General features: G+C 43.1%; 3 protein-coding genes and 1 long non-coding RNA gene across 6 annotated transcripts in view; all 4 read left to right on the top strand.

Annotated features, from left to right (window-relative positions):
- Positions 1 to 6374, top strand: part of LOC111956185 (NLR family CARD domain-containing protein 3-like) — a 14582-nt gene extending 8208 nt beyond the window's left edge. Inside the window, 4 exon segments of the mRNA XM_023976635.3 lie at positions 237 to 410; positions 3819 to 3992; positions 4211 to 4257; positions 5277 to 6374. Of these exon segments, the coding sequence (XP_023832403.3) occupies positions 237 to 410; positions 3819 to 3992; positions 4211 to 4257; positions 5277 to 5815 (934 nt within the window). The 3' untranslated portion in view covers positions 5816 to 6374.
- Positions 6375 to 15720: 9346 nt separating this feature from the next.
- Positions 15721 to 27994, top strand: LOC111955607 (protein phosphatase 1 regulatory subunit 36). 3 transcript variants are annotated; one of them, XM_023975825.3, is made up of 13 exons: positions 15721 to 15804; positions 16434 to 16521; positions 16673 to 16717; positions 17874 to 17938; positions 18125 to 18211; positions 18403 to 18533; positions 22536 to 22605; positions 23779 to 23877; positions 24031 to 24171; positions 24425 to 24467; positions 24943 to 25169; positions 25860 to 26054; positions 27649 to 27994. In XM_023975825.3, exons 2-13 carry the CDS (start codon positions 16450 to 16452, stop codon positions 27911 to 27913), a joined length of 1440 nt encoding a protein of 479 aa, XP_023831593.1. In that variant the 5' UTR covers positions 15721 to 15804; positions 16434 to 16449; the 3' UTR covers positions 27914 to 27994. The 3 variants fall into 3 exon arrangements, with proteins under 3 accessions (XP_023831593.1, XP_070292475.1, XP_070292476.1); XM_070436374.1 differs by lacking the exon at positions 15721 to 15804 and having other exon boundaries at positions 16375 to 16521; XM_070436375.1 differs by lacking the exons at positions 15721 to 15804; positions 16434 to 16521; positions 16673 to 16717 and adding an exon at positions 17506 to 17626 and having other exon boundaries at positions 27649 to 27993.
- A 2692-nt stretch (positions 27995 to 30686) lies between these two features.
- LOC139023350 (uncharacterized) lies at positions 30687 to 36639 on the top strand. Its single transcript, XR_011474485.1, has 3 exons — positions 30687 to 31035; positions 31188 to 31534; positions 34266 to 36639. It is a non-coding gene; the product is annotated as an uncharacterized lncRNA (long non-coding RNA).
- Positions 36640 to 36873: 234 nt separating this feature from the next.
- On the top strand, positions 36874 to 70751 carry LOC111955529 (syndecan-2-A). Its single transcript, XM_023975740.2, has 5 exons — positions 36874 to 37348; positions 66126 to 66240; positions 66720 to 66889; positions 67835 to 67955; positions 70032 to 70751. The coding sequence occupies exons 1-5, from the start codon at positions 37289 to 37291 to the stop codon at positions 70193 to 70195; spliced, it is 630 nt and encodes a 209-aa protein (XP_023831508.1). The 5' UTR covers positions 36874 to 37288; the 3' UTR covers positions 70196 to 70751.
- The last annotated feature ends 1338 nt before the right edge of the window (positions 70752 to 72089 follow it).

Here is a 72089-nt window from a genome sequence, read left to right as displayed (position 1 = left end):
AATGGCATTTAAGTGTTAATCATTAAATATTCCATTTAGAACAAAATATGCACTATTGAACAACATATGGAATAATAGATTGATGTTCGCATCAGTATAACAAGAAGACCATACAATTCTAGGAGACGGAGGATGAATCTATATGTCGAGAGAATAAACCAAATACCATTCTTCTTCTGCACTACTCATGTTAAATGAACACTGTCTATGTGAAATCATGATGATCTCTCCGTCAGGCTGTCAGACTGCGGAGTCACAGAGGAAGGTTGTGCTTCTCTGGCCTCAGCTCTGAAGTCAAACCCCTCACACCTGAGAGAGCTGGATCTGAGTAACAATGACCTGAATGATTCAGGAGTGAAGATGCTCTCTGCTGGACTGCAGGATCCACAATGTAAACTGGAGACTCTGAGGTCAGTATTCCTATTTTTAGTCAACATGTGATAACTGTTCACTGGATCCACATGTGTTTACCAGGCTTACATTTTTTATTTGTCTCTATGCGCCAGCTTTTTGGATTTAAGATATTAGGCAACAGTACAGAATAACACTTTTTATTTTAGGGGAATTTCAGGCATATCTATCTTACCATTTAGACATAAAATTACATTTTTATGTACTGTATCTCCCCCCCATTTGAAGATGTCATAAGTATTTGGACAAATTCACTTTCGGTATATTAAAGTAGTCAAAAGTGTAGTATTTCATCCCATATTCCTTGCACTCGGTGATTGCATCAAGCTTGTGACTCTACAAACTTGTTGGATGCATTTGCAGTTTGTTTTGGTTGTGTTTTGGAATATGTTATGCCGAATAGAAACCGAATAGTGAATAATGTCTTTTGACACTTTTATTGTGATTAAGAATGTAAGATGTTCTGAACACTTCTACATTCATGTGGATGCTACCATAATTATGGATAAACATTCATGAATAATGATTAATGATGTATGACAAAGTTACAGAGGCACAAATGTCTGAAGGTTAGCATGTTTTGTTTTAGCCTCTAACTTCTCACTCATTATTATTCATGATTCATTCATGATTTTTCGAAATCATGGCATTATTTGAATTAATTTAGTAGTGTTAAGAAACAAATTTATTCCATTCATCATTCAGTTTGGTAAAACATAACACAACCAAAACAAACTGCAAATGCATCCAATGAGTTTGTATAGTCACAAGCTAAACTTTTGACTACTTTAATACATACAAGTTCATTTGTCCAATACTTACAGTGGTTTGTGAAAAGTATTCACCCCCCTTGGCATTTTTCCTATTTTGTTGCCTTACAACCTGGAATTAAAATGGATTTTTGGGGGGTTTGTATTATTTGATTTACACAACATGCCTACCACTTTGAAGATTATATATTTTTTAAATTGTGAAACAAACAAGAAATAAGACAGAAAAACAGAACTTGAACCGTGGCATACCCCCCCCCCCCCCCCCCAAAAGGATCAATACTTTGTAGAGCCACCTTTTGCAGCAAACTTACCAGCTGCAAGTCTTCATTGCGGTATATCTCTATAAGCTTGGCACATCTAGACACTGGGATTTTTGCCCATTCTTCAAGGCAAAACTGCTCCAGCTCCTTCAAGTTGGATGGGTTCCGCTGGTAACAGCAATCTTTAATTCATTACCACAGATTCTCAATTGGATTGAGGTCTGGGCTTTGACTAGGCCATTCAAGACATTTAAAGTTTCCCCTTAAATCGCGTTGAGTGTTGCTTTAGCAGTATGCATGCTGGGTTATTTCCTTGCTGGAAGGTGAACCTCCGTCCCAGTCTCCAAATCTCTGGAAGACTGAAACAGGTTTCCCTGAAGACTTTCCTGTATTAGCGCCATCCATCATTCCTCTCAATTCTGACTAGTTCTCCCAGTCCCTGCAATGAAAAACATCCCCACAGCATATGCCTGCCACCATGCTTCACTGTGAGGATGGTGTTCTCGGGGTATGAGAGGTGTTGGGTTTGCGCCAGACATAGTGTTTTCTTTGATGGCCAAAACTCAATTTTTAGTTTCATCTGACCAGAGTACCTTCTTCCATATGCTTGGGGAGTCTCCCACATGCCCTTTTGGCAAACACCAAACCTGTTTGCTTATTTTTTCTTTTAAGCAATGGCTTTTTTCTGGCCAACTCTTCCATAAGCCCAGCCTCTGTGGGAGTGTATGGCTTTAAAGTGGTCCTATGGACAATACTCCAATCTCCGCTGTGGAGCTTGCAGCTCCTTCAGGGTTATCTTTGGGTCTCTTTGTTGCCTCTCTGATTAATGCCCGCCTTGCCTCGTCCATGAGTTTTTGGTTGGGCGGCCTCTCTTGGCAGGTTTGTTGTGGTGCCATAATTCTTTCAAAAATGTTCTAATGGATTTAATTGTGCTCCGTGGGATGTTCAAAGTTTCGGATATTTTTTATAACTCAACCCTGATCTGTACTTCTCAAAAACGTTGTCCCTGACCTGTTCTGAGAGCTCCTTGGTCTTCATGGTGCCACTTGCTTGGTGATGCCCCTTGCTTAGTGGTGTTGCAGACTCTGGGGCCTTTCAGAACAGGTGTATATATACTGAGATCATGTGACACTTAAATAAAGTCCACCTGTGTGCAATTGAACTGAATATGTGACTTCTTGAAGGTAATTGGTTGCACCAGATCTTATTTAGGGGCTTCATAGCAAAGGGGTTGAATACATATGCACGTACCCAAATGCAGAACAAATTCTAGAAAACGTACAGTATTATATAGAGCCCTTATTGCATGGAACTTCCTTCCATCTCATGCTGCTCAAATAAACAGCAAACCTGGTTTCAAAAAACAGATAAAGCAACACCTCGCGGCACAACGCCTCTCCCCTATTTGACCTAGATAGTTTGTGTGTATGCATTGATATGTTGGCTACGTGTGCCTTTAAAAAAAATTGATGTAGTTCTGTTCTTGTCTAATCATGTTCTGTATTATGTCATTCTGTATTATGTTTCATGTTTTGTGTGAACTCCAGGAAGAGTAGCAGCTGCTGCTGCTGCTTTTTGCATTACATGAAATCCAAATAAAAATCTATTTAAATTACAGGTTGTAATGCCACAAAATAGGAAAAACGCCAAGGGGGATGAATACTTTTGCAAGGCTCTGTACAGTATGACTTCTTCAAATGGGCAGACTAGATACATAGAGTGCTTTCATTGCTAAATGGTAAAACAGATATGTATGGTAACACCGTCAAATAAAAGGTGACATTCTGTACTGTCGCCTCGTATTAAACTTTTTATCTCAAATTCAAAATTCTGGAGTACAGAGCCACATTTAAAATGTTAGCTTCACTGTCCAAATCCATATGGTGTGGACTGTTTACTCCAGGGCTGCCCAACCCTCTTCCTGGAGATCTACCGTCCTGTGGGTTTTCAGTCCAACCCTAATTTAACACACCTGATTCTACGTATTAGCTGCGCAACAAGACCTTAGCTGAATCAGATATGCTAAATTAGGGTTGGACTGAAAACCTACAGGACAGTAGATCTCCAGGAAGAGGGTTTGGCAGCCCTGGTTTACTCAATACAATCTAAATCTGATACCTCACCTTCTTTCTTTTGACTGATACTGCTTTTTAAACTAGTCTGGTCAGTCTACTCAAATATTTGTAATATAMATTTTTCTCTCTACAAGTAATACTTCAATAATTGTACATTTTTAATAATGATACATCCATATATTAATAGATATGGAAGGTTTAGGGACAGTGATATATCTGAAAAGGTTGAAAACAATATAATGCCACTTCACCACCAAAAAATACCAAAGTGATTTTGAAACGATTTAAACTATTTGCAGGCTGTCAGGCTGTCTGGTCACGGAGAAAGGCTGTGCTTCTCTGGTCTCAGCTCTGAGGTTAAACCCCTCACACCTGAGAGAGCTGGACATGAGCTACAATCACCCAGGAGACTCAGGAGTCAGACTGCTCTCTGCTCGACTGGAGGATCCACACTGCAGACTGGAGAAACTCAAGTAGGTAGAGGATTTATGTCAATCCATGTTCATATCAGACATGTTTGAGTTATCAGGCTAGTTATCATAATTTACTGTAAGCCAAAGATTCTTACCACCACTTCGAAGCAGTTATATGTTGACCGTGTGTGTGTCAGTGTGTGTGTGTGTGTGTGTGTGTGTATTTGCGTGCACGTGTATCACTCAATGACTGTCTGTTCTTCTGCTCACTCCTACAGTGTGGAGCATGGTGGAGAACACACAATGAAACCTGGGCTTAGAAAATGTGAGTGTTGACTGTTGTGAAGAATATGCCTATAAATGAGTCTTTGTTTTTTATCGCTTTGGTGCAATTTTCACAAGTATGTGGTACATTTTCACAACTCTCAAACTCTACAAAACTCAAAACAGGTCATCAAGAAGGAAGGTGTTTCAAAACTCCAAGCACAGTTCAATTGACAACAYAGAATCATATTCACTTTTACACCAAACTTAATCAGTGTTTCACCTAGAAATACATGTTTCACATTGCAATACATGTTCATATAAAGTAATTGCCTTTCACAATTAAATGTGCACATTACTTTTAATATGATTCTCTTCTCTTTTGTTAAAATACATTTTACTATTACTTAACCCGACTGCTCTTAATTGATGATCACTTAAACGTTTGGTAAACCTATAGATTTTACATGGGCAGTGCAAGTGTATTGCCTAATGTGAAAACAGTGTAATGTAATGATATGTACACTACTGAAGYATACTACATTCAAAGGGCAATTTTTAAACATGTATCTTACATTTTGTTCTATTGGATTAACTGGTTGTTAAAATAACTCAATTGAGAGGATATCATTATGTTATGTTTTGGTGATTAAACCAATGTACTCATTATATTTCACAGTACATTTATATTTTGGATCAATTGTTGTGTGGTGAAAGATGTCTACAACAAAATTAATGGACATTGAAAGGTTTTGAATGTAAGACCGGCTTTGTTTCAAGTGTTACTAGTTTAGTCATTGAGAGTGAGAAAAATGTGTTTGTGTAACATTAGAAATGTGTGTGTGTATGTGTTCATGTGTGCAACCATGTTTGAGTGTGTGTAATTACTGGGAATAAGTGTGTTTTACATTACCATACAGTATAACATGTGATCATTCAACACGTCTCAAGTTACCTTGACTGTGCCTTTTTAATACCTAGAAACATCGACTTTAAATGTATGAATAAGTGAAAAGTGAGTGAACATTCTAATGTGAATGATGATCATTTGTAATATTGTGTCTTGTTCCCATCCTTCAGATGCGTTTGAGCTCACACTGGACCCAAACACAGTACACAGAAACCTCTCTTGGTCTGAGGTGAATAGAAAGTTGACATGTGGGAAAGGGAGTCAGCCGTATCCTGATCACCCAGAGAGATTTCAGGACCATCCACAGGTGCTGTGTAGAGAGGGTCTGTCTGGGCGCTGTTACTGGGAGGTAGAGTGGAGTGGGAAATGGGCTATAATAGGAGTTGCATATAAAGGAATCAGCAGGAGAGGACAACATAATGACTGTGTGCTTGGAGCCAATGACAAGTCCTGGTGTCTRTTCTGCTCTGATAAAGGTTACACTGCCAAGCACAATAATGAGAGAACTGTCACCTCCTCCGGCTCCCACAGAGTAGGAGTATATCTGGACTGGGTGGCCGGCACGCTGTCCTTCTACATGTATGGTATCTCCTCTGATACACTGATCCACCTGCACACATTCCACACCACATTCACTGAGCCCCTGTATCCTGGGTTTGGGGTCAGTTGGTCCAAATCCTCAGTTTCTCTGTGTCAGATAGCCTCCTGAAGTCACACTCCTATTGAAACACAACTGGGTGACATGATGGGTTATGCTTCACTCAAATCTAAAAAATAAATAAAGCCCTTTTGTGAGAAAAAAAACGAATTCTGATTGGCTGGGTCTTGCTCCCCAGTGGGTGGGGCTATGCCCTCCCTCCAGGCCCACTGTTAGCTGTGCCCCTGCCCAGTCATGTGAAATCCATAGGGCTTATGAATTTATTTCGGATGATTTCCTTTTCATCTGTATCTCAGTAAAATCATTGAAATTGTTGCATGTTGTGTTTATTTTTTTTTTGTATATATAGTATATATTTTTGGGAATTTGTATGATATGTTACGAATCTAATTCGTACAATATGTTGCGAATTTGTTGTGCTTACGATCCCGGACTGCATCTTTAACAGATGATTATTAGATATGTAAATAGATGACAGAATTTGTTTGTTGACCGTAGCATGTTTGTAAAATTGTTGACGCAACAATCCTGCTTCTGTGTGAACTCAATTACACTGAATGTAATGTAATTGTCACAGACTAATGAGGTTAATAAAACAGATGAAAGAAGAGATGTTTAAAATGTTTAATTTATTTGATAAGAATATGCATTTAAATTAATGGAGATGTGTAACTACAGTACCAGTCAAAAGTTTGGACACACCTACTCATTCAAGGACATTTCTTTATTTTTACTATTTTAGACATTGTGGAATAATAGTGAAGACATCAAAACTATGAAATGACACATATGGAATCATGTAGTAGCCAAAAAGGTGTTAAACAAATCCAAATATATTTTAGATTTGAGATTCTTCAAAGTAGCCACTCTTTGCCTTGATGACAGCTTTGCACAGTCTTGGCATTCTCTCAACCAGCTTCACAAGGAGTGCTTTTCCAACAGTCTTGAAGGAGTTCCCACTCTGCGGTCCAACTCATCCCAAACCATCTCAAATTAGTTGATGTCAGGTGACTGTGGAGGCCAAGTCATCTGATGCAGCACTCCATCACTCTCCTTGGTCAAATAGCTCTTACACAGCCTGGAGGTGTGTTTTGGGTCATTGTCCTGTTGAAAAACAAATGATAGTACCACTAAGCACAAACCAGATGGGATGGCGTAGCGCTGCAGAATGCTGTGGTAGCCATGTTGGTTAAGTGTGCCTTGAATTCTAAATAAATCACAGACAGTGTCACCAACAAAGCACCCCTACACCATCACACCTCCTCCTCCATGCTTCACGGTAGGAACTACACATGCGAAGATCATCCATTCACCTGCTCTGCGTCTCACAAAGACACGGCGGTTGGAACAAAAATCTCAAATTTGGACTCATCAGACCAAAGGACAGATTGCCACCGGTCAAATGTCGCTTGCTCATGTTTCTTGGCTTTAGCAAGTCCTTTCTTCTTATTGGTGTCCTTTGGTAGTGGTTTCTTTGCAGCAATTCAACCATGAAGGGCTGATTCACACAGTCTCCTCTGAACAGTTGATGTTGAGATGTGCCTGTTACTTGAACTCTGTGAAGCATTTAACTTTAATTAACTTTTCCTCTGCAGCAGATGTAACTCTGGGWCTTCCTTTCTTGTGGCGTTCCTCAWGAGAGACAGTTTCATCATAGCCCTTGATGGATTTTGCGATGCACTTGAAGAAACTTTCAAAGTTCTTGAAATGTTCCACTTTGACTGGCCTTCATGTCTAAGTAATGATGGACTGTCGTTTCTCTTTGCTTATTTGAGCTGTTCTTGCCATAATATGGATTTGGACTTGGTATTTTACCAAATAGGGCTATCTTCTGTATACCACCCCTACCTTGTCACAACACAACTGATTGGCTCAAACGCATGAAGAATGAGAGAAATTCCACAAATTAACTTTTAACAAGGYACACCTGTTAATTGAAATGCATTCCAGGTGACTTCCTCGTGAAGCTGGTTGAGAGAATGCCAAAAGTGTGCAAAGCTGTCATCAAGGCAAAGGGTGGCTATTTTGAAGAATCTCAAATACAACATATATATTAAATTGTTTAACACTTTATTGGTTACTACATGATTCCATATGTGTTATTTCATAGATTAKGGCCAAATTTATTTATTTCAATTAGTTGATTTTCTTATATGAAATGTAACTCAGTAAAATCTTAGAAACTGTTGCATGTTGCGTTTATATTTTTGTTCTTACATGTAGCGTTTATATTTTTGTTCTTACATGTATGTAAAATGTGTATCACAATATACAGTACCAGTCAAAAGTTTGGACACACCTACTCATTCAAGACATCAAAACTATGAAATAACGCATATGTAACCAAAAAAGTGTTCAACAAATCAAAATATATTTTATATTTGAGATTCTTCAAAGTAGCCACCCTTTGCCTTGATGACAGCTTTGCACAATCTTGGCATTCTCTCACTCCAGTGTAGAATTGGCCTTGCGTTTAAGGTTCTTGTCCTGCTGAAAGGTGAATTAATCTCCCAGTGTCTGGTGAAAAGCAGATTGAACCAGGATTCCCTCTATGATTTTGACTGTTCGTAGCTCCATTCCGTTTACTTTTTATCCTGAAAAACATGTCGCAGCCCCCACTATGTTTGAAAATATGGAGAGTGGTAGTCAGTAATGTGTTGTATTGGATTTGCCCCAAACATAACACTTTGTATTCATGACAAAAAGTGAATTGCTTTGGCACATTTTTTGCAGTATTACATTAGTGCCTTGTTGCAAACAGGATGCATGTTTTGGAATATTTTTTATTCTGTACAGAGTTCCTTCTTTTCACTCTGTCAGTTAGGTTAGTATTGTGGAGGAACTACACTGTTGTTGAGCCATTCTCAGTTTTCTCCTATCACAGCCATTCAACTATGTAACTGTTTTAAAGTCATCATTGGCCTCATGGTGAAATCCATGAGCGGTTTACTTCCTCTTCGGCAACTGAGTTAGGAAGGATTCCTGTATCTTTGTAGTGACTGGGTGTATTGATTCAGTGTAATTAATAACTTCACCATGCTCAAAGGGATATTCAATGTCTGCTTTTTATAATTTTCCCCCATCTACCAATACTGTAGGTGCCCTTCTTTGCGAGGCATTGTCACGATCGTCGTAACTTTGAAGAGAGGACCAAGGCGCAGCGTGAGAGAAATACATCTTCTTTTATTATGAAGACGAACAAACAAACAAAAACAACAAACAGACGACCGTGAAGCTATTCAAACAAAATAGTGCTGACACTGAACACTACACATAGACAATTACCCACAATAGCCTACTGGCTATGGTTGCCTTAAATATGGCTCTCAATCAGAGACAATGAATGACAGCTGTCTCTGATTGAGAACCATTCAGGCAACCATAGACTTACCTAGACACCTACACTCAACACAAACCCATACACTCTACCAAAACCCCCTATACCATACAACCACCCAAGACGAGACAAATACACACAAACATCCCCCCTGTCACACCCTGACCTAACCAAAATATTACAGAAAACAAAGATAACTAAGGCCAGGGCGTGACAGGTACCACCCCCCCCCCAAAGGTGCGGACTCCGGCCGCCGCCAAAACCCTTGACACAGGAAGGGGAGGGTCCGGGTGGGCCTTCCTATGGCGGCGGCTCGGGTGCGGGACGTGGCCCCCACTCCACCATAGTTAATACCCGCTTTGGTGGCTCTGGCAGATCCTGGTTGACTGGCGGCTCTGGCAGATCCCGGCTGGCTGGCGGCTCTGGCAGATCCTGGCTGGCTGGCGGTCTGGCAGATCCTGGCTGGCTGGCGGCTCTGGCAGGTCATGGCTGGCGGGCGGCTCTGGCAGGTCATGGCTGGCGGGCGGCTCTGGCTGGTCATGGCTGGCGGCGGCGGCTCTTGCGCTTGGTTCATGGCTGCTGCGGACGGGCCTCTAGCGGCTCGGGACAGACGCGGCGGCTCTGACGGCTCGGGACAGACGGGCGGCTCTGACGGCTCGGACAGACGGGCAGCTCTGACGGCTCGGGACAGACGGGCAGCTCTGACGGCTCGGGACAGACGGGCAGCTCTGACGGCTCGGGACACGACCGGCAGCTCTGACGGCTCGGGACAGACGGGCGGCTTTGAAGGCTCCGGACAGACGGGCGCTTTGAAGGCTCGGACAGACGGGCGGCTTGAAGGCTCGGGACAGAGGGCGGCTTGACAGGCTCAGTACAGACGGGCAGCGCAGGCGGCGCTTGGCAGACGGACAGCTCAGATGGCGTTGGGCAGACGGCAGTTCAGGCGCCGCTGGGCAGACGGCAGACTCTGGCCGGCTGAGGCGCACACTGTAGGCCTGGTGCGTGGTGCCGGAACTGGAGTACCGGGCTAAGGACACGCACCTTAAGGCTAGTGCGGGGAGCAGCAAAGGACGCACAGGACTCTGGAGACGCACAGGAGGCTGGTGCGTTGGTGCCGGAACTGGTGGTACCGGCTGGAGACACGCACCATAGGGCTAGTGCGTGGAGGAGAACAGGGCTCTGGAGACGCACAGGAGGCTTGGTGCGTGGTGCCGGAACTGGTGGTACCGGGCTGGAGACACGCACCATAGGGCTAGTGCGTGGAGGAGGAACAGGGCTCTGGAGACGCACAGGAAGCCTGTGTGGTGTACGCACTGGTGGTACTGGGCTGGGGCGTGGAGTGGCGCCGGATATACCGGACCGTGAAGGCGTACTGGCTCCCTTGAGCACCAAGCCTGCCCAACCTTACCTGGTTGTACGCTCCCCGTAGCCCGACCAGTGCGGGGAGGTGAATAACCCGCACTGGGCTGTGTTGGCGAACCGGGGACACCATGCGTAAGGCTGGTGCCATGTATGCCGGCCCGAGGAGACGCACTGGAGACCAAACGCGTTGAGCCGGCTTCATGGCACCTGGCTCAAGGCCCAATCTAGCCCTACCAGTGCGGGGAGGTGGAATAACCCGCACCGGGCTATGCACACGTACAGGAGACACCATGCGCTCTACCGCATACACGGGGTCTGCCCGTACTCTCGCACTCCACGGTAAGCATAGGGAGTTGGCGCAGGTCTCCTACCTGACTTTGCCACACTCCGTTGTAGCCCCCCCCCAAAAATGTTTGGGTTTTCTCGCGCGGCTTCCAGCCTTGCTTCCGTGCTGCCTCCTCATATCGCCTCCTCTCGGCTTTAGCTGCCTCCAGCTCTTCACGAGGGAGGCGATAATCTCCGCGTTGTGCCCAAGGTCCCTTACCTTCCAGTATCTCCTCCCAAGTCCAAGAATCCTGTATGCGCTGCTCCTGCTGCTGCTTAACCTTTCACGAGCCTCTACCCCGGATCCGGGAGCACCCCCACACCCCCCACACACTAATTAGCATACCTAGCATAGCTTCAAAAGTAGATAGTAGCATCTAAATATCATTAAATCACAAGTCCAAGACACCAGATAAAGATACAGATCTTGTGAATAAAAGCCACCATTTCAGATTTTTAAAATGGTTTACAGGGAAGACAAAAATATGTAAATCTATTAGCTAAACACCGTTAGCAAAAAACTACACCACTATTCTAAACTCCATCAGTTTCTTACTCCTTCAGTGTATCACCAATTCGGGCTCAACTAAGATATTGATATCCACTAACCAAGAAAAAAACCTCTTCAGATGACAGTCTGATACCATATATTCATGGTTTATAGGATCGTTTTTGTTAGAAAAAAGTGGCAATATTTCAGTAGAAATCACAGTTTACAATTGCCACCCACCATCACAAATCGACTAGAATTACTAGATAGAGCAACGTGTATGCACCAATTTACTCATCATAAAACATTTCATAAAAATAGACCAAAGCATAGCAATGGAAAGACCCAGTTCTTGTGATTTCAGACCATATTTTCACGATTTTCTATTAAAAAACGCGGCGTTTTTTAACAAGCGGAAAACACAACAATAAATCGATAAGTTAGACATACCCACCATGAACCAAATCGGTTACCAGCAGCATCGATTTTCCAGCCAAGAGCCGCTATTTAACGTTAATTCACCGCCAAAATTATATTAATGATTTTCCTACTCTAACCTTTCTCAGAATCTCTTCCGATGACGCACTCCTGTACATCATTTTAACAATAATTATACATATACAGGTTTGTTCGAAAAACGTTGCATATTTAGCCAATACAAAACCGTGGTTACCACAATAAAAATACTTGGAAATTCCAAGCCTCAAATATGTTGACGTTCATCTATCAGAGTGATCTAGTTTAACTTGAAAGCTAATCATATATACTTTGACTAAAAAAACTACAGGCGTGTGACAGCATCAATCGAAGAAGACTATTAGTTTCTTAATGCAACCGGGGCGGATTTACATGTTTAAAATATAATCTCTCTGGACTTTCATACAGGGTTGGCCAAGTTGAAGCTATACCAAACAAATAATGCCGCGCGATGATGCGTTTAAAATATTTCGACAGAAACCACGGTTTATTCATATTAAATTATTGCTAATACTTTGAGCACTGATTCTATCCATCATATTCATTGGGCCAGATGGTATCCTGGTTCTATGTTATAAACGTTCTTAATTGGTCGTAGATGTCCTCTGTCCTTCAGAAATGTCACCCACACAACGACCGACTCCCTAAAACGTGTGATCCAAACTTTCAGAACGCACAACAAATGCAAATTCCTCAAAAATCGCACTAAACGGCATATAAAATTGATATATAAAACGGCTCAAATTAACTACATTATGATGTTTTTAACAACATATAAACGATCTGGAAAACATGACGCCGAGAAATATTGCTGTTAGAAAACGATTTGGAACGAAGCAGGTGATGCCTTCACGCTTGAGGCGCACGTTGAGAAAGAGGGGGTCTCTGTACATTTTTTGTCATTATAATGGCTGTGAAGTTCCCATACTCGACTTCATTGAAAACGTGATGAACGTACAGACACCAGAGGAAGACGTAGGCAGTGTCGGTTTCTTCATAGCATTCACTGTGGCTTATAAACAGACCCCAGATCAGGAGGTATAAAATTTCTGAAATCTGTAACCCTGTCATGAAAGTGCATGTAGAAAATGTTCTGTACCACTCAGAGAACAAAATTCCAACTTCTATAGAAAACATAAAGGTGTTTTATCTATCCAATAATAACATAATATTGTACGTATTGATCGATCAGAAATTTAGCACGAGGCAGTTTAATTTGGAGACACAAATATGCTAACATGCGGAACAGCACCCCCTATAGTATTGCAAGAAGTTAACACGCTGCTTTGGTCCGCGAGTTTGGTGGGTAATTCTTGTCACGGTCTCTCTCTTCCTCCTCTTCAGACGTAGGGATCGGACCAAAACGCAGTGTTGTATGAAGACATAATGAAGATTTATTAAAGCAAAGACGAACACGAAAAAACACTTGGAAAATTACAAAACAACAAAACGACGTAGACAGACCTGAACATGTGCACTTACAATAAAACACGAAGAACACACGAACAGGAACAGACTAACCAAACGAACGAAAACGAAACAGTCCCGTGTGGTGCCACAGACACAGGAACAATCACCCACCAACAAACAGTGTGAACAACCTACCTTAATATGGTTCTCAATCAGAGGAAACATAAAACACCTGTCCCTGATTGAGAACCATATCAGGCTAATAGACAATGAACCTAAACATAGAAACACATAACATAGAATGCCCACCCCAACTCACGCCCTGACCATACTAAACAAATACAAAAACATTAAAAAATCTGGTTAAACACTATTATTGCACTCAGAGTGAGTCCGTGCAACTCATTAAGTGACTTGTTAAGCAAATGTTTACTCCTAAACTTATTTAGGCTTGTCATAACAAAGGGGTTGAATACTTATTGACTCAAGACATTTCAGCTTTTCATTTTTAATTAATTTGTGAAAATGTATAAAAACTTAATATCACTTTGACATTATGGGGTATTGTGTTTAGGTCAGTGACAAAAATAATATCTATTTAATAAATGTTATATTCAGGCTGTAACACAACAAAATGAGGAAACAGTCAACGGGTGTGAATAATTTCTGAAGGCCCTGTATGTGTTTGGGCATTTAGATGTGTTTTTAATTCCAGGAAAGACCTGTGATATAGAGATGCTGCAGTCCATGGAGGTCCTGACAGATGACGAGATGGCTTGGGGCCTGGACTTCTTCAAGGAAAGTGCATTTCATCACTCCAAAGACCAATTATGGAACATTTCATCAACCAATTATGACTCTTATTTAGATTTCACATTTTGCATTTGGTTGGGATGGTTCTATAGGGGAGGATTAGTGTCACGCTGTACCTCGAAGAGGGTGATACATTTTCCTCATGCTGGAATAGATAAATCATTTTTTTAAATTAATAAACTCATATCCTTTACTCATTAGTAAACTTTAAAAGTCACACATTTCCAGACTCAATTAATATAACTGATCCAGGATTTCGTTTTTGATTAGGGGAAAAAGTAATTGTAAAAACCGTTTCTAAATATGTTTACCTGAATGGATCAGTAGTACAATATACTGTAATAAAGATTGAGTATACATTTTATATTGCAGTAGTTCATGAATAATGAACAGGGTTGCTAAGCCTGCTGGTTCAGAAGATTTCCTTCTGGCAAAATCATGTTTCAATACAGGTGCAGAGGCACATTCATTTGAATTTAAATATATTTCTCTACCCTTGTATTCATCATGTATACAGCTACTCCTGTCTTATGTCAATAGTACTATCATCCAGCTTCACACATGCAATATTTGATGAGACACTATGAATGAATAAATAATATTGTATGGCTTAATGGAATCTGGATGACTCATTCTTTGTTTGTAGCTGCCTGTAGTATGGGTTTGTGTAGTGTAGCCTATCAGCAGTAACGTTTCCGTTCAATTCGGTAGAGTGATTGGGTCAGGCATTCCAACCATTTGTTATTCTCTTGATGTCTGATTGGGTGGAAGGTGTTACAGAATGGAAGCTCAGGCTGATAGTGACGACTCTTGGAGAATGGGAGTAAGGAGGGGGAGATCAGTACCCCGTGCACAAGTAAATACCTTATTGTCTACTACTGGATATCTCAAGTAGTTCTTTAAGGGATTACAGACTGTGATTTTAAAATATGTGAAATTACGGAGATGGTGTTCACTTCGTTTTTCAGTGGTACAACATTGCTGTTTGTTCGTAAATTCACTCTGCGGTTCCAGAGAGCGGCCAGAGTGTGCTCTAGGCGTTCGTAAATTAAGAGCATTGTCATATTGTCTGTTTGTAAGTTCAGAGCGTTTCACTCTCTGAGCGTTCAGAGCGCACACTGGACGCTCTGGCGGAGGAGTTGGGGTTGATCCGAGTGTTCTGACCTCACAACTGCAGTCAAGCACCCAAGCTGACTGGTAAAGCTGGCTAGCTTGCTAACTACTTCTAGACACAAATGAGAGAACACCTCACTCTGACCACTTTACTCGCCATAGCAGAACTGGTTAGGCTGATTTCATGCTTTCTAGAGCATTGATGACTGTCACTGTGCTGCTGGCAATAATTTAATTGTGTTTTTTTTGCCGACGTTTAATGACACCGATCATATTCAACTGGCGTTGTGCGTTCATAAATTCATCAGTTATTCTGCGCTCTGGCACACTCAMACGAGAGTGCTCYGAAATCGGAGTAGATAGCAAGAGTGAATTTACGAACGCATCTCTAATAGGATGTTGGAGAGCTATATTGACAAGGTTCTGTGTGGACAGAAGGGAGTCTGTTTTTTCTTCCCTCTGTGGGAAAGCTGTTGATATGAAATGGTAGGTGGGTGAAATTCAACAAGAAAACATAAATAAATAATAATATTTTTGTTCTATTTTTGTATTTGGCAAGCACTTGCACATGACTGAATTCTCTTCTCCTACCTGTTGATACATATGCTTACAGACAGGGGGCACTCAGTTGTTGGATATAGCTTAGATGGAGATCAGAAGTTGACCTACAGTGAAGAAGTGGTCCCAGCTATACCTACTGCCAAGGTTTACAAGGTATGAGGAAAACGATGCTCTTCAGTTGACATTCTGAGGACCAATCTATTTTGATTGTCCCTCTACGTAATCACTTCAGATTGATTATGCCTTCACTGAAAATGTGCCTTTCTTTCACAGAGCTCAGATGGAAAGATATCCTTGTACCAGTGTGACCTATACAAATTCTCCAGCTAAAGATTATTTGAACAGTAACCCATTTCCTAAAAAAAAAAGTATACCTTTATTTAACTAGGCAAGTCAATTAAGACCAAATTCTTATTTTCAATGACAGCCTAGGAACAGTGGGTTAACTGCCTTGTTCAGGGGCAGTATGACAGATTTTTACCCTGTCAGCTCAGGGATTCGATCTTGCAACCTTCCAGTTACTAGTCCAAAACTCTAACCACTAGGCTACCTGTTAAAGAGTAACATTCAAGTTTTCTAAATCTATGAATGTTTGGTTTTTAACAGTGCCATTGAGGGTGAGTTTGGAGGGATTTTGGACAGAGGCTCCTTGGTGGCCATCAACCCACGGGACAGAGAAAAGCATGACCACATGAGCTGGACTTCCCTCTGTGATTCAACAAGAAAGCACAGATTGTTTTGACACATTATAAGTTCTGTCTGTTGTTCACTGTATGCTACAGGTATGCAGCACTGATCATGTCGTTAATGGACAAGGACTGCCGATACCACTTGGACACTTTTTTTAATACAATCCTGTATTGTTCAAAGGTACGATGTTTCCTGAAATAACAGAGGAAATTCTATTGGTCTTCCATTCATTCTAGATTCATGCAAGTGTAACATATTGATTCAAACAAACAGTACAGTATGCATGTATGTCATTAACCTCCCATTATCATTCTTTAACACCTCCCTATAGGTTCTCCATTTTATGTGCCCGATGAGGAAGTTAACAGACTTTTCAGTGAGTTTTATGAATACAATTACATTTGTCATTGATAATACCTTTATTACGCTTACTGACTTTTTTTTATATCCGTCATTGAACTGAATTTGATATTTAACATAGAAACCAATTGAATGGAGTATAAGTAGATATTGTACGAGAGAATTGTGGTAAGGTAGTTTTATGGTATTTTCTTTTCATGTATTCCAGGGAGGAGTTGTGGTACTAAGCTTATACAGTCTTCAAATGCTCTCCCAGAGGTTCAGGATAAGGAATGGGGCTTGGATGTCTTCATAGAGAGARTTMATCTCCTCACACCAAAGGCCTCAAACCTGATTTAATGGGCTTCTCTGAGACTACAGGGAGCGATATCTGAGAGACATAGTGCATTGAAAATGATTGTCAGGATATTTGGTGTTCTGTTATTGTATTTGATGTATTGTTATTAGCTTTGTTGACAGTTTGGAAATGACCTAATGTCGAAATATGCCAAGTCAATTCTTTCATATGGAAAATGAACTGAATTTCATTTTAATATAAAATTGCAGACATATTGCCTTTGCTTTTTATTGTTAGTTTGTATCATATTTCTATCATAGATATTTTGTCTTATTGAAAACATTTCTCTACAGTGAAGGCAAGGAACTTTTAGAAACTTTAGATACATTAGATACTCCATAGTAATTGTTATACTGATTCTGAACGGTCTTGAAATGCATAGGCTACCTCATTGCAAACATCCGATTAGCCACACCAGGGTACTGCATTGGATTATGCGCTTCCTTCTTTTCACGTGCTGTCACATAGACCCGATTGGCTGTTGCCTAGATACTAGACCTACATTTTTAGTAAACATAGCGAGGGTATCAGGGACGAAAATAAGCTTAATTTTAGAAAGGAGAAATGCCGAAACCACAAAAGGAAACGGTACGTTTGTTAAATGTGACAAGGGTGGCCCAATGTTGCCGTTGAGTTTTAGCGAATGTCACAATGTAGCAATTGTACGATGTGCTACAAATAGAACAACAAACAGATACAGATGTAGCAGCTGCCTGAGAGAGCTCGAGTGCAACATTTTAACAAGTGTACACCCGTTGCTGCAATAATGACGCTCGATCGTGAACGTGTCAGTGATTCACTTTAAAGTAATGACAATGGCTATTTCATATGACAGATCAGCATACCTCCACCTGGGCGATGGAACTGGAATGATGAAACCCAAGCCCTCGAGTTCACCAGGTAACGTTAATGGGCAGCTATAGCAGTAGCAAATGTTTAAATACTTTCTGGACCTATTTTTGTGCAAACGTTTTCGCACTATTATTTGCGGGTGTATATGGATGTATTTTATTATCTAATTCACTTATCATTGAGTAAGCACCTGTTGATAAGTATTTAACTCCTTTCTCGTCCTTTTATTTTCAGTTTGAATACATCTGTGGAGGTAAAAGAAAAGAGAAAAAAGACTAAACCTGTCAATTTTCAAGATCTTGCCAGCAAGCGCCCGGAGAGGTAGCTAGCTATTCATTTCTAGCCTAAGCCAACAGCACTTTTCCTATCCATGCTGTTCAACTAGCAATGATATTAATAGATAGAGCATTTATTATATTACAAGTGATATGTATCCTTGATTGACACATAATTAAGGGCATTACTGTGTTCTGAACTCTTTCAACAAATACTTTTCTGTCTATTATTTGTAGGCAAACACAGTCATCGGCCAAGAGGGGGGGACAAAGCAGCAGGAAGACTGTGGGTCCTGCTCAACTCAATGCCTACAAGTCCTCAGTAAAACGGGGTCAGAGGGACTATGTGACCATCGAGGATGTGAAACGTAGGTGTTGGTCGGTCATACACAATMCCGATCTATGTTATAGAACACATCCTTTACAGCAGATTAGTTGAATATATGGTTTTTCTCTGTCTGTCTGTTTGTATGTACAGTATGTACAGTGCCTTCAGAAAGTATTCATAGTCCTTGACTTACTCCACATTTTKTTGTGTTACAGCCTGAATTCAAAATGGATTAAATCATTTTTTCCCTCCCACCCATTTACACACAATACTCCACAATGACAAGGTGAAAACATGTTTTTATAAATGTTTGCACATTTATTGAAAATTAAATACAGAAATATCTCATTTATATTCACACCCCTGATTCAATACATTTACATTTACATTTAAGTMATTTAGCAGACGCTCTTATCCAGAGCGACTTACAAATTGGTGCATTCACCTTATGATACCAGTGGAACAAACCACTTTACAATAGTGCATCTAACTCTTTTAAGCGGGAGGGGGGGTTAGGAGGATTACTTTATCCTATCCTAGGTATTCCTTAAAGAGGTGGGGTTTCAGGTGTCTCCGGAAGGTGGTGATTGACTCCGCTGACCTGGCGTCGTGAGGGAGTTTGTTCCACCATTGGGGTGCCAGAGCAGCGAACAGTTTTGACTGGCTGAGCGGGAACTGACTTCCTCAGAGGTAGGGAGGCGAGCAGGCCAGAGGTGGATGAACGCAGTGCCCTTGTTTGGTGTAGGGCCTGATCAGAGCCTGAATGTACGGAGGTGCCGTTCCCCTCACAGCTCCGTAGGCAAGCACCATGGTCTTGTAGCGGATGCGAGCTTCAACTGGAAGCCAGTGGAGAGAGCGGAGGAGCGGGGTGACGTGAGAGAACTTGGGAAGGTTGAACACCAGACGGGCTGCGGCGTTCTGGATGAGTTGTAGGGGTTTAATGGCACAGGCAGGGAGCCCAGCCAACAGCGAGTTGCAGTAATCCAGACGGGAGATGAACAAGTGCCTGGATTAGGACCTGCGCGCTTCTGTGTGAGGCAGGGTCGTACTCTGCGAATGTTGTAGAGCATGAACCTACAGGAACGGGTCACCGCCTTGTGTGAGTTGAGAACGACAGGGTGTTGTCCAGGATCACGCCAAGGTTCTTAGCGCTCTGGGAGGAGGACACAATGGAGTTGTCAACCGTGTGGCGAGATCATGGAACGGGCAGTCCTTCCCCGGGAGGAAGAGCAGCTCCGTCTTGCCGAGGTTCAGCTTGAGGTGGTGATCCGTCATCCACACTGATATGTCTGCCAGACATGCAGAGATGCGATTCGCCACCTGGTTATCAGAGGGGGAAAGGAGAAGATTAATTGTGTGTCGTCTGCATAGCAATGATAGGAGAGGCCATGTGAGGATATGACAGAGCCAAGTGACTTGGTGTATAGCGAGAATAGGAGAGGCCTAGAACAGAGCCCTGGGGGACACTAGTGGTGAGAGCACGTGGTGCGGAGACAGATTCTCGCCACGCCACCTGGTAGGAGCGACCTGTCAGGTAGGACGCAATCCAAGCGTGGCCGCCGCGCCGGAGATGCCCAGCTCGGAGAGGGTGGAGAGGAGGATCTGATGGTTCACAGTATCAAAGGCAGCCGATAGTCTAGAAGGATGAGAGCAGAGGAGAGAGAGTTAGCTTTAGCAGTGCGGAGCGCCTCCGTGACACAGAGAAGAGCAGTCTCAGTTGAATGACTAGTCTTGAAACCTGACTGATTTGGATCAAGAAGGTCATTCTGAGAGAGATAGCAGGAGAGCTGGCCAAGGACGGCACGTTCAAGAGTTTTGGAGAGAAAAGAAGAAGGGATACTGGTCTGTAGTTGTTGACATCGGAGGGATCGAGTGTAGGTTTTTTCAGAAGGGTGCAACTCTCGCTCTCTTGAAGACGGAAGGGACGTAGCCAGCGGTCAAGGATGAGTTGATGAGCGAGGTGAGGTAAGGGAAGGTCTCCGGAAATGGTCTGGAGAGAGGATAGGGTCAAGCGGGCAGGTTGTTGGGCGGCCGGCCGTCACAAGACGCGAGATTTCATCTGGAGAGAGAGGGGAGAAAGAGGTCAAAGCACAGGGTAGGGCAGTGTGAGCAGAACCAGCGGTGTCGTTTGACTTAGCAAACGAGGATCGGATGTCGTCGACCTTCTTTTCAAAATGGTTGACGAAGTCATCCGCAGAGAGGGAGGAGGGGGAGAGGGAGGAGATTCAGGAGGGAGAGAAGGTGGCAAAGAGCTTCCTAGGGTTAGAGGCAGATGCTTGGATTTAGAGTGGTAGAAAGTGGCTTTAGCAGCAGAGACAGAAGAGGAGAATGTAGAGAGGAGGGAGTGAAAGGATGCCAGGTCCGCAGGGAGGCGAGTTTTCCTCCATTTCCGCTCGGCTGCCGCGGACCCTGTTCTGTGAGCTCGCAGTGAGTCGTCGAGCCACGGAGCAGGAGGGGAGGACCGAGCCGGCCTGGAGGATAGGGACATAGAGAGTCAAAGGATGCAGAAAGGGAGGAGAGGAGGGTTGAGGAGGCAGAATCAGGAGATAGGTTGGAGAAGTTTGAGCAGAGGGAAGAGATGATAGGATGGAAGAGGAGAGAGTAGCGGGGAGAGAGAGCGAGGTTGGACGGCGCGATACCATCCGAGGAGGGGCAGTGTGGGAAGTGTTGGATGAGAGCGAGAGGGAAAAGGATACAAGGTAGTGGTCGGAGACTTGGAGGGGAGTTGCAGTGAGATTAGTGGAAGAACAGCATCTAGTAAAGATGAGATCAAGCGTATTGCCTGCCTTGTGAGTAGGGGGGGAAGGTGAGAGGGTGAGGTCAAAAGAGGAGAGGAGTGGAAAGAAGGAGGCAGAGAGGAATGAGTCAGAGGTAGACGTGGGGAGGTTAAAGTCACCCAGAACTGTGAGACCCACACCCAGAACTGTGAGAGGTGAGCCATCCTCAGGAAAGGAACTTATCAGGGCAATATATGTTAGCATCACCTTTGGCAGCGATTACATCTGTGAGTCTTTCTGGGTAAGTCTCTAAGAGCTTTGCACACCTGAATTGTACACTATTTGCACATTATTATTTTTTTAATTCTTCAAGGTCTGTCAAGTTGGTTGTTGATCATTGCTAGACAACCATTTTTTAAGTCGATTTAAGTCGTAACTGTAACTAGGCCACTCAGAAACATTCAATGTCGTCTTGGTAAGCAACTCCAGTGTATATTTGGCCTTGTGTTTTTGGTTATTGTCCTGCTGAAAGGTSAATTCGTCTCCCAGTATCTGCTGGAAAGCAGACTGAACCAGGTTATCCTCTAGGATTTTGCCGTCAGAAAGTATTCACACCTCTTGACTTTTTCCACATTTTTTTGTGTTACAACCTGAATTTAAAATGGATTGAATTGAGAATATTTTTTTGTCAGTGGTTTACACAAATAGTATCAAAGTGGAAATATGTTTTTCAATTTTTTTTGTAAAGAAGGAAGCCTGTACARAATAMAAATATTCCAAAACATGCATCCTTTTTGCAACAAGGCACTAAAGTAATACTGCAAAAAATGTGACAAAGCAATTCACTTTTTGTCCTGAATACAAAGTGGTATGTTTGTGGCAAATCCATTACAACACATTACTGACTACTACTCTCCATACTTTCTAGCATAGTGTTGGCTGCATCATGTTATGGGTATACTTGTAATCGTTAATAAGGACTGGGACGTTTTTTAGGATAAGAATGGTGCTAAGCACCGGCAAAATCCTAGACGAAAACCTGGTTCAGTTTGCTTTCCACCAGACACTGGGAGATGAATTCACCTTTCAGCAAGACAACAACCTAAAACATAAGGCCATATCTACAGCTGTAATCGCGGCCAAAKGKGATTCTACAAAGTATTGACTCAGGGGTGTGAATACTGTGAAATAGGTATTTCTGTATTTCATTTTCAATAAATTTGCAGACATTTCTAAAATTATGTTTTCACTTTGTCATTATGGAATAAGTCAAGGGGTATGAATACTTTCTGAAGGCACTGTATGTATGTCTGTCTGTGTTGCAGAGGTGGCACTCAGTTTGCTGCAGGAGAATGATGCACTCCCCATTCCACTTTGCTTCCTGTCTGTGTTGAAGTAAGGAAGCACCCACTGCACAGTATATCTCCCTTCTCTCTCTTGTCTGTCCGTCTGTCTGCCTCTCTCTCTCAATCCCTCTCACACACACACTAACCTTTCTTTACGGCTATGTTTTCAATCCATGCTACATCCATTTACGTACACTACCGTTCAAAAGTTTGGGGTCACTTAGAAATGTCCTTGTTTTTGAAAGAAAAGCACATTTTTTTGTCCATTAAAATAACATCAAATTGATCAGAAATACAGTGTAGACATTGTTAATGTTGTAAATGACTATTGTAGCTGGAAACGGCAGATTTTTTAATGGAATATCTACATAGGCGTACAGAGTCCCATTATCAGCAACCATCATTCCTGTGTTCCAATGGCACGTTGTGTTAGCTTATCCAAGTTTATAATTTTAAAAGGCTAATTGATCATTAGAAAATCATTTTGARACTGTTGTATTGCGGGTACCATTTAATGAAGCTGGCAGTTGAGGACTTGTGAGGCATCTGTTTCTTAAACTAGACACTAATGTACTTGTTCTCTTGCTCAGTTGTGCACCGGGGCCTCCCAGACAGTTCTGTGAAGGGAGTATTACACAGCATTGTACGAGATCTTCAGTTTCTTGGCAATTTCTCACATGGAATAGCCTTAATTTCTCAGAACAAGAATAGACCGAGGAGTTTCAGAAGAAAATCATTTGTTTCTGGCCATTTTGAGCCTGTAATCGAACCCTCAAATGCCGATGTTCCAGATTCTCAACTAGTCTAAAGAAGGCCAGTTTTCTTTCTTCTTTAATCAGGACAACAGTTTTCAGCTGTGCTAACATAATTGAAAAAGRGTTTTCTAATGATCAATTAGCCTTTTAAAATTATAAACTTGGATTAGCTAACACAACGTGCCATTGGAACACAGAGAGTGATGGTTGCTGATAATGGGCCTCTGAACGCCTATGTAGATATTCCATAAMAAAACWGCCGTTTCCAGCTTCAATAGTAATTTACAACATTAACAATGTCTACACTGTATTTCTGATCAATTTGATGTTATTTTAATGGATAAAAAAATGTGCTTTTCTTTCYAAAACAAGGATATTTCTAAGTGACCCCAAACTTTTGAACGGTAGTGTATATTGCTTAGGCTTTATGATTGCTCTTAGACATTGCCCTGTGTGTGTGTGTTTAGGAGCAGAGAGCTGGATGAGTTCCTGGCTGCCCTCCTGCTCTACCTGTCCTGTTACTTTGAGAGGAARTCTCTGGAGAAGAAGCCCAAGCCTCTCATGGCGTCAGTACCATACTCATTGTGCCGTGTGTGTTTGTGTGTATGTATSTGTGTGTTTACATTAATTACCATTTTATATAGACTTGAGACTCTTAATTTGCATATATTGATGTTTCTCATGACTTTGCCTCTCTATAATGTATTGATTTGTGTCAGTGAGCAGAGTATCACAGAGAAGCAGGTGATGGCGGAGACCCTTGCTAAGGTGGAGCTGGCCCAGAAGCAGCTGGCCTTCTGCTACTCCAGCCTGGTCCTGGGCCTGGGCCTGTCCCAGCAGCACCACATGGCCTGTGGCAGGTCAGTCACCTCGCCTCCATTTTGGCTCTGCAGGGGCAAGGAGGGGAAGTGACAAAAGTCAAGGGAATAGATACACATTTGGTTATTAAACAGATACCTTAGATCCAACGCGAAGCCTATATTCAGAATAATATACATAGATTATACACAACATCTAATACATCCAGAAATTGTGAGTAGCGGCCTAACCTCCATGCACAAAACATTTCACTTGCTGCGTTAAACTATCACTTTAAGTGCTTTGTTTCTACAGGAGCCGTGTGTCATTGACCTACAAAGACAGGCGGTTGTATGAGGTTAGTACCGAACACCACAGGACTGTGATTTGACTTTTGCGACTGTGTATTCCAGAGGAGATGTTCACCCAACAGAGGCTACTGCTTTGACAGGCAGTACTGTTTAACCAGAGGTGGTGGTATAGTGTAACAGGGTTATTTTAGGGTAACTCAGCACCCTGTGTGCCTGCATCTAGTACCAGAATAGCTTTTTTGACGTTTGTAAATGTATTTTGGAAAAAAAAGAATGATGATGTGACACAGACCCAGACGCAACTTTAGCACCTTGAATTAATTACTGGCTTGCTGGCTGGCTGACTGCCTGAATGGCTGGATGAATAAATGAATGATTAAATTAATGAACAGGCCTAAACATTATTATTATTATTATTATTATCTCCAGAGGATGGAGCCATCAGCATTAGATATTAACAAATGGCCGACATCAAATGCAACTGTAGCATCTCATCTCTGTAATCTGTCCTATCTACACCAGTGTCTGTACAGCTTCTTCTGCTACGTGGCGTGGGTAACGTTCAGTAGGAAGGACCTGAGGGGCATACAGGAGGAGGTGGGGCGCCTGCTGCGTTCTGACACCTTCAACCCCGCCCTCAGGACCAGGATAGATGCCACAGAGGACACCCTGGCCCAGGACACCTCCACCAAAGAGGGACAGACTGAGCCCAAAGTGCACACACAGAGCCACAACGCCCCAGAGCAAAGGTGTGTGGGGAGTGGGGGAAGGATGGGGTGGTGCATGCGTTGCTATCTATCGGCTCCCATTTTGAGTCATTTTTAAAAATGTTTTTCCGGACAATAGTTTCTACTAGCTTAAGTGACTGACTGACATGATATGTTGCAGTAAAGAACAAMATGGTTTAGGCTGCAAAGCCATCTCTGCTTGAATGCTGTCTATCTAGCTCCCAGACCATAGGATTGACTGAGACAGATTCATGACTTGTCAGATAAGAGTGACAGGCCRTTTTATGTCAGCTCCCAACATCTGACAGATGACTGACAGTTCTGTAAGCGGTTTCAGGTCTATTGCTCTTATGCTGTCAGGTCTAGGCCAAGTTGGTCTTGAAGTCTGCACTCCATAAGTAGAACCAAATTAATCATCTGTGGGGAGTTTATTTTGTTGATATCTATATATATTTATAATATTTGCTATTAGAATGACATGCTCTGGTATTTCACTTTCATTCATTTTCTCCCGGCTTAAGGAAATTCTAGAGTATGACTTGTGAGATTTTGTCCTTCCACTGTAGGATTGCACCTAATGACTCTTCTCTCTAATGCCCAAATCTAAATCAATTAATATCTAGTGCCTAGGCCCTAGGGAATAGGCGCCAGCTTGGAATTGGTCCTCAGTCTTCTGCTTCTCGTCCTTTGACCTTTAACCTTTGACCCCAGGAAGTCCCAGCGKCGTCCGGCCTTGAGTAAGATCGTGACCCAGCGCTCCCCGGTCATGGTGTCCCTGCTGCCATATCCGCGGGAGGAGGCTCCTCATCTGTTCCGCCGSTACAGACCCAGGAAGCCGAGCCAGGCCAAGCTGTGTAACCCAGAGACTCTGATGGAGGAGCTCAAAGAGCAGCTGGCCTCTGTCAGGTAGCTAACAGTCACAGCACAGGGAGGGAATAGCCCCATCCCAGATCTGTATGTGCTGTCTTGCCAACTCCTATGGTCATTGTCACACCAACTGTTAGTAAGGTCYGGGACCAGGCTAGGGAAGGAATATGTTTGCTATATACATTTTACATTTACATTTTAGTCATTTAGCAGACACTCTTATCCAGAGCGACTTACAGTTAGTGCATTCTTAAGATAGCGAGGTGGGACAACCACATATCACAGGCATAGTAAGTACACTCTGCTGTCCTAGCTTTAGGGGGAAGGTGCCAGGACAGAGAATGACTTGGACTGGGCTGAGCGGGAACTGCCCTCCCGGAGGGGTGGGAGAACCAAGAGACCAGAGGTGGCAGAACGGAGTGCTCAGGTTGGGGTGTAGGGTTTGAGCATAGACTGAAGGTGGTGGTGGGGGGGGGGGCAGTTCCTCTTGCTGCTCCGTAGGCAAGCAGCATGGTCTTGAGGTGGATGCGAGTTTCGACTGGAAGCCAGTGGAGTGTGCGGAGGAGCGGGGTGACATGGGCAAACTTGGGAAGGTTGAAAACCAGGCAGGCTGCAGCTTTCTGGATAAGTTGCAGTGATTTGATGGCACAAGCGGGGAGCCCAGCCAACAGCGTGTTGCAGTAGTCCAGACGGGAGATGACAAGTGTCTGGATTAGGACCTGCACCGATTCCTGTGTGAGGTAGGGTCGTTCTCTACGGATGTTGTAGAGCATGAACCTGCATCACTGCTTTGATGTTTGCAGAGAACAACAGGGTGTTGTCCCGGGTCACGCCAAGGTTCTTTGCACTCTGGGAAGGCGACACTGTGGAGTTGTCAACCGTGATGAAGAGGTCTTTGAGCAGGCAGGCCTTCCCCGGGAGGAAGAGCAACTCCGTCTGGTCGAGGGTGAGCTTGAGGTGGTGGGCCGACATCAAAGCTGAGATATCTGCCAGGCACGCAGAGATGCGTGTCGCCACCTGAGTGTCGAAGGGGGGAAGGAGAAAAGTAGTTTTGTGTCATCTGCATAGCAATGATAGGAGAGAACATGTGAGGATATGACGGAGCCGAGTGACTTGGTGTTTAGAGGGAAGAGAAGAGGGCCAAGAACCGAGGAGGATTAAGGAGGGAGGAGAAGGTGGAAAAGAGTATCATAGGGTTAGAGGCAAAAGCATGACATTTTGAGTGATACAAAGTATATCAGAAGGTTGAATGAAAATAACAAACTATATGTGTAAGAGATTGATAATATACACTACAAACATTCTATTGAACTTTAATTGTCCCTCAAAAATGTATGAATATCTCTTGTACATGAAGTTAACGTTCACAGCACTGTATTTCCACACCCCTGAACTTATGTCTGCTACACTCTTAGAAAAAATGGCTGTCACCRTAGGTGACACCATAACTCTCCATCACCATAACTCTTTTGGGTTCCATGTAGAACCCTGTGTGTAAAGGCTTCTACATGGAACTCAAGAGGGTTCTACCTGGAACCAACAATTCAAAATTCAAAGGGTTCTCCTTTTAGATTCTAGATAGCACCTTTTTTTCTAAGAGTGTATGTTTGAACTTTGAAATCTGTTTTTCTAGCTTTGGGATTCTGGGGAAGCCTCTGAGCCAGTTCAGCTGCACCACCCTCATGCCCCAGGGAGCCAACAACGAAGACGAGGAGGAGGAGGAAGATGATGAGGATGACGATGATGAAGACTCCGGCGTCCATGTTCAAAGCAGTAAGARCACCTTCATGGCTCAGAGACCTGTCGCATCAGCAGTGGACCAACGCGGCAGCCTCAGCCGCGCCAATACAGTCATCTCACGGGCCACCACAGAGGGAGTGTCCTCAGACACAGAGTGAGAGTATGTGCGCGTCCCCCAAAATTTGACCAATAAAAAAAGAACAAAAACATATAAAATGATGTATCATTAGTCTCTCTTTGTTTCATAATTGGCCTTCAATTTGCATGTGGCTGAATGTATCTCACCAGAGAAAGCATCCGATCGAGCGAAACGGCGCCCCTCTGTCTCAGTATATGTAGCCCATCTATCTGATGCTGTCTGGCCAAAAAGAGTATGCCATTGTTGCTGCCCRTAGCATTGAATTTAATAGCAAGGGAAGCTAGCAAGCATTTAGCCTCCCTTGATAATGTTTAAATAAAMAAATAACCAATCAGCATTGAGCTAAACTGAGCGAGCTCAATTGTGAATGGTCCTGGTGCACCAAAAAAAGTGTCAATGGAAGCTAGTTTGGATTTGACTTCACACCAATCACATTGCTTCAAAAGCATTGMCAAAAAAAGGTGCGTTTTTGCATCTCGTTGTGTCGTTGTCTTTTATAAATTAGCTTGGATGGAGATAAGGAAAAATTGGATGGCGATAAGGATTTGGATTTGTGGACTTTGTGTACCAGCCAGTGATTATAACGGTGATTCTGATCCAAYCATAAATGCATWCATTGTGCCCCTGGTCTGAGGGGGTGGAAGTTCAATATGTAGCTAGATGTAGTAGGCTAACGTTAAATAGCTGGCTCATCATTGCCCTTGAAATTAAGTTAGGCTAGCTGGCAAGCCTTTTAGCCATGTAGCCTAGTCTAGGACAACAAAAACTAAAAGTGTGTAGCCTACTGTATGACAGAGGAGGATTGCATTGGCGTTCCTCTACAAGTAAGGTAAATCATTGTTTTTTCTACTTGCGCACACACACACACACCACACACACACAATCAGGACTATGGACAGCCACATGTTATTTAGCTTATGTTGATTGGACTAAATTGTTTTTGGTATCTTTAAGTTGCTACTCTATTAGATGATTGGTGATTTGATGATTTTGAAGTTGAAATGGTGGTGGAATTACATTAGCAGAGGCCTCTCCTGTTTTTTTTTTGCCACTTGTGATAACTCTCTGTGGTTCTAAATCAATAATTGTTTAGTAGTCAGACATTTTGTAAGAAAAACATCAAGTTTTAAAGTTCACTTCCTGCAGTTGTACAAATTTGACCATGGGGCGTAGAAAAAATGTTGCATTTTTAAAGCAAGTTTGCTGCAATTATACACATTTTGCCATGGGCCAAAAAGAAGATTTACCAATTTCATAACAAATTCCATGCAGTTCTTCAAATTTTCCCATGGGGTGTAGAGAAAATGTAGCAGTTTTACATCACATTTTCTGCAATTCTACACATTTTGCCATAGGTTGGAGAGTAATGTTTGCAGTTTTTAATATTTCATATTTTTTGTGAGTGACTAATTAAATCAATGGGGGCCCCCCAGTTGGTAATTCGACCATGATTACTACAAGTTTAGAAAGCTGGACATTAGACTAACAAAAAATGTTAGCTGACATGGGCTAATTGAGTGACTATCAGTGACTGACATAACAAGAGAWAAACTTCTGATGCACCACTACATTTTCAAAATGGCACCCTGTATATTCTACTATTCTAACTCTCAACAGTAAGTTGAGACCTCAATTGAGTTCTTAATTATTTATTTTTATTGATCCATGGGCCGCCAGTTGCCCATCCCTGCTGTAGGTCATCTACCTGTTTGTTACATGCAATATGCTTTGTGGACTTCACMGGACAGATATGGCTCTCTGGTTTTGTGATGAAACAAACGTGTGGTTGAATTTATTCTGCCCAGTTGTGTAAAGTACTTTAGTAAAAATACTTTAAAGTACTATTTAGTAGTTTATTGGTGTATCTGTACTGTACTATATGTTTGACAACTTTTACTTCACTACATTCCTAAAGAAAATTATGTACTTTTTACTCCATGCATTTTCCCTGATACCCAAAAGCACTCGTTACATTTTGAATGCTTAGCAGGACAGAAAATATTGTCAAATTCACACACTTATCAAGAGAGCAACCCTGCTCATCCCTACTGTCTCTGATCTGGCAGACTTAGTTTGCTTAGTTTGTACATTATGTCTGAGTGTTGGAGTGTTGGAGTGTGCCCCTGGCTAGCGATAAAACGAACAAGAAAATTGTTGTACCGAATGGTTTGCCTAATATAAGGAATTAGACATTATTTATACTTTTTTTTTTTGCAATTACATTTACTTTAGATACTTAAGTATATTTAAAACCAAATACTTTTAGAGTTTTACTCAAATAGATTTGACTGGGTGACTTTCACTTTTACTTGAGTCGTTTTCTATTAAGGTATCTGCTTTTACTCAAGTATGACAATTGGGTACTTTTTTCCACCACTGATTCTGCCCACTGTGTGACTATTGTCTTCTTGTCGTCTCGGCCTTATACACTTAGTGTACATAACATTCACCCCTCATTCACAGTCTCAATTCACAGCCTCAATGCATGGACTCTACAAGCTGCCGAAAGCATTCCACAGGGATGCTGGCCCATGTTCACTACAATTGAATGGCACACATACACAATCCATGTCTCTATGATCTCAAGGCTTAAAAATCTTTCTTTAACCTGTCTCCTCCGCTTCATCTACACTGATTGAAGTGGATTTAACAGGTGACATCAACAAGGGATCATAGCTTTCACCTGGATTCACCTGGTCAGTCTGTCATGGAAATAGAAGGTGTTCCTAATGTAAATGTTCACAATGTATATCACGGTGGGGTGTGAACTAAAATGATTTATAGAGCAAAAAACGCAATTATCACAACACATAGGTTGTAATATGGCTTTTTTCCTGAATTGGCTTCCCCAGTGATTTTACCCGCACACCGTGTGTGTGTGTCTGTCTGTCTGACATCTCTGGGCTATCATTTGAAACATCATTTTGATATCCTGTGTTTTCAGTTTCCCCCAGTAGACTGTCTAAAAATGTGTTTGGATGTTCTGAACTATTATTATTTGTCACCAGGTGGAGCTGTTGTCTGAGATATAATGAAATGGGATTTCCTCATACCGACGGTACAATCCATCCATCATCATTGTACACAGTTCAGCTTCAACTCAATGCTTGGGAAAATATATAAGGATCACAAAATACCATTGTATGTATTCAATGCATCACTATCATTCACGACATCTGCAACTACTAAGTAAATCTCATGCTACAGTATGCAAATCCTTTGTCATCTGTCACATTGACATAGACAGTACATCCTCTTTGACGTAAGACCGCTTCCATGACTCTTCCCCCCAGGGTGACTTGCAAGCCTTCCAGCCAATGCTGCCTGCATCCTAACCTCCCATAGCAGAGGGCCATAGCTACTAAGCATGCTGCAGCAGCACCAGCCGCGGTGGCAGAAGGGGCTTTGCCTTCACCCTAATTGGCTGGGTAATCTGGGATGCCAGAGCGAGAGCTAAGCCTGCTCAGGAGACTGGGGGATGGGGCACAGAGGACAGGGATGGAGGGGGACGCTGGAGAGAGGCTGGAGCGTGATTCCTCCATGGCTCCTCCTTTATAAGGGCTGGATCTGACCAGAAAGGCAGGATGGCAGGATTACGCTGCGCTCCAGACTCCGAAGTCAGAAGATCCCCTTATAAGAAGTAAGCATGGGAAAGGATATTGGCACAGTTGGCAGAGTGACAGAGGGTCACACTTTATATTAAGTTACACAGATACTGTGGGAACGGGGACCTTTATTTTTTACATTTCAGTCATTGTTTCAAGCCCTTCTGCAGGTACCACGTATAGCTAAGTAATGACATAGTGGTTATCAAAGATTCCGAGTTTTATTGAGATAGTAGTAAAGAAAAAATGACACACGGTATAGGTAATAAGTATAGAGAGTAGCGATTCAATTTGTAGGCCAAAAAGTTGCATGGCTGTATGCAAAGCTATCAAAAAAAAGAGAAACCTAAGTTGGTAAATTCTTACTAACTCAGAGTTGTTGCTGCTGCTATAGTTAACATTTCATCTTAGAAAATCTTTGTCCTGAGCCAATACATCATCTTAGTTTTGCTATAAAAAAAGCAAAACCACATTCAAGAACAACACCCCCACCTTGAACTATTTTCACTCAATGTTTCTGACTCATAGTTCAATAAATTCCCAMAAAGCCTCGATTCTCCTCTATTCTCCATACATTAGGGCCCCTGCCCTGCTCTTTAGAACATTGCGGTCCTAAAGTCTATGCCCTCTGAAATAGTTTGCAGTTGAAGCATGTCACCTCTTGTAAAGAACTAGCCATGCCTGTAATTACAATCCATATTCAACAATGACAGGCGATGTTAAGGGATTTCTGTTTGAGGCAGACAACCAATAGCAGAGCACCCTGCTTGTGATTATAGGAAAGAGGCTAGGCAAACTGTGTTTCATAAAGTTAAAGGTTATACAGTGCTGGCTGTTAAAGGGTATAGGTCTATTGCACTCCTAATTTAAAGAGTGTTATGTAAAACTCCCCAGAAGTTTGCCAGAGTACTTTCTCAGCTGAGATTGAGACTGAGGTGAGAGAAAATTCTGGAAGCAAGGTGACAAGGCATCTGTTGTCGCAGTCGGTAATCCCAACATGTTTCAAGCTGACCACCATGGTCGCTGTTCCCAAGAGCTCCAAGGTAACCTTCCTAAAAGACTATCGCCCCGTAGCACGCACATCTGTATTTATTAAAGTGCTYTGAAAGGCTGGTCAYGACACACATCAACACCATCATCCCAGACACCCTGGACCCACTCCAATTTGCATCCCGCCCCAACGGATTCACAGATGACGCAATCTCAATTCATCTTCACACTGCCCTCTCCCACCTGGACAAGAGGGGAAATAACTACGTACAGTTGAAGTCGGAAGTTTACATACATCTTAGCCAAATACATTTAAACTCAGTTTTTCATAATTCCTGACATTTAATCCGAGTAAAAATTCCCTTTCTTAGGTCAGGTAGGATCACCACTTTATTTTAAGAATGTGAAATGTCAGAATAAAAGTAGAGAGAATKATTTATTTCAGCTTTTATTTCTTTCATCACATTCTCAGTGGGGCAGRAGTTTACATACACTCAATTAGTATTTGGTAGCATTGCCTTTAAAATGTTTAAGTAACTTTCCACAAGCTTCCCACAATAAGTTGGGTGAATTTTGGCCAATTCCTCCTGACAGAGCTGGTGTAACTGAATCAGGTTTGTAGGCCTCCTTGCTCGCACATGCTTTCTTTTTCAGTTCTGCCCACAAATGTTCTATAGGATTGAGGTCAGGGCTTTGTGATGTCTACTCCAATACCTTGACTTTGTTGTCTTTAAGCCATTTTGCCACAATGTTGGAAGTATGCTTGGGGTCATTGTCCATTTGGAAAACACATTTGCGACCAAGCTTTAACTTCCTGACTGATGTCTTGAGATGTTGCTTCAATATATCCACATMATTTTCTTTCATCATGATGCCATCTATTTTGTGAAGTGCACCAGTCCCTCCTGCAGCAAAGCACYCCMYAACATGATGCTGCCACCCCGTGCTTCACAGTTGGGATGGTGTTCTTTGGCTTGCAAGCATCCCCGTTTTTCCTCCAAACATAACGATGGTCATTATGGCCAAACAGTTCTATTTTTGTTTCATCAGACCAGAGGACATTTCTCCAAAAAGTACGATCTTTGTCCCCATGTGCAGTTGCAAACCGTAGTCTGGCTTTTTATGGCGGCTTTGGAGCAGTGAATTCTTCCTTGCTGAGCGGCCTTTCAGGTTACGTCAATATAGGACAAATTTTACTGTGGATATAGATACTTTTGTGCCTGTTTCCTCCAGCATCTTCACAGGGTCCTTTGCTGTTGTTCTGGGATTGATTCTGTCTCTTATACACATCTAGATGTGTATAAGAGACAGGTTTAAAGGCACAGTCAACTTAGTGTATGTAAACTTCTGACCCACTGGAATTGTGATACAGTGAATTATAAGTGAAATAATCTGTCTGTAAACAATTTTTGGAAAAATAACTTGTGTCATGCACCTGTCTCTTATACACATCTAGATGTGTATAAGAGACAGGCTTAGTGTATGTAAACTTCTGACCCACTGGAATTGTGATACAGTGAATTATAAGTGAAATAATCTGTCTGTAAACAATTTTTGGAAAAATAACTTGTGTCATGCACAAAGTAGATGTCCTAACCGACTTGCCAAAACTATAGTTTGTTAACAAGAAATTTGTGGTTGAGTGGTTGAAAACTAGTTTTAATGACTCCAACCTAAGTGTATGTAAACTTCTGACTTTATCTGTATGTGAGAAGGCTGTTCATAGACTACAGCTCAGCGTTCCGGTGTATGTGACAATATTTATTTTTCTCCAAGCTCATCACCAAGCTCGGGACCCTGGGACTGAACACCTCCCTCTGCAATTGGATCCTGGACTTCCTGACGGGCCGGCCCCAGGTGGTGAGGGTAAGCAACAACACCTCCACCACACTGACCCCTCTACATGGGGGCCCCTCGGGATGTGTGCTTAGTCACCTCCCTGTTTACCCACGACTGTGTGGCCACGCACGACTCCAACACCATCATCAAGTTTGCTGAGAACATGACGGTGGTAGGCCTGACCACCAATGGCGATTAGACAGCCTACAGGGAGGAGGTCAGAAATGTCCACATCAGTAAGGACTTAACATGGTCCACAGACAGACACACATACGTGAACAGGGCATGACAGTGCCGCTTCAACTCAGGAGGCTGCAAAGAGATCTTGACTGGCTGCATCACCACTAGGTATGGCAAATGCATCATTCTCGACCGCAAAGCACTACAGAGGGTGGTTCGGACAGCCCAGTAAATCACCAAGGCCGAGCTCCCTGCCATCCAGGACTTCTATATYAGGCGGCGAGGAAGGCCTGAAAAATTGCCAAAGATTTCAGCCACCCAAGCCATAGACTGTTCACTCTGCTACGGTCCGGGCAAATGGTACCGGAGCATCGGCTCTCGGACCAACAGACTCCGAGATAGCGTCTACCCCCAAGCCATAAGACTGCTAAATAGCCAATGAATTAGTTACACAGACTATCTGCATTGATCCTGTCTTGCACTGACTCTATGSACACTAACAAGACTTTATACAGTGCTTTCTGAAAGTATTCACGCCGTTTGACTTTTTCCACCTTTTGTTGTGTTACAAAGTGGGATTAAAATGGAATTAAATGTCATTTTTTTGTTAAAGATCTAATACAAAGTACTTGAATGTCAAAGTGGAAGACCAATATGAGAAATAAAACACCTATCTTGATTCGATAAGTATTCAACCCGTTGACTGAATACATGTTAGAATCACCTTTGGCAGCGATTACAACTGTGAGTGTTTCTGGGTAAGTCTCTAAGAGCTTTGCACACCTGGATTGTACAATATTTGCCTATTATTCTTTTGACAATTCCTCAAGCTCTGATAAATTGGTTGTTGATCATTACTAGACAATCACTGGGTGTATTGATACACCATCCAAAGTGTAATTAATAACTTCACCATGCTCAAAGGGATATTCAATGTCTGCTTTTTTATTTGTACCCATCTACCAATAGGTGCCCTACTTTGCGAGGCATTGGAAAACCTTTGTGTCTTTGTGGTTGAATCTGTGTTTGAAATTCACTGCTCGACTGAGGGACCTTACAGATAATTGTATGTGTGGGGAACAGAGATGAAGAAGTTATAAAAAAAAATAATGTTAAACACTATTGCACACATAGTGAGTCCATTATAAATTCAGACTGTAACACAACAAAATGTGGAAAAAGTCAAGGGGTGTGAATTATTCCAGAAGGCACTGTATCTATCTCAAATACCTCTTACCCCTGCACATTGATCTGGTACTTGTACTCCCTGTATAAACCTTAATTGTTGTGTATTTTATTCCTTTTGTGTTGCTGTTTTTATACATTTTTTAAAACTGCATTGTGGCAAAGGGATCGTAAGCAACCATTTCACGGTAGTCTACACCCATTGTATTTGGCGCTGGTGAGAAATAAAATGTCATTCGATTTGAGCGAGGATGGCAAATATACAAGCATATAACCTGATACAAAGACTGAATGCATGGTTACTTGGCAACAACGCAACAACGTTTGCCATTCACAGTATGAGAATGTCACACAATTTAAACATAGTGCTCATTCAAGATTCAAACTGTCATTTACTGACATTCTATGCGTGATATGATTCTATGATTYATAAAGTAGGCCTACTAACACTGGACCCCATATAATATCACTCTACCGTTTAGGAGTGAATTATACCAGTAGGGGGAGACTTTGCATTGAAATGAACCATAGAGATGGACTGACTGGAAAATTCCTTGAAATGATTCTCTGCTGCAGGGTTTCCCAAACTCGGTCCATGSCCTAGCACTACACAGCTGATTCAAATAACAAACTCATCATCAAGCTTTGATAATTTGAATCAGCTGTGTAGTGCTAGGGCAAAAAAACAAAATGTGTGCACCCAGGTGGGGCCCCAGGTACGAGTTTTAGAAGACCTGCTCTATTGGACTATAGAGGCCCTCAGGAAAAACAGTTGGTAGCACAATTACAATTTCAAGCTGTCAGTCATTTCAGTAAAGTAATTCTTTGTTACAGGGAAATAATATCTGATGATATGTCTGCAGTGATTTAATGGTTGTTTATGCCTCTCCATTGGACAGAAGATGCAGATATTTGTAACCCACAAATTAAGATGACAAATGTTATCGTTGACTAATGGTAACTGGACTTTTCTGGAACATTTATGTAGGCTATTAAAAGGTATACCATGTCAATAAAGTTTATTACTTAAAATAATTGTAGATGCAAGCAACAGGACACTTGATTTGATGGCAATTCATTTGATGGCAGTCCGTTGATACTGTATGATGTGCAGATAGGCAAAGCTCTTGGCTTGAACAATGCTCCCATATGGTCGGAGTTACTGTCAATCATTGCACGAGCTCTCTCTCATATGACCTGTATTTTCTTCCCGACTCTCTCTGCATACAGCAATGCGGTTGAGTTTGTGTTACGTGTGACATGGCCGAATCCTAGCGCGTTATAGCGGAACATCTAACTTGCGTTTCTACTGTACTCAAGTGAATACAGGGTATTATTAAGTCCGGATTCAACTGTGAAACATCCAAGTCAAGTGTCCTACGCAGCAATTTGACTCGAACTACATTTTTTTTGGTACGAAAAAGTGCGTGGAGGAATAACAAAACGCAACACGTATCCGGTGGGATTCCATTCTAGAGTCGAGAAACGCGAGGGTGCAAGGGGAGAGGGGGATAGTCACAAACAGAAGAGGAAAGGGAGAGAAGGAGAAAGATTTTGTATGTTTTGCCGTATCTACACATTTTATTGAAGGAATAATGAGGAACATTTGGATAATTTTGACCCTCGGCATAACAGCCTTTCTCTCGGGGGAAAGGGTAAGTTTTAAAAGCGAACAATGTCGATTTGCTTGAGGGGGTAGCTGGGAAAGCGAACAACTTCGAGTCTTTGACCACTCTTTCTTGATTGTTGCATTGTAAGGTTAGAGTACTCGGCGCAATTGTAAATGTAGCATATTCTTGTCTGAATTTGACACGTTGTAGTCTATCATATTATAACTTAAGAGCAATGTCAATTCAGTTTCGGCCAGAGGTATTTTTGGAACTGTAGTCAATATTATTTGTAATTGTTTTTCTTGGTCTGGGAACCGTACTTGCACGTCAAGTTTGTCGATGTTGACAATGTTTCAACGTTCAGAGTTTGCTTTGAACAGATACACATTCTTTTTAGAGTTTTAGTTTAATGTCAGTATTTTAACATCTCCAAAACTATAATTTCGATGTACGTGGCAGGTTGATGGTCAAAAATAGAGGAACCCTTTCTGGATGGAAATGTCAACGAGCATAGTTTTACAAATCACTGCTTATACGCTATCTGTTATCAGTTGGTCTTTGGGGGTAATAAAACCCAGTCTGGTTCCATTTATGAGGCTTTGTCGTTAACCTATGAATTGGCCATTAATAAAAGCTTATTGTGAAATGCAAATAAACACTATTGCTGCATGTAGCCTATCTAAACTGCCTAGCCTATTCATAGCCATGGGAAGTAGGAGTGCGGATGGTTCTGCAGCACCCCCTGAAAATAATATATATACAGTACCAGTCAAAAGTTTGGATACACCTACTCATTGCAGGGTTTTTCTTTATTTTACTATTTTCTACATTGTAGAATAATAGTGAAGACATCAATACTATGAAATAACACGTATGGAATCATGTAGTAACCATATGGAATCATGTAGTAACCAAAAATGTGTTAAACAAATCAAAATACATTTCATATTTGAGATTCTTCAAATTCACCCTTTGCCTTGACAACAGCTTTGCACACTCTTGGCATTCTCTCAACCAGCTTCACCTGGAATGTTTTTCCAACAGTCTTGAAGGAGTTCCCACATATGCTGAGCACTTGTTGGCTGCTTTTCCTTCACTCTACGGTCCAACTCATCCCAAACCATTTCAATTGGGTTGAGATTGGGTGATTGTGGAGGCCAAGTCATCTGATGCGGCACTCCATCACTCTCCTTATTGGTCAAATAGCCCTTACAAAGCCTGGAGGTGTGTTGGGTCATTGTCCTGTTGAAAAACAAATGATAATCCCACTAAGCCCAATCTAGATGTGATGGTGTATCGCTGCAGAATGCTGTGGTAGCCATGCTTGTGTGCCTTGAATTCTAAATAAATCACTGCCAGTGTCACCAGCAAAGCACCCCACCCCCCATTTTACACTTTTTTGGTTACTACATGATTCCATATGTTATTTCAAAGTTTGGAGTTCTTCACTATTTTTCTGCAATTTAGAAAACAGTGAAAGTAAAGAAAAACCTTTAAAAGAGTAGGTGTGTCCAAACTTTTGACTGGTACTTTATATATACAGTGGGGAGAACAAGTATTTGATACACTGCCGATTTTGCAGGTTTTCCTACTTACAAAGCATGTAAGAGTCATGTCATTTTTATCATAGGTACACTTCAACTGTGAGAGACGGAATCTAAAACAAAATCCAGAAAATCACATTGTATGATTTTTAAGTAATTTATTTGCATTTTATTGCATGACATAAGTATTTGATCACCTACCACCAGTAAGAATTCCGGCTCTCACAGACCTGTTAGTTTTTCTTTAAGAAGCCCTCCTGTTCTCCACTCATTACCTGTATTAACTGCACCTGTTTGACTCGTTATGTATAAAAGACACTGTCCACACACTCAATCAAACAGACTCCAACTTCTCCACAAATGGCCAAGACAAGAGAGCTGTGTAAGGACATCAGGGATAAATTGTAGACCTGTACAAGGTTGGGATGGGCTACAGGACAATAGGCAACAGCTTGGTGAGAAGGCAACAACTGTTGGCACAATTATTAGAAAATGGAAGAAGTTCAAGATGACGGTCAATCACCCTCGGTCTGGGGCTCCATGCAAGATCTCACCTCGTGGGGATCAATGATCATGAGGAATGTGAGGGTCAGCCAGAACTACAAGGCAGGACCTGGTCAATGACTGAAGAGAGCTGGGACCACAGTCTCAAAGAAAACCATTAGTAAACACTACGCCGTCATGGATAAAATCCTGCAGCGCACGCAAGGTCCCCCTGCTCAAGCCAGCGCATGTCCAGGCCCGTCTGATTTTTGCCAATGACCATCTGGATGATCCAGAGGGGAATGGGAGAAGGTCATGTGGTCTGATGAGAAAAAATAGAGCTTTTTGCTCTAAACTCCACTCGCCGTGTTTGGAGGAATAGAAGGATGAGTACAACCCCAAGAACACCATCCCAACCGTGAAGCAGGGAGGTGGAAACATCATTCTTTGGGGATGCTTTTCTGCAAAGGGGACAGGACGACTGCACCGTATTGAGGGAGGATGGACGGGGCCATGTATCGGAGATCTTGACAACAACCTCTTCCCTCATAAGAGCATTGAAGATGGGTCGTGGCTGGGTCTTCCAGCATGACAGACCCGAAACACACAGCCAGGGCAACTAAGGAGTGGTCCGTAAGAGCATCTCAAGGTCCTGGAGTGGCCTAGCCAGTCTCCAGACCTGAACCCAATAGAAATCTTTGGAGGGAGCCGAAAGTCCGTATTGCCAGCGACGCCCCGAAACCTGAAGGATCTGAGAAGGTTGTATGGAGGAGTGGGCCAAAATCCCTGCTGCAGTGTGTGCAAACCTGGTCAAGAATCCAGGAACAGTATGATCTCTGTAATTACAACTAAGGTTTCTGTACCAAATATTAAGTTCTGCTTTTCTGATGTATCAAATACTTTGTTCATGCAATAAATGCAAATTAATTACTTAAAATCATACATAGTGTTTCTGGATTTTTTTTGTTAGATTCCTTCTCTCACAGTTGAAGTGTCCTATTGATAAAAATTACAGACCTCTACATGCTTTGTAGTAGGAAAACCTGCAAAATCGTAGTGTATCAAATACTTGTTCTCCCCACTGTTATATTTTATTTATTTTCTTTTTTGGGGGGGGGGTAATTTTTCATGAAGAGTAATGTAAAAGTAGAGCAATCTTTTCTGTCACTTTTAGAAAGCAGAGGGCGAGAGAGTGACATTTGCTTTGCCTGTCAGCTGTTTAGGCATTGCACCGATTGCTTTGGATTTGGTTTCGGCATTTGAACATGGCCTTGTAAGCCTTGTTGTAATCTGATAGCCAGGGGTTGATGTAATTGGGAATTGGGAGGTGGGGAGGGAGCCCTCCTTTTTGGTGACCATTCGAAACCAAAATCTGTTTCATTTCTATTACAATACAGGCAGTGGTAGCTGTAGGCCTAATTGTTATTTGTATTTATTCTCCCAGTAGGCTAGTGCAATGTTGGTTTAATGTAGGCCTATTGGTATGGAAAGTAACAACTGAACAATTTGCTTTTTAGAGCATTTCCCCAGAATATATCTCATGTGTTTGGCATCAAAGACAATAACAATTGTAGGCTATAACACATTTGCATTGTCATACATTGACAGAATGATAATTGAGATAACCTTAATGATTACCTAGTTGGGCTAACTTTTTAACTTCTTGCTGTAGGCCAACATCATCATCCTCTGCCTGCATCCCTACCTGTAGCCTACCTGCATCCCTACCTGTAGCCTACCTGCATCCCTACCTGTAGCCTACCTGCATCCCTATCTGTAGCCTACCTGTTTCTGTTATAATGCATTTCTACCTCTCACTATATCAGTCTTGCTTGTCCATCTTCCTGAATTAAAACATTTCATATTCTAATAGATCAATCTTGCTGGCAAATCATAAAATATGACAAAGTTATTTAGATATAGTGTGGATGTGGGGCTGTTTTTTGTTGTATATAATGAGCACCCAGATGCTGTGTAGGCAACACAGAAATATCAGACAGAGACAAGCTGGCCGGGTGAAACATTTCCAATGGCCGCCTCCACTTTGGCTTCTAGGTTGCTACAAAATGTTTCAATATTCTCAGTGCAGCCTCATTCATTGATGCAATGCTTCAATATTCCCAGAATGTTTCCCTTACCTGGTGAATAATGCAGACGGGCATATACAAAAATGAGCTGGGTGCACACATAAGGAACCATTTTGGTGGGTAGCGCACGAAACAATGACACTGTCATAGTACACTGTATGCACCGTACCACAAAGGTGACTTCATATAGCCTATAGCAGGGGGTCTGCATCCTTTTTCATAGGAGTGGCAAGTTACAATTGATCCTACAATTTCTAAAGATCTACGTGCCAGTTATGATTTTCATATAAGCATTGTAGGCTACTCAACTGTGCCCAGAAAATGTCTAATTGCCCACAAACTGAATAGCCTAACTCTAGCTGCCTACTAGACAGAGACACTGTTCATACAGCAACACTCCACGGAGCTCCACTACGCCTGCCTGTACCGAGGCGCTGTCTGTGCCTCCTTAATGTGCAGATTCCTTTGGTCGACTTTCTTTGTCTGTATGCGTCCTTGTCAATTGAAAGCCGAAGTAATTCCTTCGATGTATGCCTTTTATTTCAATGCATGTGGATTTCAATGCATTCCCAGTCAGCTGTTTTATGCTCTGGTTACCTTCACATTGATGTGGGTATTTGAAGTGGGCCTTGATAGTGTGTGTTATGCATCTATGTCATGTTGCACGCGGTATGTATGCACTGTTCCATACGTAGGCTAAATTAGTAAATGTAGCCTATGGATGATGAGGTTGAGTCGTACATTGTAGACGACATTCCACAGACCTTTAAACCTAATATAAACCTAATATTGTGGTGATAATGACCGGGGGACATTTTGTTTGTTTTTGCTGTTCTCCAAATAGGATTTTAGTGTTTTAAAATTGTGTAGAAGTACAGTAAATGAGCTTCAACTGGTGGGTGTATTTTGACACACCCCACTTTGCCATACAATAGGCTAAGCTGAACTGCCCACCCCCCACCCCCAAAACTACTGACCCGTGGCTATGGACCTGTTCATAAACTAAACCAGGAAAGTAACCTAGCTATAGTCCTATCCCTATGCTACGTTATGTTGCGCTGCTCAGCTCAGTTTACTACTTGGTTATCAGAGTCAGACATAACTCCAGGCGACCCAACAAGATACTGTGATGTTTACATTCACTTCAGTGAGGGCTAAATAAGTTGTTTGACGCATTTCCATTACAGGATTTACCCCCAGTGTTCCCTAAAAGGCTCAGACGTTTCTGTTTCCATCTACACGGGCCTCACCCGAGTCACTGTGCCATGGCTCTGGTGGACCTGCTCTCACTCGGGGCCCAAGCCAGGCCACTGGTACTTTTCAGCTAATTGTGAACTTTAACACTTCAGAAGGCAACTGTTTTGATTATGCAGAGGTTGATTCTGCTTTTCACAGGTCCACACTGTCACGATTAGCTATGAAAAGAATTTCCCTAGTATAAAGGTGTATACACGAGTGTAACACTGGTGTTAGTCGAAAAGCAGCATTATTGTCCAACCTATTAGAAATATGTATAGTATGCTTTAAATGATAAAGTCCAAACTTACTATTATGTGATTATGTTGTTTCTATATCATCATGTTTAGTCATTCAATTGGGGCACACTGTTTGTCCCATACATTGGCTAAAATGCCGGCATGGATACCAGTGAGCATTTGTGTCTTTCATGTAGTTGGTGCTGTAACTGAACTCTTATTCACCGTGCCCGCTGTTTTCTCTGTGGCTTACAGACTTGTCACTTGACTCCGCTCCTCTATGAATGGTTGTCCAATTAGCTGATTCAGACATCAGTGTTTTAACGAGTCATAGTTTTGTGTGAGGTCACTCCCAGACTGCACGTTTTTTTAATAGATGAGCCTTAACCTGAAGCCCTTATGTCTGCTTGACTCAAGGTGTCACTCTATTGGATATGATTGGGGAGAAGTCTCACTCCATTGGATATGATTGGGGAGAAGTCTCACTCCATTGGATATGATTGGGGAGAAGCTCTGCACTCTATTGGATATGATTGGGGAGAAGTCTCACTTATTGGATATGATTGGGGAGAAGTTCACTCATATTGGATATGATTGGAAAGTCTCACTATTGATATGATTGGGAGAAGTCTCACTCTATTGGATATGATTGGGAGAGTCTCACTCTATTGGGATATGATTGGGGAGAAGTCTCACTCTATTGGATATGATGTGTGGGAGAAGTCTCACTCATTGGATATGATTGGGGAGAAGTCTCACTCTAATTGGATATGATTTGGGAGAAGTCTCACTCCATTGGATATGATTGGGGAAAAGTTCCACTCTATTGGATATGATTGGGGAGAGTCTCACTCCATTGGGGATATGCTTGGGGAGAAGTCTCACTCTATTGGATATGATTGGGGAGAAGTCTCACTCTATTGGATATGATTGGGGAGAAGTCTCACTCCATTGGATATGATTAGGGAGAAGTCTCACTCGATTGGATATGATTGGGGAGAAGCTCAAAGCTCACAAAAAACACACGTGGCCATGTTACTGTGCATTTTTGTTGTTTCAAAGAATGTTGTGATCAGGCAATTGTGAAGAGAGCCTCCCAAATGGTAATTTTCTTTGACCCTTTGGGTTGCATGTAACCTACCCAGTTATGATCCATGGTTGTGTGGGCATGACAACTACAGGCCCAACTGCTCACACTGTAATGAACACGATGGGGAGACAGAGAGGTGGTTTCAAGCGCAAGGCGCAGCAGGTGTTTGTCGCAAAGGACCACAGGAGGAGACATGTAGCTGGATCCAGGGGCAGGCTGAAGGTCATACACAGGGGTCCAGTACAGGCAGGGAACAGGCTAGTAACGTCGTCCGGGAGATCGGGCAATAGGTAGATAACAGGAAATCCGATAGGCTAAAGTACAGGCAGGGAATAGACAAAAGGCGTCGTTAGTTTTTGCCTGCCTCACTATCATAAACGGGAGGAGTAAATTACGGGGAAAAAACAGAGCTCCGAAAGACGTGTGTCACAAAACAAACAATAACTCACAGTGATGGGGTGCAAAGAACTGAACTAAATAGTGTGTGATAATGACATACAGGTGTGTGAACAGCTGATTAGAATTCAGGTGATTGGGATCTGAAAAGTGAGCTGCGTACAGGGGATCTAGGTGTTTGAGTGTGAGCTGGAAAGTGAGCTGCGTTCAGGGGATCTAGGTGTTTGAGGGTGTGAGTTGGAAGCAGACGTTACACACACATTAATTTCTGACTATCATAACCCTCCTCCTCCCTCCCCTATCAATCTATCGCTTCTCTCTATCTGTATTTCCCTTGCAGTGAGGGGCGTAGATATCCGCCTCAATGAAACTCGTCACGTGGCATTGATTCTCAATGTTGGCATGGCAATCAAGTGGTTTGGCTGATAACCACCAGAAAAATCTATGTGTTAATTTGAAGGTTGACGTTTATTGTCATGAATCTTGCCCTGGAGGTAGAATTTAGCGATTTCCGCTAGATGGGCCAGCTGGAAAGTTGGCTATAAGTGACCGACCGGCTTGCTACACAGTCTTATGTAGTAAAATTTGAAATTATATTTTGGATAAAACTAGAGACTCAGAGCTAGAAAATGGTATATCATACCCTACAGTTGAGGAACATTAGGTAAGTAATTTTGCTTTGAAAGTTGATTAACTTGTAACCCCACTTTTGAGAAAATGGCCCTTGAATGTTTTGGTACACCTACTGGAGAGCTCTTTGTCTACACCCATTCAGCATCCTTCACACCCTCTTAAGCCTTAGCCCCACCCATCTCTTTAAGGATTCACATGTGAGGCCATGTGCTAAACAGAACGAGTACAGTAGTGTACTAAACAACCAAAGATGTCAAGACTAAAGGCTGGTTTATAGTACGTCTATTGACATGTCTCTAGACAGTTGTCAGTGTGAACATTCAATATTTTWATATTTCGTTTTTTTTAATGACTTTTTACCCCATTTTTCCCCCAATTTCGTGATATCCAATTGGTAGTTACAGTCTTGTCCCGTCGCTGTAACCAAAGCACGACTCTGCCAAGCTGCACTGCTACTTGATACACTGTTCGCTTAACCCGGGAAGCCAGCCGCACCAATGTGTCGGAGGAAACACCGTCCAACTGGTGACCGTTATGAGTGTGACGAAATTAAAGCAATTTTAGAACATGGACACTGTCTCGTTGGCTTAACGTTATAACCTAATTTAACTTTGCTGCAGTTCATGTTGTTCTTCACATTACCGTCTCTGGTAAACACATATTATATCCAATAAAATCTATGTTTATTTGTCACATGCACAGGATACAGAAGGTGTAAAAGGTACAGTGAAATGGTTACTTGCATAGTGGCTATCTAGCTAAACAATWAACCACAATTCCAACTCATAATGCATGAATCTGCAGGTAGCTAAATCTAACCAACTATGTTCAAGCTATAACTAGCAATGCAAATGGCTCTGATATACGAATAATATTACTACAAAGATTATACACATAACGTTAGCTAACGAGCCAGCCAGCTAATATTAGCTAGCTAGGTAACAGTACTCTTTAACTTGTAATGAAAACGACTTTCTGACAAATTGTAGTTAGCTAGACTCTCTTACCTGTATACATGGATGAACGCTTTTCCCTCTCTGTCACGGATGCCATAGTTGCCCTTAATTTGAAGATGTAATCTGAAGACAGGTGTTTTATACAACATCCTTCTGTGTGTTCTCTTATGACTCCCTCCACATATTTGCAATCAAATGCCAMAATTTTCTCCATCTCCTTAGCTGTCATACTCTGCTTCCACCGGACATTCCGCTGATTTCAAAACTGGGTCCTCCAGAAAGTGGAGCGCATTAGTAACACTTTTGCAGTTCTTCGTGATATCTTTCAGAAAAGCTGCGTTAGAAAGGATTACCTACACATACTGAGCAGCTCATGTTATAGACAGAAGCCTGTTACATGGCAGACCAATCCGAACTCATCTCTCGGCATGTCCAGCCCATCAATTATCTCARCCGATCATGGTTAGTGGGAAGGTTCCTGTATTTTTCCGTAGCTAAACCAACTAGGCTCATAATTTGACAATTCGTATTTACAAATGGCATACACGTTTGTTATTAAAGCACATGAAAGTTCACATGTTCCAGAAGGCATTTCCTCCAAAAAACGTATTTATCTAAACTATTTACGTTCAATTTGCTCTCCTGTGAAGTAGTGACACACGACATACACCTAGTTTCTTGAAACGAGTCACATATCGTAAAAATTCATGAAACCAAAATGAGCTTTTTGGTCTAAATTTAAGGTTAGTGTTAGGCATTAGGGTTAGCAGTGTGGTTAAGGTTTAGGGTTAGGTTGCAAATAAGGTTTTATGACTTTGACTGTGCCAGCTAGTGGCCACTCTGCWGAGCTGCCWYCAGGGCAAGATTCCCTTCCCACCACCTTTTTCAGTGTATTGCGCACTACTTTTTAGTTACACTGAAATGTATGATCCAACAATCGATTGCGTGCTATTATCTCATGTTGATGTTTTGAAAGCTATTTAGACTCAACGCTTCAGCGATACAGATTACGTAGAGCCCTTACTGTTATCCAATGCACTAGATGCACGTCAGTGTCTGAAGCAGGACCTCAAAGGAATAACKCCGAAATGGCCTTTGCCATGGAATCTTGGGACACTCAAGGACAATGAGTGGGGAACCACTGAAATCCCATTCTATACACTTAGAGGGACTTTGTATCTAACAAAATAGGGGATTGTTTACAAACTGTATATCATGAAGCATTACACATCTATAAGCACACCATAAATGCATGAATACTTACATTAAGGTGTAATAATGCTATGTAGCTGTAAAKAAATGTTTATGATGTGCTTATGAATGTGTATTGTATGCTTTATTATCCCGTGCCCTTAAATAACACGAAATCAAGGGGGTCAGGGGAGATGTACTACACAGCACATCAGAGCTTCATTCGTTGGCCGTTTGTTTTTTGTTCACTGATTTAAGTAATGTTGTGCCCAAGTAGCACAAGCTGCTAGCTGACCGCTGGATCACCTGACGGCTCATCACCTGAGGCTCTTTGGCTTCGGTATAAAGAAGACAGTAACAACATCAATACACAAACTGCATTCGCTAGCAGGCCCAGAACCACAGATGCCAGGCCTTTTTTATTTCCTAGTTATACAATTTTCAAACAACTTTATCGATATTCCTGTAGATTCTTGTGACTTTTTTTTGAAAATTTTGACCGGATTATTTGTACACCCTGCCTTTGTGCAATTTTAGAACCAGGCTCTTTTAAGGTGAGTAGAGGAGAGCTTTATCCATCCTTCTTTTATAAAAAGTAAGCTATTTAAGAAGAGCATCATCTCTAATTTAAGGCATGATAAATAAATAAAATGTGTGTTTGCAGTGGACAAAATATTCACTTTCCTTAGCCTCCCATCGCATCCTATCTGGAACATTCTAGTCTTTATCTGGGAGCAAGCATTTTAGGTACATACAGCCACATAGAAACCAAAGCTAAGTTTGTGGACTGTGTTTTTATAAACCTACCACACATCAAATCAACATTTATTGGTCCCGTACACAGTTTAGCTGATGTTATAGCGGGTGCAGCTAAATGCTTATGTTACTAGCTCCTAACAATGCAGTAAAATGTCAACAAGCACACAAATAATAATATTTATTTTATTTTTTTACAAGAAATTTTGAAATGTCGGAATGAATTTTATTCACCTTAATAGGACTAACAGTAATACTAATGCAATCTTTACATATATACACCATATCAATTTACACAATATATACTAAGAATGATATGTACATCAGTAGATACAGTATTTTCGAAGAATCCAGGAAATAAATCAATATGTGGTGTGTATAAGCAGTGTAACTAAAATGCAATGTACTGTAGTAATAATAGAATGAACTACAAAACCCCATGGCAAAGTGGATAGAATTGCAGGAATATAGCTTCCAGACCAGAGCCTGGAATATAAATAAATATGTATGTGAATGGTGTGTATGGACTGTATGTGAATAGGAAAGGTGTGTACAGCAGTGGTTATATGAGATGAGCCATGACTAGAATACACTATATACATGTGAAGTGGGTAAAAAAGTATGTCAACATTATTAAAGTGACCAGTGGGAATAGTCATGTCTTGCTGTGTGCCGAATCTACTTCAAGCCCCTTCCGGGGGTGTATTCATTTGCTCCCTATCTGACAAAAATGATGTAATCTCTAATGGATTCCACAGGCCGAGGCTCCTTGGGCCTCTGAAGGAAGGCGTCCATCCCTTGTGCTCTTGTTTCGTCATCAGCCACGCAGCCCTGATTTTTAGACGCAACCCCGAAGCTAAGATTCTGCTTGTCGTTACCGCTGTGTCTTGAGTTGCCCTGAGAACAGTTGCATGACTATTCCCTTTAAGACAGCTGAAAAGAATGAAGGCAAACGTWAAAAAAAWWTTTTTTTAAGAACAGAGCGATGCAGCAACGCACTCTGCTTTGTGGACACTCGAGAAGCGAGTGTTTGTGTCGGCGTCGCGAACATCTGCAGGACGTATGTGTGTTTGTTTTGAAAGGAACAGCTTCTCCCCCTTCACGCCTCTCGACTGGTTGTAAGGGATTCTTTCATGAGGCTGAGGTTGTGTGTGTTTCCAAAAGACAGTCCAGCCTTCTAGGAATGGGAAAAACACATTGGGGAGAGGCAGCACATGGACAGTGGTTTAACTTTGGCCCCTTCCACCATGCATGTGGCAGGTGCAGCAAGGAGCCGCAATTTGACAAACTAGTGACCCCTCATCTTTCTTAACGTGGATGTCAAGTTTTTGTTGAAAACACTAACTCATAGCAGCTTTTTTCTATAAAGCAGTCTCTCTCCGCGCTCTCTTGATTAGCAGAGCGAATGGAAAGTTCCTTCAGTGGATTGCGGTGGAGGTTCTGTGGTTGTGACGAAGAGAAGAGGGGAAAACCCTGTGTTTTCTTTGCTTATTTCATTTACTACCCTGCATGCAGCCTGGTTACACTTTTTCAAGGAAGAGAAGAGTGTGAATTTGGTTTCCCTTTTGGCGAACAAATCTCCCTCTGTCTGGTGCTTTACTGTGGGGGAACGTGTGAGCTGGAGCAGGATGGCACTGGATTGGGCTAGTTAGGACAGTAATGAGAGTTAAGTGTTTGGCTTGAACACATCATCACAGATCTGCCTGATAATATCCCCAAGAAATCTGGGTTGCCAAGAGTAATAACGGCTGTATTGTGTCAAAAAGCAATTTGTTGCTTTCCCTCATTGAAATGAAAAATGTATGATCCAACAATCGATTGCGTACTATTATCTCATGTTGTTTTGAAAGCTATTTAGACTCAGGGCTTTATTCAATCCATATCGCGGATGTTCAGCATTGCAGCGTGATAGAAATTGAGCTCAGGTCCATCCTGTTTCCATTGATCATCCTTGAGATGTTTCTACAACTTAACTGGATTCCACCTGTGGTAAATTCAATTGATTGGACATTTGGAAAGGCACACACCTGTCTATATAAGGTCCTACAGTTGACAGTGCATGTCAGACAAAATCCAAGCCATGAGATCGAAGGAATTGTCTGTAGAGCTCCGAGACAGGATTGTGTCAAGGCACTAATCTGGGGAAGGGTACCTAAGCATTTCTGCAGCCTTGAAGGTCCTCAAGAACACAGTGGCCTCCATCAATCTTAAATGGAAGAAGTTTGGAACCACCAAGACTCTTCCTAGAGCTGGCCGTCTGGCCAGACTGAGCAATCGGGGGAGAAGGGCCTTGGTCAGGGAGGTGACCAAGAACCCRATGGTCACTCTGACAGAGTTCCTCTGTGGAGATGGGAGATCCTTCCAGGACAACCATCTCTGCAGGACTCCACCAATCAGGCCTTTATGGTAGAGTGGCCAGACGGAAGCCACCCCTCAGTAAAAGGCACATGACAGCACACTTGGAGTTTGCCAAAAGGCACCTAAAGGACTCAGACCATGAGAATCAAGATTCTCTGGTCTGATGAAACCAAGATTGAAATCTTTAGGCTGAATGCCAAGCGTCACGTCTGGAAGAAACCTGGCACCATCCCTATGGTGAAGCATTTGTGGTGGCAGCATCATGCTGTGGGAATGTTTTTCAGTGGCAGGGACTGGGAGACTAGTCAGGATCGAGGCAAAGATAAACGGAGCAAAGTACAGAGAGATCCTTGATGAAAACCTGCTCCAGAGCGCTCAGTACCTCAGACTGGGGTGACGACCCTAAGGACGTAGCCAAGACAACGCAATAGTGGCCTCGGGACCAGTCTCTGAATGTCCTTGAGTGGCTCGGCCAGAGCCCGGACTTGAACCCGATCGAACATCTCTGGAGAGACATGAAAAAAGCTGTGCAGCAACGCTCCCCATCCAACCTGGCAGAGCTTGAGAGGATCTGCAGAGAAGAACTCCCCAAATACAGATGTGCCAAGCTTGTAGCGTCATACCCAAGAAGACTCAAGGCTGTAATCGCTGCCAAAGGTGCTTCAACAATGTACTGAGTAAAGGGTCTGAATATTTATGGAAATGTGATATCTCAGTTTATTTTTCATAAATGTGCAAACATTTCTAAAACATTTTTTAGCTTCGTCATTATGGGGATTAAGTTTTTTTTTTTTTTTTCATCCATTTTTGAATAAGGCTATAAAGTAACAAAATATGGGAAAAGTCAAGGGGTCCGAATACTTTCCAAATGCACTCTATGTGATTGTTTAAAATTGTGTTTTTACTGTTGCCACATTTAAAGGAAGGACATCTCCTTGGTTTTTCAGGTTCAGTCAAGAGGAATACATCTGGGTGGACATTCTTTAATCTGGGCCTCCTTTCACACTCAAATCAAATTTTAGGTGCCGTGGAATTACTCTCAAGTGACTTCAGTCAAAACTGAAACGTTGGAACAACACTCTCCAACTCCTTGCTCAGACTTGGGCACACGCACGCCACACCAAAAGTGACAGAAATCTTGTTGGCTCCCAGTTTCATAGTTTGCGGTCGAGCTTGTTGGTCTGACGTTGTATATCTGCTGCCTGCTAAATCTCTCCTTGTCCCTTTTGGCTCTGTTCTGCTCTATAGACAAGGATCTGAGTGGGAATGTGCTCCATCTGTGGGGTGTTATCCAAAGAATGGGGGATGTATGAAGGCATGACGTCAGGTTCACTTTTTCCATCTCACTCCCAAGATTGCTCTGGAAAAGGACACGGTGCATTTAACACATCTGTGCTCACTCATATTTACGAGCCCGTTTTATCAGTTCTAAAGAGCTCCTAATTGAAACCTGTACTGTGCTCCGCCAAGCAGAAGAATGTACTTTAATGTCTGGTGTTTCCATTATTTTCCATGGCTTGATTCTATGCAACACTGAATCAGCTGCCGGGTGTAAATCGTGCACTCTAATCAGGGTGTGTTAGGGACCACAAATTATAACTTATAACCTCGTAATGTTTTCATGAGAAATCTCCCAGATTCCAAAGGCGTTTGAGGAACGTCCGTAATGAAATGGATAGAAAGTTGTTAGGGGCTTTCAAAATAACACCTCTCATTCGAATGCTGTGGTCATGTGCAAACCTTTCTCTTTTATTCAATGGTACTGCATTTAAAGTCCCTGATGGCGCACTCATGAATATTCAGCAGAGTAGTGGTTGTCATAGGAACAGTTTTATAAAAACAGGAAGTACTTTAGTTCTCTGTCTAGTTACACCGCACCGTAGGGAAATGCTTTTCAAACCAATAATTGCTCTCTAAGGCACAGCATTTTTTTTTACTATTTTGCTCTCCTTCTAGCATGTAGGAAAATTACCTCCAATTCAGATTCGGTTCAGTTGTACAAAGACATTTTCACCTTTGGTGTTTTGTAATATAGCTACATTATTATCCTTAATCATAGCCGTTTTTAGAATAGAGCTTCCTGCGTCTTCTAATTTGTATCCAGAAGACAACCATGATGTCATGATTGAAAGACTCTTTCAAAAATATTCTGTAGTTTGGTTCTCCAGGGCAGCGGTGGCAGGCACACTGTCCAAAGCCCTAAACCCTGGCCACATCATCAAACAAAGACAGACAATGCGTCATCCAAGCAAAAGGCAAACCAACAGTAATCAATGGCATGGGATAAACATAGTACAGGTCAGATGTAAAGCCCGGCTAGACGAGACAGAAAGAGATTCGGTGGGTCTTTAATTACCGCAGGTCAAAATGGACCTCAACCAAGTCTTTGACGTGCTCAGACGCATTAATGCACCGGGTCCTGCGAGCCCGTTAATCTTTACTAATGCATTCTGTTAACACCCATCTATGTGCTAAACACCAACTGTAAACCTGGCGCAGCCAGATAGCCATGTCCAGTGTCCCGTAGCGCTCCCATTACAGAGAGAAAGAACGAGGGCACTCTTATTCAACAGGGGAGGAGGCTTTAGGGAACCGTGTCAGATGGAATCCATTTTGATTTGAAATGCAAATGCCACTGACACGCTCATTTCTCGCTGTCCTTTTGAGGCGACTGCACAGTACTAATGGGAGGAGCATTTCAAGGAAAGCCTCCAAACAAACAAGAGTCGAATGGGTGGCGTTCCACAGTCGGGTGAATTTTGGCCCCCCATGACGTCATGCGAAAGTGCATTTCCAAATCTGTCACCTTTTGATAGTGTGTATATCATATCTCTGATATAATCGGCTCCCCGTTTTTTTCCCCCATCCCTGATTTCAGAGAGACTGGGCCAAGGTCATTGCTATTTGAATCTGGGCATTTTCATGCTATGCGTAAACTTGTTAGCCTGGCGTAATGGAGGAGGGAGGCTTGATGATCATTTGTTTAATCAAGTGATTCAGTGGCTGGCTGGAATGAGGGCCGACTGCCCTGACTCCAGACCCAGGATGTCCTGCAGAGACAGTGAAGCCTCATGGCTGTCTCCAATAATTCCTCCTCAGTGCCAAGGCTTGGTAAAATACCAGACCTGACCTACCATACCCGCCAGTGCCTGGACTTAGATATTAGGGACAAAGTTTTCAGAACCTCTTCAAAATGTTCCACGGGTTCATGGCATCTTCTGAAGCGTTGTGTTCCCCTTTTTGCGTGGCTTCACATCACTATGTTTGACTTATCGACCACATAAGGCATCTTGACAGGTTTTGTTGGGGTCTAGGCTACAAATGCTTAGAAGACATCTGTACTTGTGTGGGGTATAGTAGCATCTCCCCTTTTAGTGAGGTGTCTACCACCACAATCTCTGCTCTCCAGCTTTAAGGCGCTATACGTCTCTTCTGTTCCTGCTTAGAGGTCCGGCCTTCAAAGTGTTCCCGGGCACCAGCTACTGAGACCTATTCAAAGGCTCTAAAGTTGTGCCTTGAAGTTTCCGGTAACCAATGAAAACACTGGCTAGGTGCTTGGTGTGTCTCTGGKACCAAATAGAATGCTTCTTCGACTTGATCCTAAGCATCTTCTGCCCATCCATATGGAGACAGTAAGACAGATGGCGGAGCACAGGGTGGCCTTGTGTCGTTTCAGGAACTCAGGGAAGGCTAGATGGCAGATTTCATAACTGCACATTCTTCAGGAATTACAGCAGAGGGATAGAATTGGGCTGCGTAGCGAGAGTAAGATTTGGCAGGTACGTTAAAGCTGTTTTTAGCTGCACCGTTTTGTCAGCGATCACAATCGCTGGTTCCTGACGGAGGACAAAACGGTACATTTAGGAGGTTCTGGCCGTGTGTGTGTGCCTCTTGGTCGAAAGTGTGTTTTCTGTGTTGATAAAGTTGGCTTCTCCAAGGGTCCAGAGGGGGTAAGATGCTCCTTCTGCCACACAATCATTAATGATGGAGAAAGCAGCCAAGACGTGGTACTGGTAAAGGACCTATTTCTGTATCCACAGAATGGAATATGAATTGCCTCCTCTTTCTCAAATATGAGCTCAGGGCTAGAGCRCTGCTTTGAACAGTCAGACAAAAGCTCCATAGAAACCAAGCAAACCCGCTTTTTGTAAAATCCCTGATATTTATATTCAGAGGGTAGCTTATATGCCTATGGGTTTTGTGACTTCATAACTTTATTGMGCGGAATACAAAAAAACAGAGACCTGGAAAATCCTGGTCTGTTACAGCTGTTTTACAAAAGTTGTCTACATAATGTGCTGGAGATGATATTGTCCAGAACCGCGTGAGTTGTTTACCCTTGCTTTGTGAGCTAACTGTGGCTACATTGTTTTTCTGTTAATTAGCTAGGAATGCAATCCCAGCAGCTGGCATACATAAAACATGGAGGGGAGAATTATTTTCCTTTTGTTGTGGAGCGGTTTGTTTCAACAAACATGGAAACCAAATCGGATGGAGCAGCGGTAGTCTGTCAAGCGTTACACACACACACTCAAATGGCTTCCTCTCTGTAGAGTAGTGTTTGATCCCTTCCTGTGTACGAGGCCTGAATCGCTCCCTGAACGCCGGCTATAGCAGCTAATCTTCAGCATATGCCACTTCCTAAACTGATAATCCACCCAKTAATTGTGTGACTGTGTGAAAGGTTAGTATGTACTGTAGGTGTGTCCCCCCGCACCTTCTCGTTACCAAAACAGGAAGAGGCTACATATTTAAAGCTGTGGCATCATTCAGAGCAGCTTTGTTCTATGAGAATCTGATGTTACGGTCAATGTTTCAATATGTCTTCGTGATGCACCGTTGAATAGTCTGTGACTGTGCAAACCTATAAGGTAGCTCGCCCAGCTCCCAGGGCCTTGTCTCATTAATTGGCTATTAGATGACTCTTGGCTTCCCACTCTTCGTATGTTGCCACTTGGCTTGAGCATGCCTTTAGGGCTGTTATTGTTTCCATCTTACCTGCGTAGTGCGGTCAGTGTATGTAGCTTGCGGTGAGGGCTAAGTGCCCCAGTGTGAAACTTTAGACCTGTCTTTGAATCGGTGTATGAACGTAGTGACAGGGCATGGCTACCCCCCCCCCCAAAAAAAAAACGGCTAACCCCCCTGGTCCTGGATCACAGTCCCTGCAGGTTGTGCTGAGACCCGAGTTGGTGCTCCAGTCATATTTTTTATTTTGTGCTAGCGTTGGTTTTGTGTTCTGCTGGATTAGCTTGGGATAATGGGATCAGGGATCACCGCCTGCTTCTCTCTTCCTCCCCCTGCCGGTACTGACTGTGTTCGCTCCCTTCATCAACCTCTCAACATTCATTTTCCTCTTCATAGTCAGCGTCATAGTCAGCATCAGTCATGCCCTCAGGTACACTAACAGATAACAGGTCCCCACTGCTCTCAGAGGAACTAGTCATCACCGCTATGGAAACTCTATCTCCACTACTCTCTCTCCTCGTCGTTCTTTCTTTCATCTTGGCCAATCTCTCTCTTTTTTTCCCCTCCCTATCTCTCACGGCCCACCCTCTTCCTACTGTCGTCGTCGTCGTCCCCCCCCCCCCCCCCCACCACCAGAGTGTAGTGCTCTCCTGACTCCCGTGAACACAAATCCTCTTAAGGGAAGGGTTGGATGGGAATTAAATTGCTGCACTGTTAAGATTGAAGCAGATCAGCCACTGAAGCGGTGAAATCACCCCCATACACATGGCCCATACCTACCCAGATAAGGGCCCATTTGCAGCAGTGGGGCAGTGAGAGATGGACTGAGCTTTGGAGGAATTTGGCAGGTCATAATTTTTTCTGCACGAATAGATAAGTGGGTGGGGAAAAGGTCATATGTATAAATGAGCTTGAGTGTGGGTGAAAGAGCATGAACTTTTTAGCATCCCACCGGTCCGTTCTTAAGTTTTCTTGCTGTAAATGAAAGGAATAAGATTGGAAATGACAGCTAACTCTAAATACTATGACCAAAACACATTTGGAAAATAATCTTGTCACGACGACTCAACTTGCCTGTCCATGCCTGTAAAATTGGATAAGTTATCAAATAAAAATAAAACAAATCCTCAAAAGTCACATTGCGCCTTGGCTACGAAGAGACAACGAAAGCCACCCTCCAACGAGCCACTTTTCTGCTTTATGTTGTGAGAAAGACAACATGACATTGTGATCAGGTCACCTTTGACCCCCCCCCCACCACTCCTAGGAGCTCTTTCATGTCACAGCCCTTCCTGGCTGCATGGGGTTAATGAGCTGGCTCTGAAATCCTCATGAGTTTCCTGTTAAGAAAAGGGTTAAAAGCCTGGATGGAAGCCGGACAAAGGCACACACAGCAACTTTTTTCACCACTCTGGCCGAGGCTTAGAATCTGGATTAAATTAAACTTTGAACCAGAAGCTAATTTATCCATCACGCCCCCCTCCCTGGATGCCATAGCTCTTTTAGGGGCCCGGGGAACCAAACACAAAGGCTTTGAGCGATGCCGATTGAAGCCATGCCTTTATCCTGACACACTGAAGGGGATAGCAGACTGTTTGAAGTGTGAATGAGAAGTGCCTTGTGACACAATGGCAACAGTGGCATGGATCAGAGGTATTGCTAGTTAGCATAGTGGTTTAGTATAGCTGGCTTAGGCTGAAGCACATGGGTCGAGGTGACTGGTGACTTCTTTGGTCGCCTTTGTGTCTGAAATTCTTTCCAAGCATGCCATTGTTGAAAAGGCTTAGAACGGGGATACAGCCCCACAATACAATTAGATTAGATTCATCTATAGTTTTAAATGTTGTATACCTTTTGGAGTATAAATGTAAAAATCTGTATTATGCTACTGTGTGGGCAGCATGGGGGGGGGGGGGAGAGGCATCAAAATACATATTGTACAAGGAATTCCTCACGCACATGCCCATGCTTTGTTTACAATGTGCAGTCAGCAGTGCAGAACATGGGTCCGGGTGATACCATATGGTCCTCTTGAGTGCTTATATAGGCTGTAGCAGAGAGATGACCCCCCCCCCAATTTACTCATCCAGGGGGTAGCTAGCTAGCAGCACCTGTGTTTGTAGAGGAATGGTGGATATGGCAGACAGGCTGTGACCTGAAAGGGTACATTCATCTCCTGCTGTTGAGCCCTGCAGAGCACCTAAAACACCCCGACTAATAGAGGGGTCAGGGGGGGGGGTCGGGGGGGCTGGGACATGCGAGGGAGCATGTTTCCCTGTGTCTGTGTGCATGTGCGGACACATGCCGCTTCATTTGTTTGTGCCTCTCTGCATGCTTGGAGGTTTGTGTGCCAAGGCAGTGTACTGTCAAGGTCTGCCGGGCAGCTTCCCCCGTGAACCGGGTGTTTGTTGCTGTTTTACGTAACTTGTTTTCATTGCGAATACCTTGAATCGAGTCCTTGGAATATGAAACTGAATACCGTAAGGAGGATTTGGTTCACTTGTCAAAGTCAAATTATACATTGCTCTTCTTATTCAAACAATGCAGTAATCGGGGACGCATCTTTGGTGAAAAGTATCCATCCCCATCCGTTCCCTCCCTCTGGCTCGTATTAAGACATAAGGAAAAAGCAAAGGCCTGTTTTCTCTCTCCAAGAAGAGGACTTGGCAGATCCTCTCAGCATTCCTCCTCCGATAGCTTTTCATCAGGCAGGAATGTCTTTCAGTCACTGACAGCTCCCGGCGGAACRGTACGAATCTGGACCACGCGCTTGTAAGCCAGCCCTGTGTTCAGGAAGAACCCAATCGTACCCGAGTGTTGCATATCAAACCAAAGAGATGAGCGCTTTGAACAGAACCCAAGGCCTGTTTCCTGCCATATCCACCCTGCATACTCTCCCTAATGTGCACAGGCCCCATCGAGAATAGTCAAGCATACCTGTCAACCTGGGAGAAAAAGTATTCATTTCCTTTTTCTAGAAAAAATCTTGCTTTAATGTGCCTCTAGCCAAAAGTGCTTCAGTAGAGGTTACCGTGTGAGCCAGTTTTGGTCCGGCTATTAATTAAAGGTGAAACTGATGACGCCGTTGGAATTGTGTGTGTGCGTGCGTGTGTGTGTGTGTGTGTTGGCTGCAGTAATTGCTCTTACCTGAGGCTTTCAAATGCCCCCTCATCTGCTTTCTCTTTTGTGCTCGCTCCTTTTTTTAACGCTCTCTCACTTTGCCCCTCCCCTCATCAACCTCTCTTTAGGTGATATGAGCCATGATGAATAAGGCCAATGATTAACTGGCTGGAGGGGTAATTCAGCGCCTATAACCTGAATAGATGACATTTTGTTAATCGCTCTTCCACTATCATCCTCATAGTAATTTTGCTGGAGACGTTTAAGGACCAACAGTCATTGCCTTAATTGCCTTAAAGGGCTTTGCATGAATATGTGGCCTTGGAAAGGATGTTGCTGAAAATGTGTTATTTTCCGACAAACTGGAACGCGAAAGGAAGATCTGTTCCAAACCTTTCGTGAAAAGTTTCTTTGTGATGAAGTGCGCGTTGCCGAGTTAGTCGGGGGGGGGGGTGTGTGTGAAATGAACGCAAAGCGGGTACAAAGGCAGGGCGAAAGAACAGAGCGTCTCCAACGACATTCAGACAAGTCAGAACCGGTCAAAATGGTGAATTTGGGAACACGGCGTGGTACTTTTCCACTTGAGACGATGTCAATTAGCGGGTCAGTGGTTTGCTGAGGGTTGAAACTTCTCTAAGCCCCTTTCCCCTCTCTCCCCACTCGTGTTAAAATAAGCAACATCCTCCTCTCACAGACCTGCCCTCTGAAGAGACCTAACGTTCATGTTTACACGAGCACCATTTTGACTGGCCCAGTGTTATTTGTGTGGATAGTGGACTTGATAAATGGTAGTCAAGTAAGAACGTTGCTCCTGGATGTGGGAATTCTAGATTACTGATGTTACTGAACTCAATTAGTTTTTTGTTACAGCTAGAGGTTTTAGAGTTATAGAACATTAGACCTGTTTTTATACAGGCCTAAGCACTTAAAACCACCCTGTGCTCGTTTCTGTTCAGCCTTGCCTCTGTTACAGATTCCTATTTCCACTGTGACTTGAGGGACGAAACCTGCCGCGCCGCGGAAAATCTTTCAGTTTCCCTCCTCACAAAAATGACTCGCAGGTGAAGCCCATTTCCCAGCATATTGGGTTTCCGAGCTGACAAAGAATCTAGGGTTTCCTGTGCGTATCAAAAGATGTTTAACGGGGCCGAGGAATTTCCCAATTCCCAACCCGGGGGGGCAGGCAGTATTCCAAATGGTAGACTTGGGATTCCAGAGAGGGCTGTGTGCAGAAAGAACTCTGTCACTTTCTGCAGGCTTAGATGCAATAGAGCTGAGGTATTCACAAAAAAAAAACGTACATGTTGAGACCACGTGAGTCACATTTGCTTCTTATTGTTTCACTCAAGGTTTACATTTAAGTTTACTTGAGGTTCTTCAGGGGCCTCAGCGAATGAGTCAATCAGACAGGCTTTAATTGGTATGCGAGTAAAATATTTAGTGGTCTGAGATGAAGTTAATTAGCCTGTAATGTGTTGCGGCGGGTGTGAGCGTTCACACACATTGACACACCGATACCACAGCGAAATTGGCACATATGTCGCATGTTATGTTATATTGCAACATTGCAAAATGATTGTGTCTCATGAATTGTGTTATGATTTATGGTCTCATTCAGGTTTACATTCAGACCATTAGAATACACATTTCTTGCCTTATTTTATCTTGCTGAACTGCGTAAATAGGATTGTACAGGCAGTTAGGTTTACTCTATTGTCCCACGGCCAGACTATCAGTGAGCGTCTGTTTTCGTTGGAAACCATGAAATTGACTTTCTTCCTCTCAGGATGTTGTCTCTTATTGGGCGTCTGTAGGAAAAACATTGGATTCTTTGGCACGGGCGCAAAATAAAATAAAATATTTTTTATTTTGCACAGTCTGTACTATCAGGTTCTTTATGATTCTTGCCTCATGTTATATTTATGCAGTCTGAGGTAGATGAATCGTCAGTGTATGTGAGGACGGAGTTAGTCAAGCTCTCTGTTCTCGTCTGTGAGACATGTTTGCGAAAACTCCTGAGCCTGGTCTTATTTTGGTCAAACTTGAACAAATGTTTCCCCAGCCAGCTTATGCAGCTTGTGTTTGTTCACATATGGATGTAGTTTAAGGTAGTTTGAGCTGCTTGACTGGACTTTGACATGTTTGTTTGGAGAACTAAAGCAAAGCTTATGCTGAACTTTTTTTTTATGCCCCCCCCCCCATGTCAGAACTTGACGGCCTTTTTGGGGTATAGAATGTCCTAGCATTGTGTAGAACTAAAGAAACCGATCTGTCAAACGGTTCTGAAAGTACGGAGCATATTTACCCAGCAGTATGTGGTGAGCTGATCCAGTTCCATAGAGCAGCAAGGTCTGCTGGTTTTAATTCTAGCACAATCCCGGACAGTTTACTCAATCTTTATGGGGACATAAAGATCAACTAATGCACCCGTAAATGACTGCTCTCCGCCATTCATTTGATGATGGAGTCCAACTGCACCCCGAAATGAAAAGGTAACACATCCACCTATAAACTCTCCACGTCAACCCAAGTGTGGCACTGCTTCGAAACAGGAAGGAGCCACGGCATCTGGATTACTTCCTGAACTTTCCACAGGAGCTCTTCGGCTGGGTTCATTCCGGTGTTCGTCATTCAGTTTAGTACGAGTGGTGACGGTTTCGGGAATCTCAGATCAACCGCCGATCAATTGTTCAAAAGCTAGTCGTCGACATACTGTCAACACTCGCCTGTGTAGCTCTTCTTAACTGTGTCTTTTGTATTCCAATTAGGATTATAAAGGCTTTACATGCTTAAATAACACAAATCGATCATTCAACAGAAAGCCCTATTGTGGATGCATTATTTATGCTGTTATGCATGATGAAAAAGGAACATGTGGCAAAGTGAGCTGCTAGCGACAGAGCCAGATGAACAGATTCTGTTTCCTGGATTTTGTGGTAAATGTCAACACACACACACCAAGCTACAAAGCTGTCCCCCGCACTCCGGGAATAGCTCCAGGGCACACAGTCTGGTTTTTAGGGAGAGTTTGATTTGTGTCAACTTCCTGCAGTAACAGCCCCTCCCCTCCAGTGTCTCAAAGACCATCAATTTGTTTCTTATTACGATCCCAGGAGGGCAATAAAAGTTGAAGGTTCTGAAGAGCGCGGAGAGACATCCGTCCACCCTCCTCCCCCTCCTTTCCTCCACCACCACAGCCGTTTGCTTAGCTTGTGGGTCAGTGTTTGAACTCCCACTTCGTTGCTGTGGACTTGTAGCCTTTATGAACTCATTTCTCAACCCCATTTACATTCGACAACCAAATCCTCACCAGCAAAACATCAATTATGAAGACAGCTTGCTCCTGCCGGGTTGTTTGTTTAGCATTAGTATGTGCTAGCGTTAGCCTACAAAATGGCCGCCAAACAGGTGCCAACCTAGCAGTCCATTGCTGTTGTCGTTATCTCTTAAGACAAACAAGTGACACACTAAACACCACATAGAGCCGATAACAAGAGTCAAATCTTCACTATTGAAACGCTGCGTCTCGAATCCAGCCATTCTAGCCCACTCAAGCCAATTGCTTTCACCCAGTCACCTCTAATCCTTTCCTCCCAGCCAGGTCCGGCACCGGGAAAAGCCGTAGCCATCCATCCGTTCAGGGCCGATAAAAAAGCCACCTTGTAAATGCGCCTGTGGGAGAGAGATGGGAAGGAGGCCAGGCCAGAGTGGTGGCGGTATTGATCACCGTATGGATCCGTGGCTCGCTGAGTTTACAGATAAACTCACATCTACCTGCACTACTTTAACGCAGAGACACTCAGGCTTTTTCCCTTCAGAAAATCATTGACTTTCAGGGTTCACTTTTGTTTCCCCCGATCCTGGGGAGAGGAGACTGATTTCTTTTGATTGTACAGCGGTACCCAATGGTCTTACAGAAGCGGACAATACTGAACAATGACCATTGAAGTACAATGACTGACATCAGTGAATATCCTTAAGAAAGATGAAATGACAGCATAGCAAGTCTTAAGTGCTTTATGTTGTAATGGTTCTCTCTTGCCCTCGTAGTTAACTCGAGGTTCTCTTGAGGAAATATTTTTGAGCGGGAGCAGAGCAACAGACGGACAAGGAATGTCTGAGGCACTGTCTGCCCTCTGTCTCTTGCTTTCCACTCCTGTCAATGATGTAAGCCTTACTGTGTGTACGAGCCCTTGCGTGTGTGAGCTTTTTCCTGTGTCTTTTTTTCCTCCCCTGTCTCCCCTGTGTTGGGGTGGGATAATATTGACCGTGTACGAAGTGAATGCAATGTGTCTACACGGATTAGAGACGGGGCAAGATGGCTCACCCAAGTTACCCTACACTACCCCCATGACCCATAGCCACCCACCCTACTCTAACTACCTCCTCTCACGATAGCGCTAGCTTACAGCTAACTGCACTCGCCATAAAGAGAGCCTCTTTGACTTTCGGACACCGCCAGCCATGGACTTGGCTGTTTAACAAGCTTTTAGCAAAGCAACCTGCAGGCCACATATTGTCTACTGCAGCGCGTAATCTCTCTCTCTCTCTCTCTCTCTCTCTCTCTCTCTCTCTCTCTCCTCTTTCTATGTCACTCTCCCTCCTTGTCACTCTCGCTCGTTTCTGCCTCTCCTCTCTTCTTCCTCCACTTGCCTATAATATTTCTTTCCCTGCAGACGTTCTCCATGGAGACTGACCGCATCCACCAGCCAGCCTCCTGCTGGTCACTCCTTGTTCATTAGGTGCAGACAGACCATAGGAACGGTAGTTCTGTTCTAATAAAAGCCACGGTGCCGCTCGTTATCGCAGTCTCGCTGTCAGTCAGGCGCGAGGCTAGGTGCTGCTTGTTGCTTGTTAGGGTCTCGGCTGAGGATTAGGCGGCTACGGCTCTGACTGACTGGCTGGATGGATTCTTCATGGGCTTTTTCCCGTTCATTCATACCAGTGAGCTGTATGAGCTGTATCTGCCAGCTCTCACTGTGTTAGTTAGGGTCATACCTGGAAGTGGACAATGACCCCCAGACCTAGTCATTAACACTTTGGGGGTGGGGGGTATTTACAAGCACACAGTCTGTGTGTGCATGTGTGTCCATGTGTGTGTGTGTGTGTGTGTGTGTGTCCGTGTGTGTGTGTGTGTGCTTGAAGCATTAACAGATGTCTGTCCGTGCTCTAGAGCCCTAGTCTTTCTAAATGAAGTTATTTAAATAGCCTGCTTGGAAGAAACCCTTTATCTCTTGAGTTCAAATAATGCCAGTGCGTAGTAGTCAAAGCATGTGTAGATTCGGCTTTGTTAGGGAAGAGAACACAGAGGGTGATTTTTATGGAGTCCCACTACACGATTACCACATCTTGAACGTCAGTTACTATAATAGGCTAATTGCCATTTACACGAGTGGAGTTGACGGGCTGAAAGATAACCCGACGCTCTGTCTGGCCTCTCACTTTCTGYGGAAGGAAAGTAAACAGATAGAATGGACCGGAAGGAGAAGAGGGTTTTCATACGCGAGAGAATGGCCATAGAAATGGAGTTACTAGTAGCCTAATTCTAGAAATCCTATTTCTATGAGGAGGGTGCTCTTTTGTTATGGGGTTCCAGGCTTGAACTCCCAGCTTGGGATAAGGATTCAAAGGCAAGTCCTCCTGGAAGGTTAAACATGTCAATAGTGATAAGAGGCAGGAGTTTACGGACCATTTCCGCTCCAGAATGAACATCTGATTTGATTCACTCCTTGTCTCGCTCTTTGTGCCATGCACGCTATAGCAATGGCATTGTTTACTTTCACTTTCTTTAGATTTGTGCTGTGTTGAATGCTGTGGGTACGCGCGTGTGTGTGCTTGAGCGTGTGCGCGTTCGGGTGTGTGTGTGGCCTCAATTGCCTCTATCTCATTAGGCTCTGCTGTTTGTGGCTTGATTTGTGGGCTCCATCCTTTGGTTCGTTAATTGTATTATTACTGATGCATAGTGGTGTGTGTGGGCCCAGCTAGTGAACTGAACTGGGGAGGGGGGTTGGTGAAACAGAATAGGCAGCGAGGTTAAAATAAAGTTGCTTTGATCAAATTCATCCTTTGATCAGCCAGCCCTGACCTGAATGMCTTTCTGTCGGAAAGTCGTTGCTCCTTTTTGGAGGGGGGGGGCAGATATTGTTCTGTTTTATCATCCCCTGTCTTTTCACCAACGCTCTCCACCGCAGACCTGCCCCTTTGTGACGGCGGAGAGTGTCAGGCTGCTCTTTGAAGAGAGGCAGACAGACCTTCAAAACACACACTTTACCCCCACAGCCCGAGGCATTTAGGGGCTACGTTCACCCTCATTCCCATAGGCTCAGTTCGCAGTTTTATACACTCAGTTGTACACCTATTGCAGTCAAAGTGAAACAGGCAACCGTGCATAGACACAGACACACATATGCAAACGCACCTACACACACGCGCGCGCACACACGCACAAGTTTTGTTCTTCTGTCCTTGTGAGGACCGAGACAAACATTCCATTCAAAACCCTAATTCTAACCCTAACCTTAAAATAGCCTTTGTCCTTATGCGGATGTGGGAAATGGTCCCCACATGGTTAGAACACACACACACACACACACACACACACACACACACACACACACACACACACAACAACACAAACCTACTTATCACAGCTTCCTTCTGAGAAATGTGTCGTCCCGTATGTTATGTCCTCACTCTCTTTCGTCCCCGGCCTTTTCCGCAAAAGCAACGAGTGTAAAACTGATCCCAGGTCATTTATTTCCAGGTATATCAGCTGAAGAGCACAAGAGCAGGATTGAAACGTGACAAAAACGTTGGTGCACCAAACCAACGAGCACCACCAGCACCACACAAGCACTAGCAAAGCAGGGATGATTTATTGTTGGCCCTCTTTTGTGGCCCTTTTTCTAAAGCAGCATCAGTATGGAGGGGACATCACACTCGGACTCAGACTGAGGTTGAATGGAGGTTGCCATGGGTCCTACCTCGCTATTCCACTTAATGCACACACGCACGAAGGTGCGCACTCACCTACACACACACACACACACACACACACACATGACAATGATGGCAATGTTTTGCCCATTGTGCAGTAATTTCACTGAGTTTGTATGAAGTTGTTGTTTGTAAAGGAAATTGAGGATGGATGACATTTTATTAACTAGCATTCTATAGTCTTGAGGGGGTTGATGTCTTTGCAAGTCACACGAACAGCATTGTTCAATTTCAGCTTTACTATTGGCCAGTACTTTAAGCTGTAAGACAAACACACACACACACACACACACACACACACACACACACACGCTTCTATGAACTTTTACCCCGGCAACAATGGTGGGCGGAGCTAAACGTCTAATCTGTTTAGAGAGTGGTTGTTTGACTCTGACACAGTGATATAGTCCAGCGTGGTTTGTTGTGACAAGTGCCCTCTTGTGGTACATGGACTACGATGTTCAAGCAAATAGCGGTAGGTCCGCCTGGCAGAACATACTGGAGTGCTGAAACGACTAGCTATCTTTGAGTCAACTATGGCTTTGAGTCAAGTGATAAGCCCTTTTTGGTGTTCACTTTTCATTGATTCTCAGTGCTTTTCTACCAAACAATCAGACCGTGGTATCCAGAAACGTGTTCACTGCTAGAAGTATTTCAAAGTCAAAAGTGGCGACTGTAAGAAAGTTATGTTGGACCTGCGCATTGGAAAGTGGTCTCGGAACAGTCTAAATGCCCAATACTTTGTCTAGATTTCTGTTGTTCTCCGTTTCAGATAGCGGACGCGGCCAAGTCGTCCTCCGAAGTGGATGAACTTTTCATTGACGACACAGGGTCCGGGGGTTACTACCCTGAGGACGACGACGACTTTAACTCGGGGTCAGGGTCAGGTAAGAGTCTGGTCACAGTAGCCTTCGACTGGGTTGACACGCACAGGCAGAAAGGCTGGCACGCACAAAAAGTCATTTCTCTATACTGTGTCTTTTTAAAGGATTCATTGAGACTGGCTTTTCAACCAGAGGGGGCATGTCTGTAGAACTGAGGTCTAACTTAGGTATTGAAGCCACTTTTTACAAAACTTTTAACAACATGCAGATGGCCAAAGCAAAGCAGGCTGTAAGAAAGAGCTTTGATAACTGTGGCGAACACTGTTCCCAGTAAAAAGGAAACCAGACTCACTTTACCTTCACCTGATCCCATTCTAGAATATCAGGAGGTGGCCTTGTCTGTTGTGATTGAATTATGAATGTGAACACAAGGTACTTATGAAAAGCCGGATTTCACTTAGATATAGACTGACAACCAACTGAAAGTAATTGAGTGCTGGTGAAGTAGTACAACAGTGCTATCTCCTCATCTTGCTCTGCAGGCATTGCTGAGGAGGTGATCGAGGAGACGGTGACCGTGAGCACGCTGTACATCGCGCCCAAAGCAGAACCCACCCAGGACTCCACCAAAGACTTCACTCCCAGAGTGGAGACAGACACGCCCAGAGAAGACCTGCCTAGGGAAACGCCCAGGAAGCCAGTCAGAACAGAGGTGAGGGAACATGACAACCTTTTAGACCGGCCCACTAAGCTAAAGATGGACCGGCCCATTGGGCATTTGCCCGAACTGCCCTAGGACCAGTCCTTTTCCCCCCCCCGTACGGTAGATATTGAAAGATTGGAAATTGTCTACTATTCTGTGGGAGCCTTTCCCCTCCCAAAATAACAGTTGAACATGCATTGACCCCGATGCTGGAATGCTATACATAAAAGTAGTCATTAGTAATAGAGCCCTAATAACACACTGATATTATAGCATTTTGCTAGACAGTGATCTATGCTCTTTGACCTCCCCACAGAGTATAAACCATCAGCCATAAGTCTTAACTCGTTGACATAGCATGTCATCAAATCCCTCTAATGCAGTGATGATAATGCCCTCCAAGAGGTTCCTCTGGGGATGAGGATCAAGCAGTCATCTAGGCTCCTGATGTTGCTCTGGTTTGTTGTACATTATGCTGGATTACTGAATCAAACAGTCATAATCTCCCGTTTTAGAACACTACAACATCAGCTCTTGGGCCCCCCTCCCTTGGTGTGTTGGGTGATGGCCTAGATTATTTCTGGCCTGGTTCCATTGTGGTCCCTTTCTCCTTCCCCTAATCCCTTACCGTTCAATATTTACACATGAAGACACTAGGGAGGTGACAGCAATACAGTGACGACTCCACCAAACCCTCCAATAGTGTTAGTGTGGCTTCTGCCATGTTGCTTTCTCCTATCCAGTCTTTTCAGATCTGTTAACACGGAAGGTGTAGGGCAGGTGATTTTACTTGACCCTGGTTTTGGAGCTAGAGACTCAAATATGGAGCCAGGCATCTATGTTAGTACATAAACTATATCTCTCCATCTCTAACTTCCATTCTCCTGGCCATTATGTTTGTAAAAAAAAAAAAACGGTATACCACCATCGTATCCTTCCATTCTCTCCTCCCAGCCCCCAGTACCCGTCACCGAGGACGTGCGCAAGAACCAGATCACCAGCACCCTCAGCTCCCCCCTGGAGCCCATCGATGTTCGCTCGGAAAACCTCTTCCAGAGGACGGAGGTGCTGGCAGGTACGTACGGCAACAGCAGAACAGGGGTTCACCATTTTCACACTCGACGCAGGCAACAGTGTGCAGTCTTTACACCTGTGTCTACACATCTGAATGTTGATTATGGGTTGTGAGCTGTTGTATGGGAAATTCTGTCACATCAGGTAATGACACTGCCGTGTTATTTCTGAATTCTTGATTACAACGTTGATTATGAAGTAGGTCAGGTGCCGGGTCTGGAGCGACACTAAAGTGTGTCTGCTGCCGAGATTGATGACATGAAAATCTGCGTTTGGATGTCTGGCGAGTTTTGTTGGTTGGATCTTTGCTGCATCTTTAGCTTGTGCAGCAACTTCATATATCCTCTGCCATATAACACCTAATAATCTGTAATATAATTGCTATAACATTGCTGTTATACACTGAGTGTAAAAAAAACATTAGGAACACCTTCCTAATATTGAGTAGCACCACCTTTTGCCCTCAGAACATCCTCAATTTGTCGTGCATCGACTCTACAAGGTGCCGAAAGCGTTCCACAGGGATGCTGGCCCATGTTGACTCCAGTGCTTCCCACAGTTGTGTCCAGTTRGCTGGATGTCCTTTGGGTGGAGGACCATTCTTGATACACACGGGAAACTGTTGAGCGTTAAAAACCCAGCAGCGTTGCAGTTCTTGACACAAACCAGTGCGCCTTCAAAATACACTTAAAACTTTTGTCTTGCCCATTCACCCTCTGAATGACACACATATACACAATCCATGTCTCAATTGCCTCGTCAACTTGTCTCCTCCCCTTCATCTGCAGTGATTTGAAGTGGATTTAACAGGTGACATCAATAGCGGATCATAGCTTTCACCTGGTCGGTATGTCATGGAAAGAGCAGGTGTTCCTAGTGTTTTATACACTCAGTGTACATTGTGTTTATTTCCTGATCAGATCCACATTCCCTAATCATGATGTTCTGCCCGTGTCTCTCATGCTCTCTACAGCTTCTGAAAATAATGTATAAAATACATTTCTACCCGTCAGTGGGACCTTCCAGAGATCATAGCAAACTTTGCTCTAATTTAGTGTTAATTCACTTCTAATGAAATCCAAACTAGGAAAATGATCTGACTGGCAATCGCACTCTCTGATGCTGTTTTTCCTTTCAGTGTCGGCGATAAACATGTAGAGTGTTACAAATGGATTGGCACTTCAGTTCCCCTTTGTTCTGACATCCATCTGATAGTTACTGTGAAAAAGTGACATGGATGAGGACAAATAGGGACGTCAATACAGTCGTGCTGGAAATATATCCCACAAACATCCAACCAGTTAGCCGCCTTTGCTCATTTGGATTTTGTTGTTTATTCCAAAGTTTGCAATGTAGGAAACTTTGTCTAACTATTGTATTTCAAAATTGCTCAAATTACTGGTCATGTAGACATGTGAGGCCTTGACTTTTCGAACTGTCTGCTAGCTACACTACTTTTTTCTGTTTTCAATTATAGTCATGTTGGCCACATCCACTAAAACCATGGCCTTGACAGGGCTGTATATACTGTGGATTAGAGTAATGTAAAACTCTGAGTTCAGGAGGCCCAGGCCCACTGTGTGGAAACAGATCTGGCTAGCTAACCTCCTCCTGTCCTCTCTACCTCCTACCTTTCCTCATCCTGTCCCCTATGGCTCCCACAAACTCAAATTGTCTGTAATCTAATTTACATTTATCCGCTCCACACCGAGGAGCCGGACGGTTTCTGGCTGTAAGCGTGCCAGATATCTTTTTACCCATGGGGCCGAGGCGCCAGTTCAACATGTGGAAATAAAACTGGAGCAGAGGGGAGATTGTTTCGCCACAAGAGCCCTAAAACAGATTAAGGGCTGTAAAGAAACCTTATACAAGTATAATTGGAAGAATGATGAAATCCTATGGAAATAATTAGCATGCAGGAAACAAGGGCATGTCCTAGGAGTAATGTTGAGTAGCTTGATAGGGGGATTGTGTAAGAAAGGGCACGGTGCATTCAAAGTTCCCTCTCTAGATGCTATAAGCTTTAATGTCCTCTGAATAGCTTTGACCTCTGACCTCACCCTCTCTCTGTCCACAGCTGTCATTGCGGGTGGAGTTATTGGCTTCCTCTTCGCCATCTTCCTCATCCTCCTCTTGGTTTACCGCATGAGGAAGAAGGACGAGGGCAGCTACGACCTGGGAGAGAGGAAACCCTCTGGGGCAGCCTATCAGAAGGCCCCAACCAAGGAGTTTTATGCATAAAGCCCCGCCTCCTCATGAGAAGATTGACAAATCGGAGTGACAGTTTATAGCAAGCAGTCCATGACAACGAGAAAAATCTGTTCAAATATACTGTAACAACAACAAAAAAAGAAAAAAGTTAATTGAGGAAAAATTACATAAAGGAAAGCTTTTGCATAGAGTATTGTAATTAAGACATTTTCTTTCTTTTTTTAATGAAAAGCCAAGCATTGCTTATTTTATGGCATATCTCAGTGTATTTAAACATTTTGTGTATTATTTGAAAAGGCAAAAAAATATAAAAACATTTTAAAAAATCTGTTAAGGTGAGAAAAAGCTATTGCATCTGTCTTCTGTCAAAGGAGCTGTTTTTAGTCGCTGACTACTATTTAACTGTAGCAGTATGTATTTGTAAAGAAATGTTTTAAAAGTGGAAATAATTGAATATAATTATTCTGTATCAATCCTATAAAAAAATATTGTCCTAGCATGTCTGGCGTTGATCTTTAAAAGGTGTATTTCATTCATTTATATTTTTTTCTCAGATGTAAAAAAAATAAATATATATATGCCTTTTGTAGTTTTCATGAAGCTTTTTCATCTTCATATTAACGCTGATAACTGTCAATGTAAATGTTCTCCCTTCAGGTTACAATGGCAATCAATCTAGTTGAACTTGAGCGTTTCAGTTATTTTTTGTTCGTCTTGTTTGTTTTCTTTCAATGTTTCTTTTGGTCAAAACCATTTCTTATACAGCATACATGTTAAAACACAGTAATCGGTCTTAAAAAGCTAAGATGTGTCAGCAGGGGCTCAAGAAAAACACAAGACTTACTTTACAGTATGTCTTGTGAATGTATTTTTTTTTCAATTTAATTTAATTGCATACGACTTCTCATATTGCACATTCACCTCATTGCTTCTTTGCTGGTCTCGTTCAGCTCTGAGTGTTTACTATCTTTGGGGTTAAATTTGGCTCTGGGGCATTGGCCCCCTGCCATGCCCAATGTTTTCCCCTAGTTTACTCTGCCTGTCCCATCTGCCCTTGCTCCTCCCTCTCATCCTCAGCACTCTCTCCATCTCCTCCATGTAAGCTGTCGGCCTCTCCCCCTTTTTCTCACTCCACTGTGTTGCCAGTGTTTTTGTCTCCCCTGTGTCGATGGTTTAGCCCGGAGATCCTCTCCGACAGCCTTTTCTGTGCTACTGGATACGCACCAGCTGCCCATTGAAAAGAGTCGGCTCTGTGCGGGACCACGGTGATTCAGATCCAGTCGTTAGAGGGAAATGGAACTTTTGGATCCTTTTTTCTAAGGTTTCTCACGTGTTGTGGTCAGTCACAGCATTTTGACTTGAGCTAAGTCCAAGAGAAAACGTAAGTGCTGGCCCTCAGTTTGCAGGACACCTTCGTCCGTTTAGCGGCGAGGAGCTCTCCTTTGAGCGCTTCTCAGAGAGCGTGAAGTTGGTTACCAGGAACAAGACATCGAGAAATACACCATGGGATTGACCTGTTGTTGCCATCCTCTCGCATTGAAACGGTCACCTCTGCGTGAAAGGTACAACAGGTTGTGAAGTTGCCTTTTGAGCTGTACACAAATGTGAAGTAGACGTCTGAACTCACAACCACCCACATGAGGCCATCCTCCTCCCTGCATCCCCTCCTCTCCCTCATTCCCTCCTCATCCCTTCCCTTTCTGCTATACCCTCCAGCTTCTGCCTGCAATCTTTCTCTCTCATTTTATCATCATAGAAAAGATAGGTACTAAACTGCAAACCAAAACCCAAAGAAACAGTATTCTCACCATTGCTTGAACTTATTCCCATTATGGCCACATTACTCTCTCATTTTCTTTTCCTTCATTTTTTTTATAGCTTTTTATTTTATTAGAGACTTTGACCATTGAGTCCAATTGCTTAT

The sequence above is a fragment of the Salvelinus sp. IW2-2015 genome, linkage group LG31, assembly GCF_002910315.2.
Source record: "Salvelinus sp. IW2-2015 linkage group LG31, ASM291031v2, whole genome shotgun sequence".
Taxonomy (NCBI): domain Eukaryota; kingdom Metazoa; phylum Chordata; class Actinopteri; order Salmoniformes; family Salmonidae; genus Salvelinus; species Salvelinus sp. IW2-2015.
Note: the sequence above shows the minus strand (reverse complement) of the source record. Positions and strands in the feature narration are given on the sequence as shown.

What these genes read in the sequence shown, in the direction of transcription:
- LOC111955529 (XM_023975740.2), top strand. Translation starts at nt 37,289, where the DNA reads ATGAGGAACATTTGGATAATTTTGACCCTCGGCATAACAGCCTTTCTC. An exon ending in TAACTCGGGGTCAGGGTCAG is followed by an intron (nt 66,241 to 66,719) that starts GTAAGAGTCTGG and finishes CTTGCTCTGCAG; the next exon opens with GCATTGCTGAGGAGGTGATC. An exon ending in GAGGACGGAGGTGCTGGCAG is followed by an intron (nt 67,956 to 70,031) that starts GTACGTACGGCA and finishes CTCTGTCCACAG; the next exon opens with CTGTCATTGCGGGTGGAGTT.